We start from the raw sequence: 72,089 nt of genomic DNA, 5'->3' as shown, positions 1-72,089 counted from the left end.
TCCCTCCCTGCATTACTAGTGAGAGGCTGGCTTCACAGACAGGGGGGAGCTGCCTGACCCTCACTCCTGACTTCCCCCATGTCCCAGCTAGTGAATGGTGTGTGGGTGAGGGGGGGGGAGGATGGTGAAGTCTGAGACAGCTCCCTCCCTGCATTACTAGTGAGAGGCTGGCTTCACAGACAGGGGGGAGCTGCCTGACCCTCACTCCTGACTTCCCCCATGTCCCAGCTAGTGAATGGTGTGTGGGTGAGGGGGGGGGGAGGATGGTGAAGTCTGAGACAGCTCCCTCCCTGCATTACTAGTGAGAGGCTGGCTTCACAGACAGGGGGGAGCTGCCTGACCCTCACTCCTGACTTCCCCCATGTCCCAGCTAGTGAATGGTGTGTGGGTGAGGGGGGGGGGAGGATGGTGAAGTCTGAGACAGCTCCCTCCCTGCATTACTAGTGAGAGGCTGGCTTCACAGACAGGGGGAGCTGCCTGACCCTCACTCCTGACTTCCCCCATGTCCCAGCTAGTGAATGGTGTGTGGGTGAGGGGGGGGGGGGGGGATGGTGAAGTCTGAGACAGCTCCCTCCCTGCATTACTAGTGAGAGGCTGGCTTCACAGACAGGGGGGAGCTGCCTGACCCTCACTCCTGACTTCCCCCATGTCCCAGCTAGTGAATGGTGTGTGGGTGAGGGGGGGGGGGAGGATGGTGAAGTCTGAGACAGCTCCCTCCCTGCATTACTAGTGAGAGGCTGGCTTCACAGACAGGGGGGAGCTGCCTGACCCTCACCCCTGACTTCCCCCATGTCCCAGCTAGTGAATGGTGTGTGGGTGAGGGGGGGGGGGGAGGATGGTGAAGTCTGAGACAGCTCCCTCCCTGCATTACTAGTGAGAGGCTGGCTTCACAGACAGGGGGGAGCTGCCTGACCCTCACTCCTGACTTCCCCCATGTCCCAGCTAGTGAATGGTGTGTGGGTGAGGGGGGGGGGGGGGAGGATGGTGAAGTCTGAGACAGCTCCCTCCCTGCATTACTAGTGAGAGGCTGGCTTCACAGACAGGGGGGAGCTGCCTGACCCTCACTCCTGACTTCCCCCATGTCCCAGCTAGTGAATGGTGTGTGGGTGAGGGGGGGGGGTGGATGGTGAAGTCTGAGACAGCTCCCTCCCTGCATTACTAGTGAGAGGCTGGCTTCACAGACAGGGGGGAGCTGCCTGACCCTCACTCCTGACTTCCCCCCATGTCCCAGCTAGTGAATGGTGTGTGGGTGAGGGGGGGGGGGAGGATGGTGAAGTCTGAGACAGCTCCCTCCGTGCATTACTAGTGAGAGGCTGGCTTCGCAGACAGGGGGGAGCTGCCTTACCCTCACTCCTGACTTCCCCCATGTCCCAGCTAGTGAATGGTGGGTGGGTGAGGGGGGGGGGGAGGATGGTGAAGTCTGAGACAGCTCCCTCCCTGCATTACTAGTGAGAGGCTGGCTTCACAGACAGGGGGGAGCTGCCTTACCCTCACTCCTGACTTCCCCCATGTCCCAGCTAGTGAATGGTGTGTGGGTGAGGGGGGGGGGGGGAGGATGGTGAAGTCTGAGACAGCTCCCTCCCTGCATTACTAGTGAGAGGCTGGCTTCACAGACAGGGGGGAGCTGCCTGTCCCTCACTCCTGACTTCCCCCATGTCCCAGCTAGTGAATGGTGTGTGGGTGAGGGGGGGGGGGTGGATGGTGAAGTCTGAGACAGCTCCCTCCCTGCATTACTAGTGAGAGGCTGGCTTCACAGACAGGGGGGAGCTGCCTGACCCTCACTCCTGACTTCCCCCATGTCCCAGCTAGTGAATGGTGTGTGGGTAAGGGGGGGGGGAGGATGGTGAAGTCTGAGACAGCTCCCTCCCTGCATTACTAGTGAGAGGCTGGCTTCACAGACAGGGGGGAGCTGCCTGACCCTCACTCCTCCGGGGTATTGTGATCTTCCTGCACACAGTGCCCTATCCCTGATACCAGGGGTGTTGTGATCTTCCTGCATGCAGTGCCCTATCCCTATTAATACCAGGAGTGTTGTGATCTTCCTGCATGCAGTGCCCTATCCCTATTAATACCAGGAGTGTTGTGATCTTCCTGCATGCAGTGCCCTATCCCTGATATCGGGATGTGTGCAAGAAGATCACAACACCCCCGGTATCAGGAATAGGGCACTGTGTGCAGGAAGATCACAACACCCCCAGTATCAGGAATAGGGCACTGTGTGCAGGAAGATCACAACACCCCTGGTATTAGGGATAGGGCACTGTGTGCAGGAAGATCACAACACTCCTGGTATTAATAGGGATAGGGCACTGTGTGCAGGAAGATCACAATACCCCTGGTATCAGGGTTAGGGCACAAGTTCTAGTCACATTGACTGATCACATTACTTGTTTTGTCAAGCTACCAACTGTTTCCATTTCCCATCCCCCATATACTGTCAGTAGGAAACTTGGTAACATGAATAAATAAGAGGGCAGCCAATAGGAATACATATTCATTCCTAAACTGACCTTAACTGACCTGAAAAGTGTCAAATTGTATCATTTTCAGTTAGTGCGCACTAACTCCCGTTAGTGCGCACTAACTCGAGTTAGTGCGCACTAATCAGAAAAAACGATTTTTAACGATTTTTTAACTAAAAAATCGTGCCTAAGACGATGTTCTTGCCCTGCCACACGATTTCTATCGTTAAGACGATATGGAAAACGATTCACATCCCTAGTCAAGAGTATGGGGCAGATTTTCAAAGGGGTACACGCGTAAGATATGCGCGTACCCCCTGAAACCCTGCCCCAAGCTCCCCCTGTGCGTGCCGAGCCTATGTTGAATAGGCTCGGCGGCGCACACAAGCCCCGGGAGGCCCGTAAGTCCTGGGGCTTTCCAGGGGGGGACGTGTCGTGGCGGCGTGTCATCCAAGGGCTGGGCCGTGGGGTGTGGTTCTGGCCTGGGGGCGTGGCCGAGGCCTCCGAACCTGCTCCTGGGTTCAGGGAATCGCGTGCCGGCGGCCGGCCCGGTGAGCGCAAGTTACACCTGCCTTGGGTAGGCGTAACTTTCGAAATAAAGGTAGGGGGGAATTAGTTAGGGCCAGGGGTGGGTTAGGTAGGGGAAGGGAGGGGAAGGGAGGGAAAGGTGGGGGGAGGCGGAAGGAAAGTTCCTTCCGAGGCCGCTCCAATTTCGGAGCGGCCTCGGAGGGAACGGAGGCAGGCTGCGCGGCTCGGTGCACGCAGGCTGCCGATTTTGGGCAGCCTTGCGCGCACCGACCCCGGATTTTAATCGATACGAGCAGATACGCGCGCATCTATTAAAATCTGGCATACTCTTGTTTGCGCCTGGTGCGTGAACAAAAGTACACGCGGGCGTACTTTTTAAAAATCTACCCCATGTGCGTATTTTTTATTTCACGCACAGACCTTACTGGGGGAAAAAGGAACTGTCTAAGGGAATTTGGGGGCGGGATTAAGAAGTACGTGTGGCAGATGTTATTTTGTAAGAGATATATACAAATGTATTACCAAAAGTATTTGTTCACTTTTACACCTGCTAATTGACTTCTGCAAGTGAAATCGGACTTGCCTGTTTTCTGCAATTTTTAGGCAGGAGGGGTAGGTGAACTTGTGGGGGTTCAGGGTGAAGTGCTAGAGGGTCTAGGTGAACTGGAGAAGGACTGCATGGACTGGTGGATGTATCAATGAACTGTTGATTCCAAGTACGTGTGCAAGTATTTTCAAAACAGTACACGTGCATACTTCATAACATACCTACCTCTGAGTTTAATTCTCAGTGTTTATTTGTACACTGTCACAATTATATTGTGTACAATATACATGCATATGTTTAGAAAATGGGTAGAGAAAGTATACATTTTATTGCATTGGAAATAGACATGTACTGAAACATATGACAGTAACTTTAAAATGAGCATGAGGGCACCAATACATGCACTTATGGGTGCACGAGTGCTCATATGCAGGAATTGTAGATCGTGTGCACGATTGCATGTGTAACACAACTCCTGTGTGCCTGTCCTGCACGGGTGGGGACATAAAATAATTTGTAAGTTCTTCTGGACAGGGGCCCTGGCTAGCTTTTACTTCTCCTCCCATCCCAAGGTGTAGGTCCTTTGGACTAGGGTGGAAAGGAGTCCTCTCTGGTCCCAGTGCAGGGTTGCTAGTGTGTTAATCCGTGCTTCCCTTGCCTCTGTAACTTCCTTCATGGTACGGAGTACTGTGTGCTGAGAATCCCAAAAGAACCACCAGGGCCTCGTTGTCAATGTCCAAATAATACTTTCCTGCATACCAATTTGTTGAATGGCACAGCTAAATATAAGTGTTCCAGTACCACAATTTCTGCAATTTTCCCTAGGGTTGCAATATTTATGACCTCTATCTGTGCAAGAGTCTTAGCAAGGCTGGGGATCCAAACCCCTACTCGATTAGGTTGTGCAGTGGTCCCCTTGGGCTAGGCCCCCTTTGATGGTCAGGAAACCCCTCCCAGATGGCACAAAATTCTGTCTTGGCACAGAAAGCTAATATCTCTATCCCTCAGGGCTTTGGTAGATATTGGATGGGTGTCCTTCCAACAATGTGGATCTTTCACTCACAGTCAATAGATTAATCTTCTGGTGGGATCCCTGGCGGTAGAAATCCTTGTAGACTGCAGTTCTTGCCAGTCCCCTTAATGGGCAGGAAGAGGGGCAGAAAGCACTTCCTCCCAAATGTTGGAAAACAAATCTTCTTCCCCACTTAAATAACTGGAGGAATCCACTGCAACGGGTCACCACCTTTGTTGGGCAGATCTTCCTTAAACACTGGGTGTCTTCTGCCCAGGGTTCCCCAATCACTGGGCTTCGGAAAAGCCCAGGCTTTCAGTGGGGCTCCTCTAAATGAAAGACCCAGAGCATCCACTGTGCATCTCGTGTGGAAAGTACAGCAGCGGATTCCCTTTCATCTATCTTGGAAGGGTCTCGGAGGATTTCTGAGGCTCCGGTAGGCCCAAAATCCAACTTTGGAAAATACAACATCTCATTCTCAGCTTAGACTGCCCCCAGAGCCTATTGCAGAGCTCTTCTATAAAAGCCTTTCCACAGGGATATCCATTACAGCTCTGCCAGTGGGAGGGCTGTCCATGAATAGATACTCCCCTTGATTATTTTTAACTGCATTTCACATAATCCCAGGACATAATGGTAACAGTTCTGGTGTCTGTTACACATGCATATGATTTAAAATGCGGTTGCCATTCGTATGTGTGCTCCTAATTTTAAGAGGTTTAAGAGGTTACTCAAGCAAACATTATTTGCTTTTCTTCCTTAGAACTTTGTTAGCTTTAACGCACGCTGGTAATTGGAATTTAAAACATGTTCTTGTGCAGGGCATTCCCATTTTTACCAATTATAAGAACATAAGAACATAAGAAATTGCCATGCTGGGTCAGACCAAGGGTCCATCAAGCCCAGCATTCTGTTTCCAACAGAGGCCAAAACCAGGCCACAAGAACCTGGCAATTACCCAAACACTAAGAAGAACCCATGCTACTGATGCAATTAATAGCAGTGTCTATTGCCTAAGTATAATTGATTAATAGCCATTAATGGACTTCTCCTCCAAGAACTTATCCAAACCTTTTTTGAATCCAGCTACACTAACTGCACTAACCACATCCTCTGGCAACAAATTCCAGAGCTTTATTGTGCGTTGAGTGAAAAAGATTTTCTCCGATTAGTCTTAAATGTGCTACTTGCTAACTTCAGGGAATGCCCCCTTGTCATTCTATTATTCAAAAGTGTAAATAACCGATTCACATCTACTCGTTCAAGACCTCTCATGATCTTAAAGACCTCTATCATATCCCCCCTCAGCCGTCTCTTCTCCAAGCTGAGCAGCCCTAACCTCTTCAGCCTTTCCTCATAGGGGAGCTGTTCCATCCCCTTTATCATTTTGGTTGCCCTTCTCTGTACCTTCTCCATCGCAACTATATCTTTTTGAGATGCTCAGTCCATCTCAAGGTCATCTAAACCCCTCTGGTTCTTCAGCCTGAACTCCCCACAATTTACCCAGATCTCTCACCTAGTCATTTTAGACCTAAAAAGAGGTTTATGCAGACTTACACCTCATCAAGAGCAGAAGTAAACATGCACAGCTAACAGCCTGTCGCATGCTGAAGCTGCCGAATTTAAAATATAGATGTATGCACCTAAATGTTGGCCCCACCTAGACACCCCAGACATGTCCCAATTCCGCCCACCCCCCCCCTTTTTTTTTTTACTCATGCATATGTATATACGCGTGTAATTTACGGCTTTTAAAATACATGTTGCTCTCATGCGGCCCATATTCTCGCATATATGGGCTTTTTAATGTGAGCAACGCTTTTAAAATTCAACCCATTTACATATTTTCAGAGCAGAAATATATGTTTTTTTAATAAATTGTGCATCCACTTATACACACAAATACTGTACCATGGATAAGTTTGTAACCTGGGCTCCCTGTGCATACTTTTATCCACATATCAGGCATGCAATTTTTGAAAAAAAAAAAAAAAACTATTTCCATGGGTTAAGCACTATTTTTCCTGCAGAAATGGGTTTGAAAATTACCCTCTTAGTCATCATTACTGCCTCACCTCACTCTCTGGCCATCCCTCCTCAGCCCCATCTAAATTTCCGCTGCTGCTGCTGTTTGGTCCTCTCCTCACCACCAGACACCTCTGTTTCTTGGTCCGCTTCCCTATCTCTAGTTGTTTCTCCTCAGTGTCTCTGCTCCACCTTCAGTCATCAATGCCAACTTTCCTCTATGCTCCCAACCTTTCCCACAGCAAAAGCAACTCCTTGCTTCCTTCTCCACCGCAATCTCCAGTTGCACTTTTGCCCATCATCTCTTGCAATAGGAAATACAAAGAAACCCAAATGGTAAGTTCACAGAGAAAACGGGAGATGTTGCCAAAGCGCACCAGCTGACCAGATTGCTAGCAATGAAAAAAATACAAAACAGAAAAGAAAAGGCAGAGTCCAGGTAAGTTAACATCGAGGTACTTAAAGCCTGATGTCTTGACAGTGCTTCCTCTTTAAACGGTTGCAAACATGTGACGAGTTTTGTTATTGTAAAAAAAAAAACAAAAAAAAACCTGCCAAATAAAACCCAAACAAAACTAAAGAAAAAATAGTAGCTGGCAAGAGTACTGTCATATTCTCTCAGTGAATCATTTGCAGATCGAGATTGTTTATCCTGGACCTGAAGAAGAGAGCAGTAGGTAACTTCCTAATATTTGCAATCTTCTCACAAATATGAGCATACAGAATCAGTCATGCTTGAAAGACCTTAGGCCCTCTACTGAACAGCTATAAAGTGTTAGGCAAGGTAAAAGAAGCTCCTCCGTCTGTGAAGTGTCACACTCCATTAGACTCTGAAACTGGTGAGGCAGCCATTCTAAAGGGGAAGAAGAACTGATCTGTGCTTAAAAGTGTGAATCTAAGGTGATGTGCAGGAATGCAATATTGAAACGAAATCTTTGCACAAAATATAATTTACATTTATGTACTGAAGTCTGTAATTCTCTCTTTACAGAGACTGTGCTTGATTTTGATCCTAATAGTTGATGTATAAATTTGCTCCTTCATTTCCATGGACAGTTATAATTTATCAGATTTGATGAGATATAATGCATTTGATGTGCAATGAACATTTCTTTTTCTTTTCAACTGTTTCAAATTTTATTTTATGTTTAGCATGTGCTGTAAGGCCTCTTTCCTTATCGAACTGATGGAATAACCAATAAGCAGGACCTCCATGTCCTGGAGGCAAGCCTATCCGGTTGAGTTTTCAGGATTGCTACAAAGAATATGCATGAGATAGATTTGCATGCATATTCATTATGTCTGTCCTGAAAACCTGACTGGTTAGGTGTGCCTCCAGGAGAAGGATGGGGAAACTCTGAGCTACATTGAGAAAGTGACTTGAAAGGAAGCCTTTCTCACCTGATGATTCAGCACAGTATATGGATTATGCATTTCATCAGACATATAATCAAGTATTCACCAACCAACCTCGTTTCCTTTATATAACAATACTTCAACCTCCAAGTGTCAAGGAAACCCCTTGATATGTGGGTTTTATCCGGTTGCTATTAATGGACCAACCACTCTGTGGCTGGCCTGTTTCAATAGCTCCCGTATTTTATTCTTTAATTTCCTTTTTCAAATTTTAATTTTTCAATTTTTATGCTTAGATTATTTGTGCTTTTATTTTCCAGTGTGCGGTCTGACCCACCATTCACCATTCAGATTAACATATGAAGGCGCCACTCACATCAAAGACATCACACGCGAAAATAAGGTGTTTTCCCGTGGCCCCTGAAGCAGGCAGAGTGCTGCCGAAACATGGCCATTGTCGGGCAAGCAGAACTGAACCCATGAAAAGCGGCAGCAATCAGCATTTTGAAGACAAGATAAGTACCTGACAAAGGACATTGATAAGTGAATGGTGGGTCAGACCGCACACTGGAAAATAAAAGCACAAATAAACTAAGCATAAAAATTGAAAAATTAAAATTTGAAAAAGGAAATTAAAGAATAAAATACGGGAGCTATTGAAACAGGCCAGCCACAGAGTGGTTGGTCCATTAATAGCAACCGCACAAAACCCACATATCAAGGGGTTTCCTTGACACTTGGAGGTTGAAGTATATTTATATATAATCAAGTATGGCATATAGAAAGAAATTGACCCCTTCTCTACCTGAAAAATAGGGAAAAATATATGCATGTATTTTTTTTAATGGATAATGAAATTAAACGTTTTCCTGCATTTTCAAATAGGAAAGGGTAGTGGGTGTGTGAGCCCCTGAGGCAGAGGCCGGTAGCTGGCAAATGCACCCTGTAATGGGACAGTCTGGAGCTTCACTTTTACCAGCCGCCTCCCCGTAGGTTGAGCACTTTCGTTCTGGAGGCTGGGACCTCTGTCCAAAGTGGATAAATCTTTTCTGGGCAGACTGGATGGACCACTTTGGTCTTTATCCACTGTTATTTACTATTTTATTATATGTGACTATATATATGGTATGTAGCCCATTATATTCATGCCCCTTCTTTTTAGAGATTCTCCCTCCCTCCACACCATTCCTTCTTTTGAAAAGAAATTGGCATTTTGATATTTAATGCCACCATAATGTATTACTCTAAAATCAAAAGCTTGTAATACCAAATATAATTTGTAAATCTGGAACTCATATCCTGCGTCATGGGAAGCCACTTTTAGGGTTTATTTATTTATTTATTTTAAAGCATTTATATACCGTTGTTTAAAAATACATTTTTTACACTCAATAACAAATATAACAGGCCTTTCTACCAAAAAGTGTTTTAATGACTCGATTGCCCATTTTGCATTTAAGTACTCCTTTTCAGACACAGAATAATTTTGTCTTCTGGGTATTAATTTCCTGCTAATGTATCACACTTTCTCTTGCTATATTTTTGAAGAGTACTACTCTTACCCATATCTCTGATGCATCCATTTGAAGAATTCATTCTCTGTTAAAGTTTATACTATGTAATACCAGCTTACTACTGTTTTTTTCTTTAACTGTACAAATACCACTTCAAAATCTCTCATAAATTTTACTTGATTTGGGGAAGTTTTCTTTATAAGTTCTACAAAATTAATGGTAACATTTGCAAGATTCATAAAGAACTTGCAGTAGCACCTACTACACTGAAAACATGTTTGCACCTGTTTCTTTGTTGTTGCTGAAAAAAGAGAAAAAAAAACTAATATAGAAGCTTGAATATTAAGACAGTCCAATGCACTGTGGCATAAGAAGCCCATATTTAGGACTCACATGGTGTAGGCACATTGCAAATATTATAAAACTGGGGCCCAAGAGAAAGATGGGATGACTGCAACTGTAGGATTGATTCTAATTGCGAAAGAGCAGCAGTGAACAGTTAGCAACGGGGACCAACGTTAACTGGGTAAACATGTTAGGAAGATAGAGGCCCAAAAATCTAAAAATATATTTGTGTATATATTGGACACAAGATAACTGACTTTGGGAAGGTCATTTTTAAGATCCCATGGAGGACTAAAGTATTTGGGTATAGACTGATGTGCAGATGTCCACTATGAAAGTTACTGGATTGTGCCAGGATGTGCACCTCCTGCATAGGTGTAACTTTCTGCATCTACCTTTACATACCTACTTTTGAAAATCGAAGGTGTATACATAAATGCTTTGCCTGCCTAACTCCACCTGCAGGAACCCGCAAGTGAGAGGTCAAGTACATGCAAAGTCTTGATTCAAGTGGTACTTTTCTGCACACAACCCCCTGATTAATTTTCAGAAGGTTATTTATGCAATAGGAGGTCATTTTCAAAGAGTTATGCAGGTAAAATTTGGCGTAGCCTATACTCACGTAATCACTATTTTATAAACAAAGAAAGTATGCATGTAGTTTAGGTTTCACAAGCACATGTACACACATAAAAAGGGGGGTCCAGGGGTGTTCTGAGGCAGAGCCAACAGTTATATGCATAAGTCGATCTTTTAAAATATACTTACCATGTAAATTTGACAATTTACAATTTTACATTTGCTAATTATATTGCCTAATTGATATCAAATGTGTTTATTTAGTAATATTGGCTAAGTAGGAGGTCTGGATGAACTGAGAGGTGTTCAGGCTGAAGAATCGGGAGGGTCTTGATGACCTGGAGAATGATTAGGCAAACCGGTAGAGGAACTGGAAAGCTGGTAATTTCAATTACGTGCACATGTTTTAAAATATACCAAAGTACACATGTAGATCTGGTTTTATGTGAACAAGTCCTACTTTATATTTGCCCATATAATATCTGCACTTATATTTTTTTGATTGGAAGGAAAAGTATGTACGTTGAATGTATTGAAAGACTCACTTTCAGTGCATTGTATGTGTTCATGCATAGACAGACATATGCGTGTATGTTGCAGAATAGACATGCATGTATTTTGTGATACACCTGGGATATAAAATAATCTCATAGATCTCCACATAGCCATATATGTCTATTTATGTAACTGTGTGGCATTGTTTGAAAGTTACCTTCATAAACTACATAAAGATAGTAAACTGGCGAGTGTGCACGCATACATCAGCACATATGCACGCACGTTATAAAATAGCCAGGGCATAGGGACCTGTGTGCAATTTTAAGTGTGTGCACACACACCCAACCGCATAAATTGGGTTTCTATCATGTAAGTCAAGGTATTTTAAAATGGGCTCATGGCCACACCATTACCAGTTTCACCAGTTCATTCACCAGATCACCCAGTCTACAGTTAGGTCCTCCAACCCCCCTGGTTACCTCAGACCCTTTAAACCCCTCCGAAATGGCAGATTTATTTTTTTTAAACGTACACATCCTCCATAGCAGAAGTAAACTTACACAGCAGTGGACCTGGGTGCACACTGGAGCGCATAAGTATTTACGCACACAACTCTTGGCCACGCCCAGAAATGTCCATGTTCTGTCCGGACCACGCCCCTTTTTGAAATTGAGTGAGATGCGAGGGTGCTGCAGGAGATTCACATGAATCTGGGTGGCTTTTAAAATTTGGCCCGGCTTGTACGCACATCCCTTCAGCAATGCGCACGCCAGGCTTTAAAAATCTACCTCATATCTTTTTGAAAATTATTCCCAAAAAGGGGCTGATTTAGCACAGTTTTGAAACTTGTGGGCAGTAGCACCATACATCAAACCTTCAAGGATAGCTGCTGTCCATTTGTGCATCTTTCATATGCATTCATAATTCAATTATCATTAAAAAAAAGTGTATCTTACATTTATTCACTTTATGCTTGGATGAGAAAAACATGACATACTGGCTATATGATTTTAAGGAGTTTCCTTAAGAAATTGCAATATCAACAAGGAAACATATATTTGATTGTCTAGAAAGGGAAGGGCGGCTAAGAGAGAAGGCAAAAGTAAATAGCTGGAATGTTATCCTGACGATTGAAGATACAATTAGCAAAAATATATTGGAAATTGAGAATAATTGCATCTCGATTGCAATGTGGTTTTGTGAAAATGTGCCTTTGCATTCACATTACACAATTATGATCTGAGAACAAGGTCATCTTGCTTTAAAGCGAGCCTCTACAGATAATTGGGTTGACTGCATATATTATTATTTATTGAACTTGTTATGCTGCTTGTAATCTGAAAAATCCATATAGTTCTATCTAGGTGGTTTGCAATTTGAAAATTAATATTTTTTACATGATGAGTTATTACATTGTTAAAATAAATGTTTTTTTTTCCTGAACTGGCATAGTTAAGTTAATCAACATCCGTAATTCCTTCTGACATTAATCGTTACCATCTAGTGTGGCCTCATACTAGGCACTCCCAGTATTACATCACCTTCATTGCCTTTCAGTTAATTGCAGGCCAGTGTCCATTTTCTTCCTGCAGAAATTTATACCTACTAATTAGTGCGGGTAGTTTTGAGGGGAAAAATATATGCAAACATATGCACTAACAAGTGCACACCAGTCCCTAGCACTGCCCCTGGTATTGCCTCTGCTCATTGTGAGCAAATGTACATACATGCTCACATAAGTCTGTCCACGTAAGGGTAATTTTGTAAAATGCCATTTTCACCAGGAAATCACTGTTTTACCTGCCGAAAACACTTTGGGAAATTATCTTTTTTTTGTCCACTCAAATTTTAAAATGTGTTTAGAATTTGAGAAAACCAAGCCAGGGAGCATAACTTTCAAACAATTGCGCACAGCAGCATATGCACAAGTATTTTACAATCCACGTGTATGCACATGCATGTTTTATAAAATATGTGCATCGCTATCCAGCAACATTTACGCATATGTAGACTTACACGCTAATACATGAAGTATATTAATGCACTGACCACGCGTATTTTTCCTATCAATTTTAAAAATATACGAGTGTATATTTTACATGCAAAATTAAAGTAGAAATTATTTGCGTAATTTTCAATTGACTCACATAAGTCGGACAATTTTAAAATATGCGCATGCAAATTAAATTAATCAGTTTACCAATTAGTCCACCAGTGCACCCAGTCCTTCTCCAGATAATTAGCGGGTGTAAAAATATGCAAGTAAGTTGGCAAATATACACATGTAAGTATTGTCCCTGTCTAGACCACCTCTATTTTTATACATGTATAGGTGTTACACTCCCCGGCCACTTCCGCAGTGCGTCCGGCCCCGCTCACCTCACTACTCCATCCACTAGCTCCAGGCTCCTGTCCTCTGTGGCCTCAGCCTGTTCACGACATCCCTGGCCTCCCTGCTCGTCTTCGCCCGACCAGGCCTCACAGCGGAGCTCCCACCGGGGCTCCTCGTCTTCCTGCTCCTCGGCCCCGCCCCTAGGTGCGTGCGCAGCCAGTGTCACTCCTTTTGAAGACCGTAGCACGGGAAACCATGGTCCGACGCTCCCTGATGATGTCATCGCCAGGTAGTATATAACGCAGGGCTCATTCCCCTGATCCCTGCCTTGGCAATCGGATTGACACCTTGAGTGTTTCTAGTTTGCCACTGTATTCCAGTCCGTGTTCCAGTCTCATTCCAACCTTTGTTCCAGTCTCATTCCAGCCTTTATTCCAGTCTTGTTCGAGTCCTGTTCCAGCGTCCTTCTGTTCCAGCGTCCCTTGTCACCTCGTCTCCCCAGGTAGTACCTTCAGACTGTCTTCTCGGTTCTGACCTTGGCTTTCCTTGACTACGTCTGACCATTGCCTGTCCCTGACCTTCTGCCTGCCTCCACGTCCATGTCTGCACGCTGCCTGGAACTGACCTCTGCCTGAACTTAACTACATCTGACTACCTCCTGGAACTTGACCCCTGCTTCGACTGACCATCCACAGACTGATTATTGGTACTGACCCTGGTATTGGCTGACCACGCTTCCTTGAACCTGGCATTGATCTTAGCTATTAGGGATGTGAATCGTTTTAGGACGATTAAAATTATCGTCCGATAATTTTAATATCGTCTTAAACCGTTATGGAACACAATACAATAGAGATTCTAACGATTTATCGTTATAAATCGTTAGAATCGTGAGCCGGCACACTAAAACCCCCTAAAACCCACCCCCGACCCTTTAAATTAAATCCCCCACCCTCCCGAACCCCCCCCCAAATGAGTTAAATAACCTGCGGGTCCAGCGGCGGTCCGGAACAGCAGCGGTCCGGAACGGGCTCCTGCTCCTGAATCTTGTTGTCTTCAGCCGGCGCCATTTTCCAAAATGGCACCGAAAAATGGCGGCGGCCATAGACGAACACGATTGGACGGCAGGAGGTCCTTCCGGACCCCCGCTGGACTTTTGGCAAGTCTCGTGGGGGTCAGGAGGCCCCCCACAAGCTGGCCAAAAGTTCCTGGAGGTCCAGCGGGGGTCAGGGAGCGATTTCCCGCCGCGAATCGTTTTCGTACGGAAAATGGCGCCGGCAGGAGATCGACTGCAGGAGGTTGTTCAGCGAGGCGCCGGAACCCTCGCTGAATGACCTCCTGCAGTCGATCTCCTGCCGGCGACATTTTCCGTACAAAAACGATTCGCGGCGGGAAATCGCTCCCTGACCCCCACTGGACCTCCAGGAACTTTTGGCCAGCTTGTGGGGGGCCTCCTGACCCCCACGAGACTTGCCAAAAGTCCAGCGGGGGTCCGGAAGGACCTCCTGCCGTCCAATTGTGTTCGTCTATGGCCGCCGCCATTTTTCGGCGCCATTTCGGAAAATGGCGCCGGCTGAAGACAACAAGATTCAGGAGCAGGAGCCCGTTCCGGACCGCTGCCGTTCCGGACCGCCGCTGGACCCGCAGGTTATTTAACTCATTTGGGGGGGGTTCGGGAGGGTGGGGGATTTAATTTAAAGGGTCGGGGGTGGGTTTTAGGGGGGTTTTAATGTGCCAGTTTTGCGATTTTTAGATTTTTAGATTTTTCACGATTTTTCACGATTTTTCACGATATTTTACCCCCCCAAACGGCAACAATACGATTCCCTCCCCCTCCCAGCCGAAATCGATCGTTAAGACGATCGAGGACACGATTCACATCCCTATTAGCTATACATTCAGAGACACTCTTCTGGCCTTCTCAGGCACCCAGGACTTCCGGCCTAAGCGTTGACCGCACACCTTTGATTGTGGTGGGCACACCCCTGAATTTCGTATCAAGGAAATCCTGCGAGGCCCACCTAAGACCAGGTGGCCCAGGTACTTTTAACCATGAAGGTTGGTATAGAAAAGTGTACTCAAGGGCTCAACCCGGGAGTACCTAGGGTTACTAGTGGCGAAGCTCCAGCTAGCCTCTGTCTCCTCTTGTGCTCCGCCTCCTGGTGGCAGGTGCTCTCTGGGTCTGACCAGGGAGCCTACCAATCCTGCACTAGGCCAAGGGTCCACCTCCTGGTGCAACAATAGGTGCACATGAAAGCGAAAATACATACATATTTTCAAGTTTTATACAATATGGAATAAGCAAATAGAGGGTGCTTATGAACGTATATGTCAATTTTTATGTGCGTAAAGTTTTGAAAATTCATCTCTTAGGCCTAGCTTTTCTAACACCTCAGAGCTCTATGAATTTGGCGGTAATGGGGGGCGGGGGGGCGAAGCAGGGGGTGGGCCTGCGAAAGCTGGCAACGATCGCACCACAGTGGTGCTATCACTGCCAGCTTTCGCAAACCAATAGCGCTACCATGAAAGGTGGTGCTATTGGGCGCGTTTCTGGCAGCAATAAGGTGTCCTACCTTTTCGCCATCAGCGAAGTCATCGCGGAGGCCGCCCCGACCCCTCCCCTTCCAGTGCGGACTTTGCCCCGATTTAGCTATCGCACGCGAAAAGGGACTTTTCTCATGCGATCCCTTTAGAAAACGAACCCCTTAATTTGTAAAAGTAATTTAATTATACTTCTGATAAAGAGAGCCATTGTTTTACACAGGTCTGCCACTTGAATGGCAAAAGTATCATGTTTTGTATTGGGTTTAATATCTTGCATCCTTATCACCTCTGTGTTGTATATCTCCTGCCTGTTAAGTTATCCTCCAGCTTTTGTCAAAGCATAAGAGAACAGTCTGACAGAAGAAACTGGGTTTCTTCTGGCAGTCTGGTCTCAGCGATGGCCATTAACAGTAAATCATAAGTGGTGAGCATATCAAGTTTTTCATGACACAAGTTGTACTATAGCAGACATATAAAAGTCAGCAATAATTTTGCTCATTTAGCCATCATGAAAACTGACCAAAAATCTCAACACAGTGCCCACGGATTCATGTGCCACTACATACTCTAGAATACAAGATAGAAGGCATATGAAACAAGAATGAATTTAATCTGGTTTCATTTCTGTGATGTAGCAGGAGAGAAGTAGGTCTTTGACATATGACCTATCAGCTTGCTTCCTGGTGTGGAGGTAGGAGTCTCTCCCCTTCGCTTTCTTTTTCTCTCTCAAGCATGATCAGGATGTGCTTTTACAGATAAATGATATCGCTCCTACAGAGGAAAATGAATCCTCATGTAATATTAGCCTACAATGATTACACTGAAGATACGTCTCAAAGGGGCGGGTGAATAGGTACTTATCTAGGCGGATTGCTCTGACTGAAAATGGCCCCCTCTCGCAACTGCTAAAAGCACATGTGGGCTTTCATAATGTGTGTTCTTTTTAACTAGATTAAAAAGAGGTGAAATGTTTAGGTTGCGAGTGGAAAACAAAGCAGCTAGATGAGATTTTCAAAATGTGCACCCCTAACTGGCTGCCCACAGTAACACTAGGCACAAATGTACATGGGCACTTTGTACATACATTTTTAAAGGAAAGACATTTTTAAAGGAGAACTGCCAAGGAGGTTTCCCTCTAAAAATTTGCTTCAGGGTCTGTGCGTGCCAAATTGCACACATATCTTTCAATAAAAAGGGGCTATTCAAAAACTACTGTCTATGGAAAATGGCTACCACAAATCCTGCAACACAATGCAACGAGAAAAAAGGCAAATAATGCATTCTTAAAATGTTGCATCATCTGACAAAATCATTTTTTAGTCTTGTCTGATACAGCAATAGACAGCTCATTCCAGCTTTCTCTTTTATTTTTCATAAAATGAAACAAAAATGTAAAATGCACCAAATTCGCTCCCAGAGCAAGAAATGGGAGCTGCGAGGCTATGACAGTGCTCCAGTTGAGTGTTACCTGATCTGGCTGCTGGACTCTGAAGAGGAGGAAAAAAGGCATTTTGGTGAATAGGTGTTTGTTCACTTGTTTCTAGGCAAAGCATGCTCCTACCATGTGACAGGAGCTGACCAATGGCACCGATAGCCCCTGTGACATAGTAAGGGCAAAAGTTATCGGCACCATTTTGAATACTGGCAGCCGACTGCCCGAGTGCAAGAGATCACTCCAGGACCCCTGCTGGACCATCAGGGACTTTTGGCAAGACTTGGGGGAGACGCCTGACCCCCAAAAGTCTTGGGGGACACTCCTGACCAGAATTGTACACAGTATTCAAGGTGCGGTCTCACCATGGAGCGATACAGAGGCATTATGACATTTTCCATTTTATTCACCATTCTCTTTCTAATAATTCCCAACATTCTGTTTGCTTTTTTGACTGCCGCAGCACACTGTACCGACGATTTCAATGTGTTATCCACTATGATGCCTAGACCTCACTTGTCGTATTTCTTTCCAGATCATTTATAAATATATTGAAAAGTAAGGGTCCCAATACAGATCCCTGAGGCACTCCACTGCCCACTCCCTTCCACTGAGAAAATTGTCCATTTAATCCTACGCTCTGTTTCCTGTCTTTTAGCCAGTTTGTAATCCACGAAAGGACATCGCCACCTATCCCATGACTTTTTATTTTTCCTAGAAGCCTCTCATGAGGAACATTTTTAAAATGCCTTCTGAAAATCCAAGTACACTACATCTACAGGTTCACCTTTATCCACATGTTTATTAACTCCTTCAAAAAAGTGAAGCAGATTTGTGAGGCAAGACTTGCCTTGGGTAAAGCCATGCTGACTTTGTTCCATTAAACCATACCTTTCTATATATTCTGTGATTTTGATGTTTTCAACACTTTCCACTATTTTTCCTGGCATTGAAGTCAGGCTAACTGGTCTGTAGTTTCCCGGATCACCCCTGGAGCCCTTTTTAAATATGGGGGTTACATTAGCTATCCTCCAGTCTTCAGGTACAATGGACGATTTTAATGACAGGTTACAAATTTTTACTAATAGTTCTCAAATTTCATTTTTTAGTTCCTTCAGAACTCTGGGGTGTATACCATCCAGTCCAGGTGATTTACTACTCTTCAGTTTGTCAATCAGGTCTACCACATCTTCTAGGTTCACCGTGATTTGATTCAGTCCATCTGAATGATTACCCATGAAAACCTTCTCCAGTATGGGTACCTCCCCAACATCCTCTTCAGTAAACACCAAAGCAAAGAAATCATTTAATCTTTCCGCGATGGCCTTATCTTCTCTAAGTGCCCCTTTAACCCCTCGATCATCTAACGGTCCAACTGACTCCCTCACAGGCTTTCTGCTTCGGATATATTTTAAAAAGTTTTTACTGTGAGTTTTTGCCTCTGCTTCCAAATTCTTTTCAAATTCTCGCTTAGCCTGTCTTATCAATGTCTTACATTTGACTTGCCAATGTTTATGCATTATCCTATTTTCTTCTGTTGGATCCTTCTTTGAATTTTTGAATGAAGATCTTTTGGCTAAAATAGCCTCTTTCACCTCACCTTTTAACCATGTCGGTAATCATTTTGCCTTCCTTCCACCTTTCTTAATGTGTGGAATACATCTGGATTGTGCTTCTTTTGTAGCTGCTCCATTCAGTTTTTTTCTAACTATTTTTCTCATTTTATCAAAGTTTCTTTTGAAAGTTTAGCAGGAGAGCCGTGGATTTACTTACTGTCCCCCTTCCAGTCATTAAATCAAATTTGATCATATTATGATCACTATTGCCAAGCGGCCCCACCACTGTTACCTCTCTCACCAAATCCTGTTCTCCATTGAGAATTAGATCTAAAATTGCTCCCTCTCTCATCGGTTCCTGAACCATGTGCTCCATAAAGCTATCATTTATTCCATCCAGGAACTTTATCTCTCTAGCGTGTCCCGATGAGATATTTACCCAATCAATAGTGGGGTATTTGAAGTCTTCCATTATTACCGCACTACCAATTTGGTTAGCTTCGCTAATTTCTCTTAGCATTTCACTGTCAGTCTCACCATCTTGACCAGGTGGACGGTAGTATACTTAGTATACTATCACTATAGTCTTCCCCGACACACAAGGGATTTCTACCCATAAAGATTCAATTGTGCATTTAGTCTCATACAGGATGTTTATCCTGTTGGACTCTATGCCAACCCGGACATAAAGCACCTCACCGCCTCCTGGGTGCTCCTCTCTGTCATTGCGATATAATTTGTACCCCGGTATAGCACTGTCCCATTGGTTGTCCTCCTTCCACCATGTCTCTGAGATGCCAATTAAGTCTATGTCATCATTCACTGCTATACATTCTAATTCTCCCATCTTACTTCTTAGACTTCTGGCATTGGCATACAAACATTTCAAAGTTTGTTTTTTGTTTGTATTTTCATTCTGCTTTTTAATTGATAGGGGATAAGTTAGAATTTTTTAGCGCAGGTGAGTATTTAGTTACAGGCACTTGGAATACGTTTCTTATTATTGGAACCTCACTGTCGGGATGCCCTAATTCTAATGCATCATTAGTATCCTATGAAGATACCTCTCTCCAAACCATGTGCTGCTGAGTGACTGTCGGCTTTCCCCTTTGTTCTAGTTTAAAAGCTGCTCTATCTCCTTTTTAAAGGTTAGCGCCAGCAGTCTGGTTCCACCCTGGTTAAGGTGCAGCCCATCCCTTCGTAAGAGACCCCCCCTTCCCCAAAAGGTTCCCCAGTTCCTAACAAAACTGAATCCCTCTTCTCATCCACGTCTCATCCACGCATTGAGACTCCGGAGCTCTGCCTGTCTTTGGTGAGGGAGGGAACTTCCCTATACCCTTATCTAACCTTCCTACCTTTTCCCCTCTCCTGCCCAACCTCTAACCCCTTCCTAGTTATTAGATTTTTTTTTTAAAGTTACCTTACTGCTCCTTTGAAACAGCAGTAGACTCCGCATGCCAGTCAGCTGCCGGCATGCGCTTCCCCAGGACAGTGGTTAATGGCGTGTCCCAGCTTGCCCCCCCTGCCCTGCCCCTTGGCCCGCCCCTTTCTTGAGGCTCAGTACTTCGGCGTGTATCAGGAGTTACGCGGGTTGCCGGGCACTTTGGAAAATGCACGAGGCGCACGCAGGGCCCGGCCACGTGCATAACCCCCGACCTTTCCGCACGCAGGCCTTTTAAAATTGACTCGTTAGGTTTGAATATTGAGGCTATTATGTTTTCTGCTACTTTAAAACTAAAAATATAAGAATTACAATGGCAACTTTGAAATTCAATGTGTCTTCCAAACCTTGGCTTGAGTTTCACTGAACCTACAATATTCAAAAGACAAGATGATGCAATTTCCCAAAAAGTATCTAGCAATAAGATTAAGATATCAAAAAGGAATGGAACTGGATCAGTATGAGCTGTAACAAAAAAAGATAAATTAAAATTTTAATATATGTAAAATGTGCATTTAAATACTGTAGGCTTCAACTGTCTGTTAAGAAATTTAACACTTCAGCGGATAATAAGTCCAGTGGCACACCTTGGGGGAATAATAACTGGGAAGGATAAAAATCAACCTTGTTGCTGCTGTCCATTGACTCGGAGTTCATCCACTAGCCAGAAGATCCCCCACCATTTTCTGAAATCACATCACCTGCCGAAAAACTCATCCAATATCCTGCTTCCACAAAATACATTAGATGTTTGGGATTCATTTACTCAAATCACTAAAGAAGGCCTCGGGAAGACTCTAGCTGCCCTAGGTCAAAAAACCTGCCTATCCATGCCCATATAATTTAGTAAGGGTAGCAAGTGAGGGTTTCAAAGACTGGGCATTCAAAATTGTAAACTCCTCCTTCTCTGAGGGCATGCTTCCCACAGACTTAAAAAGCTGTGGTATAGCATCTAATTAAAAAAAAAAAAATCTGGATCTAGACAAACCTGAAAACTACCTCCCAGAGAAACTTCCTCTTCTTAGGGAAACTTATAGAACAATCAGTGAGAGCTCAGCTAAATGAATACCTAAAAGAAAAAAGCTGGCTGGACCCATATCAATTCAGATTCAGAAATGGCCATGGAACAGAGCTAGTAGCAGTTCTAGTATTACTGGATTTCTTAGCAGCTTTTGATAATGTAGATCACAATATCATGATATCACGACTAGTAGAGTCTGGTCTAAGTGGAAGTTCCTAACCTAGTTCAACTTCTTTCTGTTTGATAGGCAACAATCTGTACATTTCGCTGATACCATGTCAGCACCCTGGATCTTGAACTGTGGGGTCCTTCAAGTAGGGATGTGAATCGTTTATCTGACAATTGAAAATATCGTCTGATATTTTCAATATCAGCAGATATCGGGAGGTCCCTGATATCGATAGGAAACCCCACGATTAATTTAGTGGGCTTTCTTATCGTTATGGGGGGGGGGGGGGGGCGGGAAGAAAGGACACAACCTAAAAACACAACCCGACCCTTTAAAATGAGTTTGTTGGTATCCTCCCACCCTCCGGACCCCCCCAAAAAATGTTTTTAAATACCTGGTGGTCCAGCAGGGGTCCCGGGAGCATTCTCCCATGCTCGGGCTGTCGGCTGCCACTAATCAAAATGGCGCTGATGGCCCTTTGCTCTTACCATGTGACAGGGGCTATCGGTGCCATTGGTCGGCCCCTGTCACACGGTAGGTGCACTGGATGGCCCGCGCCATTTTTTAAAGATGGCGCCGGCCATCCATTGCTCCTACCATGTGACAAGGGCTGGCCAATGGCACGGATACCCTATCACATGCTAAAGGCAAAGGGCCATCAGCGCCATTTTGTTTACTGGCAGCTGACGGCCTGAGCGTGGGAGAATGCTCCCGGGACCCCCGCTGGACCACCAGGTATTTAAAAATTTGGGGGGGGGTCTGGAGGGTGGGGGGATACTAACAAACTCATTTTAAAGAGTCTGCTGTAGTTTTTGGTTATCGGCTCAGGCGCAGCCGATAAAAAAAAACCCCGATCGGACTGCAAGATAAAAATTTCATGATGTGAATTGGAACCGGAATCGGAAACCGATACCGCTTCCGATTCATATCTCTACCTTCAAGGCTCTTTCACCAATACTCTTCAACATATACTTTAAACCACTAGCACAGCTAATTTGAACCTTTGATATAAAAAACTATATCTATGCATATGATATTCAACTTGATCTATTAATGAACCCGGACACATTAACAACAATAATTAAGATAAGCACATGTCTTGCAGCTGTTCAAGAATAGACAAAAAATTACAAACTCCTTCTCACTCCCAATAGAACAGAGATATTATGGATACAGAATCGGCACAATCAAATCCTTAGTCTTTAAATCCTATTTGGAACCTATGAACTCCTATTAAAAACCCAGATAAAAGCCTCAGATTCCTACTGGATTCAGAACTTATCATGCTGCCACAAACTCAAGCAACAGTAAAGAGCTACCACTTTCAGTTACATAACTTATGAAGACTGCACCAGCTTGAGAAAGCACACCTACATACAGTGCTTCCTACTACAGTAACCACATGACTGCATTGTACAAGGGTCTAACAGATAAGGCCCTTCCCATATTCTAGATAATATAAAACTGCTGCACAACTAGTAAATGCAAGGATGCAAACCACACGACCTCATCATATCTGTGCTATACAAGCTACACTGGCTGCCAGTAACATACAGAACAAAATTCAAAACTCTGACTCTAACTTACAAGGCTGTAAGAGGAGATGGACCAACCCACCTGAGCAAAAGGTTCTCTTCATACATGCCTTTCAGACCATGAAGATCCACTCATGCAGCCTAGATAAAAATGCCATTGACAAAAAGCTAATAGAAGAACAGAAACATGAAAACAGTTCTTTATGGGAGCAGCACCTGCCCTTTGGAAGTCCCTCCCAGAAGAGCTCTGACAAATATATGACTATTCTTACTTCAGGAAGCAAAAGCCTAGCTTTTCTATCAAGCATTTAATAGTAAACCAGGAACCCAAAGGTGTAAAATTATGGTGAAATGTATGGTAATTCACCTTGAATTGCCTCAAACATGCTGCTAAATGTAAAATTTAGCTATGGTATTATTTATTATTAGACTCAAAGCTGTTGGAGCTTAGTCAAGATTGTTGATTTATTTAGAGTTAGACCTTCAGATGCACTTTACATTTCTCAAATACATTGTGATATTTGCTGCTACTCAAAACTGTTTAGACCTTTGCAATGTAAAGCTACAAATTTCTAATATGCTTATTCTATGTTATCTATTATGTATGTTGAGTTGGTTACCCACCCAGAACAAGATGTATTGAATGTTGCGAGCTATAAGCATTTGTAATTAATTAAACAAATAGACAATGATTATGCCACTGTCTTCCAAAGTACTATTGTAGCATAAAGCTAAAATATCAAATTGATTCTAAATTCAGATTATAAAGTACTCATACAATGCACTGCATTAATCCCCCTATTGCCGCACATATGGTATGTAAAGCAATCTACTGCACTGAGATCCCAGATGGATATTACACCATATGTGTGGCAATTTGTAGGCAAAACAGGGACTGTGTATGTTGTAACTGCTTACTTCTGAATTTCAGTGCTTTTGTAGTTATGTGGCAGAGCCTGAACTTGGTGTCTTTGTCTGTAATTCAGTATATACTATCAGGTGCCTCAGTATTCAGTTTTCCACTCCATGCAAATACAGATTAACAAAACAATTTTTCTAGAATGAAAAAAAAAAAAAAAAGAGGAATCACTGTATAGATATGCAGTTCTCATCAAGGAAGGGCTTTATTCTAGGATGGACAAAAGTGTATAAAAACGTTCCCCTGAATGAAAGGTGAGTCAAAAGAAGATGGAAATCAAGATGACAGGACTGCTCAGCGAGGTGATTTGCAGTCTAACCACATGACAGATCCAGAGGCAACTGCAAAGCTGCGAACAAAGCGCCCTGTGGATGCTTCTATAGATTTTCCTGCCCCAGATGGAATTAAATCTTTCCTAGTGTGGCATCTGAGTACAGTGATTCACATTCAAAAAGAGGAGTCAATCTGGAAGAACATGAGAAAGGTTAAAAATGATACCCCCATCACAGCATTTCAATGGCTTCGAAACAGGCAGGAGCACGCTTTGAGGACAATTTTCAAGCCTTTGCTAAGGGTTAAAAGTATTTCACCTGTATTAATTGGCTGGCTAAACTGCCCTGCCTCAACATGCACATTCTTTTACAATGTGCATGCTTTTAGCCACACTGAAAGGAAGCATTCCCAAAGACATACTGAGGTCAAGGGAGGAAAAAAATACACCATAGATTGCATTTTCTAATCTTTCTGCATGTTTTTCAAGTAAAAGTCTAACCACAGGAAAAGCGGATATATGTGACTGCACATATGTTGTACCCACAGTTAACTTTCAAAATGAAAGTATGTGAGTATTTTAGCATTATAAAATTGATTCAAAGCCTGCAGCTAAAAACTGTGCACAGTTAAAAAAAAAAAAATTGCCCTCTTTGGGGCAAGTTTGTAACAGCCCGCCTAAATCAGATAGCAAATGCACACATAAGTTACACCAGCATTCAAAGTGAAAGTGTACACAAATGCCCTTTTGAAAATGATCCCATGAAAACTATCTGCATATACTACTTATACCCGCTAAACAGGACCTAGAAAGTTTGGGGGAAATTTTAAGTGCATACTTTTGAAAATGAAAACAAATGTGTATAAGTGCAACCCTCTTCCCAGCCCCACCCCCAGGAATTCCTCCACCTAGTTTGGGTACACTTATGCTCAAACATAATATATGTGCATAAGTCTATCTGGGCATGTAGTTTTATAACTGGCCATTTCTCTGGGTAAAACGCTATTTTACATGTGGAAATGCCTTTGAAAATTACCCTCTTTATAAACAAATGTTAAGTTTAAAAAAATAAATAGCTTAATGATATTGCTCATTGATATTTTTCTAGAAACAAAGAAATGTATTAATATGAATGAACAATGAAACCCTAATGTCGTCCTCTAATTTTTAATTTGAGAAGGGAACCAGTGTAACTTATGTAAATAACTCTCAATCCCCACACCTCTTGATGTAAACAATTAATTGCGCATTCCTAATAGACCTTCATAATAGGCGTCATTGTGTGGCAATCCATGCCTGTCAATCACTCTGCCTTATGTTTAATCATAGGTCAGTCCATAGTACATTTTTTTAAGGATTTTTATAGTGCTGTAGTGCTCCGTGTGTTTAAAATACTAAAATTATCCACTGTGCTGTTAACACCTCTAACCAAGCTTTATATCTTCTTAGTACTTAATACTCAGTTCTTTGGTACTTAGCTTTTAGTTGCGAAATCACAACTCCTGCCCAATTTTTCCAATCGGATAATCCAGCAATGCGACCGATACCACATTGCTAAGTCTGTGCCCAACGCTGTACAGGTTTCGGACGATGTCGTCCTTCCTCAAGGGCAAAAATCTGCGCCACAAACAGAATTTAAATCACTGCGGTTAATGGTATTATCACTCAAACACAACAATGTATCAGCTACTCACTCGTTACTGCATCATAATGGCTCTCGGCGTTTTTTTTGTGCTTCTCTTCCGGTTTGAATTTCCCTCCTCCATTTTAAAGCCCCTAATCGTTACGTACCATCTACGTACGGTGGATACAAATTTTAAATAAATGCTCATTGGATATCATGTTATTGTTAGTGGAAACTACAGATAAAATTGCCGTGACAGTACGCAGTGATGTGGATGTCATTCAACAAGGATTACAACGATCTGAACCCTTAGAAATATATGAACAACATTTGCATGAGACGAATCAAGCTTTGGATAAATTTCGTTCAGAATTAAAGTTAAGTAAGATCGAAAAGTTTAAACGAGACGAAAAAGATTATGCTACTGGTCAAATATATATCTGGCAACGTAAAAAGAATGTTCCACCCAGAAAAGTAGCCTTCGCGGGTTCTTCGGAAGATACTTCTTCATCTTCATCTGATGAGAGCACATATTATTCTGCTAATGTAGCTTCAGCCGGTTATCAATATCCACAACGAGGTAGAAGTAATTATCGTTCGTCTTATCGTTCAAACAACAGAAGGTTTTTTCGGACAATACGTCAACCAGCGGCACCGGACATAGAATCACGTCCGTGGACGAGGTCCCAAACCAGGAATCCAACGTCCTGAATTTGTCGGACATTAGTTTATCTCATAATCAATTACAAGTGCTAGCCAAAGGTTTATCTTTTGTGCCATATCAATTTTATGACCCGTTCACTTGCCGTAGATTTTTGTATAAATTTTTTAGAAAATTACAACTTCGGTTGTTTTTTTCGAAAATTGAATTTAAAATTGATTGTTCATTGGTTTTTCCAAAATCAACATGGTTACCTTCAGGCACCATGGATCCGGCAATAAAAACCTATATAGATCTTGTGTTGTGTGATCTAGAACAATTAGAAAGAGTTAAGTTTCCCCCGTATTATAATTTAAATCGGGAGCAATTTGCTGCTTTACATGAATTACAAAATGATGACAGGATTGTTATCAAAAAAGCAGACAAAGGAGGGGCAGTGGTGATTATGAATCGTGTTAAATATGAGACTATGGTTTTAGAACATATACAGGATTTACATATTTATGAACCACTCGCACAAGATCCAACGCAACAACTTCAAACACAGATCGATACATTATTAGAAGATGCGTTCGCTGAAGGTTTTTTGACGACTAAGGAAGTGAAATTTCTACGGGTGAAATATCCACGATTTCCAACTTTGTATATGGTGCCTAAAGTGCATAAAAGTTTGCATAATCCACCAGGCCGTCCAATTGTTACAACTATTGGTTCCCTTTTAGAGCCACTGTCTACATTTATCGATGTAATCATCAATCCCATGGTGAAGAGCGCGACATCTTATTGTAAGGACACTAAACACATGTTGTCCAAATTACAAGAGCTCCAAGTAGAAGATTCAGTGCTTTTAGTAACTATGGACATTAAATCTCTGTATACTTCAATACCTCAAGAAGACACCTTAAAGATCTTGGAGAAGTATCTGGATAATAGAGAACGTCCGCATCGCATTCCGACATCCTTTCTAATGGCCATAGCGCAATTAGCGCTATGTGAAAATCATTTCATTTTCCAAAATCAGTGGTATAAACAAATCAGCGGGACCGCCATGGGTGCTACCATGGCTCCAAGTTTGGCCAATCTTTATGTGCGTCAATTTGAGGAAGATAAATTATACCATCAGTCAGAGTTTAGTCCAGTATCTCATTGGACAAGATACATCGATGATGTATTCTGTATTTGGCACGCAGATGAAACGGGTCTCCAGGAGTTCTTCCGGTGGTTGAATACATTGGATGAGCACTTACAGTTCACCATCACTTTTGATCGTGCTGACATTAATTTTTTGGACATTGCTATCAATTATGACAATGGCAGTTTCAATACCACACTATATCGCAAGGAATGTGAGAGGAATACTCTCCTTCATTATTCCAGCTTTCATCCGCATCATTTGCGACAGAATTTACCGATGGGCCAATTTTTGAGGCTTCGTAGGATTTGCAGCTCTAAAACTGAATATATATCACAAGCTGCATTGCTTAAGTTACGATTGTTGGAACGGGGGTATCCAGTGAAATACATCAAGAAAGCATACAAGAGAGCATATAATGCGGAACGGCAGTGGCTTTTACTTGATACCCAGAAGGATAGTGAGGATAATCGTATAGTGTGCACATTACCATATTCGAACCAGAGCAGTGCAATTTCCAAAATATTACATCAACATTGGTTGGTGTTGAAAACACACAGCATTTTCAGAACGTCCCCCTTGATTACATACAGTAGAGGCAAGAATGTGGGAGATCTGGTCATGCATTCTTTCATGTCACCTGTTACATTAAGTAATACCACCCAATTGAAAGGACACTGGGCTTGTAATCATTGCTCAATGTGTAGTCAGGCCATTGAAGGTGACGAATGGGTTGACAAAAATGGACTAGTGCACAAAGCACGACATCATTCATCATGTGACACCTCGAGGGTAATATATATTGTAGTGTGCCCTTGTAACTTGTACTACATTGGACGCACGAAGCGGCAAATACGAGTTAGATTAATAGAACACCGCAGTTGCATTAACACGGGTAAAATGTTAGCTCCGATGGTGGCTCATTGCTCAGAACAACATCACACTTTTCAACAACTTAAGTGGCGAGTATTAGATGTTATTGCAGATAACATGCGAGGGGGTGATCCTAACTTTGTATTAAACTTAAGGGAACAACAATGGATTTTCCGTATGAGCACAGTCACGCCCTTAGGACTTAACGGCATCATTGATTGGTATTCTTTGTAACACCAGTTGAGATGTAACGCATTGATAAGGGGCCTTGAGAACGCGAGGGTAAGTTGTCAGCAAATGGGAATCCTGATACCAGAAGTGACATAGATGGTACGTAACGATTAGGGGCTTTAAAATGGAGGAGGGAAATTCAAACCGGAAGAGAAGCACAAAAAAAACGCCGAGAGCCATTATGATGCAGTAACGAGTGAGTAGCTGATACATTGTTGTGTTTGAGTGATAATACCATTAACCGCAGTGATTTAAATTCTGTTTGTGGCGCAGATTTTTGCCCTTGAGGAAGGACGACATCGTCCGAAACCTGTACAGCGTTGGGCACAGACTTAGCAATGTGGTATCGGTCGCATTGCTGGATTATCCGATTGGAAAAATTGGGCAGGAGTTGTGATTTCGCAACTAAAAGCTAAGTACCAAAGAACTGAGTATTAAGTACTAAGAAGATATAAAGCTTGGTTAGAGGTGTTAACAGCACAGTGGATAATTTTAGTATTTTAAACACACGGAGCACTACAGCACTATAAAAATCCTTAAAAAAATGTACTATGGACTGACCTATGATTAAACATAAGGCAGAGTGATTGACAGGCATGGATTGCCACACAATGACGCCTATTATGAAGGTCTATTAGGAATGCACAGTTAATTGTTTACATCAAGAGGTGTGGGGATTGAGAGTTAATATGAATGAAGGCATGTATCTTGTTTCATTTTATGCAAAATGTTAGGATATGATATTCAAAAACTGAAACTACACACTTATCAATTAGGGAACAATAATCCTGCAGGTACAGTAAGTTTGACAAGATGCCTTGCAATGGTCAAACATTCATGGACTAGCTTGTGTGTATGAAAGCATGAGGAGAACTCTGCAGAGTTGTGTGCCAGAAGTCAGATGTAATTATTAGAGATGTGAATCGTGTGCCAGATCGTCTTAACGATCAGATTTGGCTGGGGGGGGGGGGGATCTGATCGTTAAGATATGTGAATTGGAATCGTTTCCGATTCCAATTCACATCGCTAATTTTTTTTTTTAGGGAGGCCCGTGCCGCTAAAAAAAAAAACCCACCCGACCCTTTAAATCGACCCCCCACATGGTGGGAGCCAGATGGCGCCGGCCATCCAGTGCTCCTACCATGTGACAGGGGCCGGACAATAGCACAGATACCCTGTCACATGGTAAGGGCAAAGGGGCATCGGCGCCATTTTTTTTTAGCGCAGCTGATGCCTGGGAACGGGAAATCGTCCCTCGAGCCCCCCCTGGACCACCAGGTAATGTTAAAAGGTTTTGGGGGGGTCGGGAGGGTAGGGGAGGCTAAGGGGGGTCGATTTAAAGGGTTGGGTGGGTTTTTTTTTATCGGGCCATCGGCGCCATTTTAATTAGTGGCAGCCAAAATGGCGCCGATGGCCCGAGAGCGGGAGATCGTGCCGGGACCCCCCCCCCCCTCCATTGGACCACCAGGTAATTTAACATTTTGGGGGGTTCGGGAGGGTGGGGGAGGGTAAGGGATTGGTTTTAAAGGGTCGGGGTGGGTTTAGGGGTTGTTTTGGTGTGCCAGTTTTCCCGCCCTCCCCCAAATAATTCCTGTGCCCTATTTAACGATTTAGGACTATTTATGACGATAAATCAGGGGCATTTGTATTGTATCGTGCACTCTGACGATTTAGGACGATTATAAAATTATCTGACGATAATTTTAATCGTTCAAAAACGATTCACATCCCTGGTAATTATAGAGCTTTCCAAGTGTCCATTTATGATTTCACATCCACTCTGAATGCTATGATCAAGTTCCCACTCGGTGTTTTTTAATTAAGCTATCTGACAAACTCAAAGTGAAAATAAGCAAAAGAAAAAAAGAATTTCATATAGTAACCTGCACTCTAAAAAGAGCCCTTGTAAATTTTAGAATTCAATAACTCTATGCAGTGAATAGGAATCCACCCATTTTGTTCCAGTTATGCCCTACCTTCCCAAGACTGTGATAGGATGCAGAAGACCAACAGCAGCAATTGCATAGTGTCTTGGCTTAGTAGGTGTCCATGGGAGCTGAAGAGAGTTAAAATGAGGAGCCACAGGAAGAGAAAGGCAATAACAAAAACATCTACCTTGATAACAAACCTAGAAGTAGGGGTATAAATAGCAGAAGATGACAACTGACCCTAAGGACTGGGAGAGAAAAAGAGCTCTATTAGTGTGGTAGGATGCAGCTTAAGGGGTACATGTGGAAAATTCTGCTACAGTCACAGCTTCAAGACCTGCAGAAAGTGAGAAAGGCAAGTATCAGCCTCACAAAGTGTACAGCAATCTGGAACATATACTAGCCAGAATCCCTGAACAGACTATATTTTATTTATTTATTTATTTTAAGTTTTTTTATACCGATTTTCCTGCATAAAATGCATATCAAACCGGTTTACAATGAAACAGAATGAGCAGGAAGTAAAATTCCTTAGTCTAATACATTTAAACATCAATAATGAAATAATTTTAAACAAAGCAAAAAGCTAAATAACATTAATAAAAGTTAAATTATTAACATAAACATAATTATATTAGAAGGAGCACAAAGGTTAGCATGAAGGGGAGCACACCCGGCACGCGACGCCTGGTGTAATTGTGCTGTTAATCGGGTCGCTGCTGGCTGGTCGTCATGACGTGGGTGGGGGGGGGGCAAGTCTTCACATCGCTGATTTTCTCTTTTAACATCTCAGTTCATTTTTACTATTTTTTTGTGTCTTTTTCTCACAAGATGTAGTTTTCTTTAAGTGCCCGATGGTAGTGGGCTGCCCCTCTGTAACAGCGCCTGGTGGAATTGTGCCGTTAATCGGGTCGCCGCTGGCTGGTCGTCATGACGTGGGTGGGGGGGGGGCAAGTCTTCACATCGCTGATTTTCTCTTTTAACATCTCAGTTCATTTTTACTATTTTTTTGTGTCTTTTTCTCACAAGATGTAGTTTTCTTTAAGTGCCCGATGGTAGTGGGCTGCCCCTCTGTAACAGCGCCTGGTGGAATTGTGCCATTAATCGGGTCGCCGCTGGCTGGTCGTCATGACTTAATAACATATAATAACATATATATATATATATATATATATATAGATGATATATTATATTATATATATAGAGATATATAGTATATATAGATATATATATATATATATAGTATATATATTATTATATATATATATATATATATATATATATATATATATATATATATATATATATATATAACACAATAACTATATTGTGTTACAAATCCACATGGGCAAGCCTAGGTCAGCCAGACCAGTTATATCCCTACAGGGTCAGCTATAGGAACCTTTTAACCAAAGAAATTGAAGATTAATTTCATTTCAAGGTTGACAGTTCCTTGTACCAAAAGTATTAAGGAGGGGCATGGCTTAAACAAAGCATATGAGGATGAGTCTGTAGTAGCTATAAACAGGATATAAAGGTGGAAAATGTGGCCAATCTCACAACCAATCAGTAATAGATACAAGAATGAGATGGCATACACTAAGTTAAAGCCCACAAAGGGGAATCACATTAAAATGACTTCATCCAAGTGAATCCAATAAGTTGAAAAAGTTTATTTCATCATTTGTATCATTCTGATAGAATATTTAGAAATACAAATTGTTACATGCAGAGTAAAGAATTTGGCATAAGATGCTCACATTGATTGACATGCAAAGTGCGCATCTCATGCAAATGGTCCATTTGTGTACTTCTTGGCTTTGTTACTTATGTGTTCTTAATTCTTTCCACAACTCTCGCCTAGGACTCTGCCGGTTCCAGCTATCCAGCCCAAGGGACAGGCAGTGAAGCCCCAGGGACCAGCAGTGAAGAGCCAGCACTTTTCCATGCCCCTTTACTTATGGATGCTCAGACACAGTTCAGTGAGGAGGAGGAGGAACAGCAGCCACTTGAGCATTGCCAGATCCTGCAAGCCCTTGGCTCAGCAAGCCCACTGAATGTAAGCCTAAATATTTCCAACTTCATGGAGGAACCCAGCCTGCAGTGGCACACAACTGAGCCAGTGCAACCTTGCTCCAGCACACCACATGGCCAGCATGAGGCAGCACACACTGAGCCAGAGCAGCCCACCAGCCCTCTCATGCCACTTCTGGTGACTCAAACTTCTACTTCACCCATGACCAGCATAGCACCAGTACCAGCTCTGGGACCAGCTCTGGCAACACCACTGGCAATGAGCGAGACCTCAATACATGAGCAGCTGGACTGGCTGGAAAGGAGCCATGGTGTTCACCTCCACCACATACAGGCAGAGCTAGTGCACCTGAGGAGGGCTGTCAATGGGCAGATCCAGGCCCTGCATGACCAGATGACAGCCCACACACAAGCTCTCACCACAGTAGCTAAGTCAATAAATAACCTCAGTAGCATCCTTACCCAGATTCTCCAAAGAGTGCCGGAGCCTCCCCCAGTGCCTTCCCCAGCATCCCAAGACTCTACGCCATGTATCAGTCCCCAGCTCGACAGACCTAGAGGTAGGCACCCTAAAGACATGCCTCCTCAAGTGGCAAGCCACGGCATAGCAAAGGGCCATGAAATGTTTGCAACCCATGCCTTGTTATGTCTAGAAACAAGACTTGTTGAATAAGACTGGTCTGACCTCTGGAGAGAGTTCCTGTGCCAGCTAGATGGAAGAAGCCTGCTGGGCCCATCCTCACTACAGAGTTCCTGTGCTGGCTAGATGGAAGAAGACTGCTGGGCCCGTCCTCATTACAGAGTTCCTGTGCCGACTTGCTGAAGGTGATGGTCTACTGTCTGCCACTATTGTCCTGCTGCCTAGTTCTAAAGCCCTTCTCGGTGCGCTGCCCATACTGTAGCCTCCTTGATGTGGTCTCTAATCACAGTCCAGCTGCTGGCTTTTCTCATCATGTCTTATCCTCTGCTCCTGATGCTAGTGTCTGTCTCATCTCATCTCATCCTGCTGCTACTTCCATGCTAGTGTCTCATTTCATCCTGCTGCTTCTTCCATGCTAGTGTCTCATCTCATCTCATCTCACCTCATCCTGCTGCGGCCTCCATGCTGCTGTGCCCTCCTGGGGCTTCTGCTCCCATGCTGCCATGTCTTCTCCTGGGGCTGCTGCTCCTATACTGCTGTGTCATGCCCTGGGGCTGCTGCCTCCATGCTGCTGTGTCTTATCCTGGTCCTCTGCCTCCATGTTGCGTTCTCCAGTCCTGGTCCTGCTGCCTGCTACTTAGCCTTTGCTACCTTGGCCCTTAGACTGGCCCCCCTTTGAGTGCACTTTTTCAACATGGACTGTATGGGGCCTTCACTTGAACTCTGCTGCCTTGGCCCTTAGGCTGAACGTCTTTTGAGTGCACTCTTTCAACATGGACTGTCTGGGGCCTTTTGGTTAACATCACATAGTTGTGCTGCTATCAGCTCTAACATTAAAACTGTACTGTAGCTATTGGGGTGCCACTTTTGCTTTCTATGTTCTTTGCTGTAATCATGATTGTGCAAGAGTTTAAGATGGTCATATTGTATATGTAATATTGCCATTTGTAACAGTGGATGTAGTGGTCTACACTCAATGTGCTGTTCTTTCAGTTACAATGTCATGTGCAATTACATATCATGTCCTTGCAGAATATGATTACCAAAGATGTTAATTTACTTTCAATCTGTTGTCATTTGTTGTATTATAAAGTGGTCACAGTTTGAAAGAACACTTTCTGTTTGTCTGTTTTTATTATGCACTTTTTTATCTTAATGGTTCACTAGGTAAAAGTTTGGGATCCACATGACTTTGTATGCTAGAGTGCCAGTGGCCATTCCAAGTAGGCACTTTTCTGGCAGGCAAGACCATAAGGCCTACAGCATACAACCATAATCTGATTGCATGCTCCTAAGGAAGTCAGCAAGAGATAAGCAGGAATTTCCTTACTGTGAAACTTCACTATTGGCTCCAGTTGCCTTCTCCACAGAGCATACTCTTAGCTAACTATTGGGTACATGGGCATGTATGTGAGTGGGCCCTAGCCTAGCTAGTGTTCCACTTCCATATGCAGTCTGGTGGAATAGGTGTAGAAATGTTTGGCTAGAGGTGCTATGTCTTCACTCTGTTGGGGACCAATCAGTTGTCTAGCTATGCGAAGATTATACTGTACCTATTACAAACCATTTGCCTGCAACATTGTGAAGATATATCACCTCTGACCAAACAATGGCCCTTCTCTCTGGCTCTGGTACCGAATGCTATCTTGACATAAGTCTTCAGTCAGAGGGCTACTTGAAAATGGCATAAAACCCTAGGTGTGTTTTATCTCTAGGGAGCATCAATGTGCAGCTGCAGGTGTATGGGATGGAGAGTACATAGTATACAAGTAAAGCCTGTGTGGTGCTGTTAAGGACAAGTTACACTAATCACCCCACAAGACTTTACAATGGGATCCTTACTTGGGTCCTCACTCCATATAAAAGGCAATCTGGAGAAAATCCTTTTCAGGTTCCACACTAAACAAAATGTCTTCTGCTTGCAGGCTGCTCTAACACCATGTTAACTAGAGATGTGAATCGTGTGCCCGATCGTTTTAATGATCAGGTTCGGATGGAGGGAGAAAAAAATCGGATCGTTAGAGATGTGAATTGGAATCGGTTCCGATTCCAATTCACATCGTTAATTTTTTAGTGAGGCCTGAGCAAATAAAAAAACCCCCACCCCGACCCTTTACAAATGACCCCTTTGCTCTCCCACCCTCCCGAACCCCCCCCCCCAAAATGTTAAATTACCTGGTGGTCCAGTGGGGGGGTGGGGGTCCCGGCGCGATCTCCCGCTCTCGGGCCATCGGCGCCATTTTGGCTACCACTGATAAAAATGGCGCCGATGGCCCGATAAAAAAAAACCTCGGTACCGGTGCTGCTGGACTGGTTTCAAAATGGCGCCGATCGCCTTTGCCCTCGAGTATGGGAATTATTTGGGGGAGTATGGCGCCGATCGCCTTTAAATCGAGTATGGGAATTATTTGGGGGGAGGGCGGGAAAACCGGCACACCAAAACAACCCCTAAACCCACCCCGACCCTTTAAAACCAATCCTTTACCCTCCCCCACCCTCCCGAACCCCTCAGTGACAGTTTTAAGGTGTCATATTTTCACAGGCCTTGTGAAATATGTAAGTATGTTCTGTTTTTTGGTGTTTCTTGATCCATAATTCAGATGTGCAATTGAGGATATTGCTGAAGATGGAGGAAGAATCAAGAGGGATTTTAAATCTGACAATTGAATACCACTGGTTCTTATCCAGAGAGGAGTAGAAAGTTGATTGTGTGTTGGATTCCCATTGGCCAAAGCCATTAGCCAAATAATGATTTACTCTGGGTAAAAAATGAATTTGTTGCTTGTCAAACTTCTAATTGACAGGTATTGAAATGCCCTCAGATATGTGGTATCTTCATTCTCAGATAAAGTGGCATGAATATTTTTAATCCTATTGTGATGTAACCATGTGTGACTTTTTTTTTTATTGTGAATGGTTGGCTTGCTGGTCTTCATTTACCAAGTAGTGCCAAGCAATTATCAAAAATAGATGTGATGGAGAAACAAACTAAGAGACTCAAGAAGGATGAGAAAAGCCTCATCCTCAAATGTATTGATTAAGAAGTAAGCAATATTTTTGTATGCTTTGAACTTGAGTCTAATTAAAATTTATGAATCAGGTGATCTCTTAGCAGGTTGTAGTCAGGTAATGATGGCAAGAACATAAAATCTTCAGAATGAATCCCTCATTTAGTTGAAATATAAATCTGAGAGAGGTCAAATGATACATGAGTAGCATCAGCAACTCGTTAAGGCAGCTCTCATTCTTTCCCCCTAAAATTACTTTTAATATTAACTAATTTCTGGTACTACTATGCTAAGCAACCTTCCAAATGATCTATTCTGAGGATGTGGACAGAAATTGCAGCAAAGAGAAAACATTTGGAAATCCTGTTTGAAGCTGAATAAAGTGCTGTAAGCCCTGAAGATGATTCGTTTCTGATGGAGAGGATTAGAACATGCAGGACCAGTTTTTGGGGAGGGTGAGCCAGGCGGTTGTTTGGGGTGCTGTCAGATGAGGGGTGCCCTGAGGACTGTGTTGATGAAAGAGGAGAGTTCCAACATGACCGCGACTGATCCCATCCAGCTACGGCCGAAAGGAGCAATTGCATGGCCACAGTGGATCCTATCCTGTCACAGCCTAAGAGAGGACCAGGGAGGTGCCATCAGTTTGGGGGGAGGGGGGGGGGGGTGCCATGAAATCAGGAGGGGCACTTTTCACCCAGGGCACAAGTCATCCTAAATCCAGTTGTAGGAACATGAATGAGAACCCAGCTGAGATAAAAGAAACAATTCAGCAGGTACTGAATCAATTCACTGAGAAAATTTCCAAAAAGATTGACACTAAATTGGAAATAGTTGTCAATAAAGTAGCACAGTTAGTGTCATCAGTAAAGGACCAGCCAGAGCAGACTAAGGAGGCTGAAGACAGAGTGAGCAAGCTAGAAGACTCTGACAATTTATGGGAGGAAAACTGATATTTTGCTGAGTGAATGCAAGGCTCTGGATAAGCAGCAGAAAGATTCACAAAACTATAATCACCGCAATGACATTCGTCTCATTGGCCAGCTAGAAAAAATGGAAGAGTACGATGCAGTCTCCTTCGTTCAACAGTGTCTACCGGCATTTCTTCAGATGAAAATTAAAGGTGGTGATTGACAGGGCATATAGAACTGGTTCCCATATTTAGCCCTAATGAGCGCCTATATGCTCATGGTTGTTAGGATTCATAAGTTTTCTGATAAGCAATGGGTAATGGATGCAGCTTGTAAGTCAGGGAGCTATTTTAAGACAAACAGCATGTTTACATCATAAAGACTTTTACCCTGTCATGGAAAAAGAAAAACAAAAACTCCAGAGCTTCACGGATGCAAAACATTGGCTTACAGCAAAACAAATTACCTATACTATGCTTTACACTGCACGCTGCAAGGTCACAGATGCCAGGAAAATTAAGAACTTTGAATTGCCGGATGAGGCCTGTAAATTCCCAGAGGCCCATTCAGGAGCTCCCTCTTCACAATGAGGCAACTCTGGATGTTCTGATAAATTCTTTGAATTAGTAGCAGTGTCATAAATTAGGGATTTAACAAGGCTTTGAGATAGCTTTCTTTAGTGCTAAATGTGTACTTTGTTTTTCTTTTCCTTATCACATTTGTTTTTTACTCATTTTTGCAATCAGTGGTTATGCGGCCAGGTTTCCAACCAGAGGCATATGGCTGTCATTGCTCTGCCCTATTGAGCAAGGAATTTCTGACATTTTTCTTAAAATATGTCCATGCACTACTGAAACAAGTTCACTCACAAGATGGCTGCTGCAGTTTACAACATCAGTTGTGGAATGTTCAATGGCCAACTCCACAGGAGTGGAGGAGGTAATATTTTGAAGCAGACTCAGTATCAGTATCCCTAGCAACATTCTGTATGTAGTCCATGTTGACTCTGTTTTAATGCAATGATTTGCATTACATTTTAACTGGCTTCTTCAAATGCTATGGAGTTTTATTTTTTTGTGACTTTTCTTTTTTTTATTTACTGTCTTTATTAATTTTTTGTGACTCTTTTTGGATTTTTCATTCTTTCTTTTTTATTGCAGCACTTGTCTGCCTGGAACCAAGGTGTTTTTCCTGTTCTGGGTGACAAGGTGGGGAGGAAAGGGGTTGTTTCTGCAAGGAAGATTATGGAAGGGGTGGTGGGGGAAGTTCAGGTATTTGCAGATGTTGGGCAAAATTTTCAGGTCAGGATATATGAGTGTGAGGACTCAGCTGAAGCTTTAGGTAATGTACTCCAGAAGATGTGGTTAGTGCAGTTAGTGAGCTGGGTTCAAAAAAGGTTTAGATAAGTTCTTGGAGAAGTCCATTAATGGCTATTAATCAATTTTACTTAGGGAATAGCCACTGCTATTAATTGCATCAGTAGCATGGGATCTTCTTAGTGTTTGGGTAATTGCCAGGTTCTTGTGGCCTGGTTTTGGCCTCTGTTGGAAACAGGATGCTGGGCTTGATGGACCCTTGGTCTGACTCAGCATGGCAATTTCTTATCTTCTTATCTGCAAGTTTGTTTATACGATTCTGGGGTTTTCTTTCTTACTGTATGGGTCCATACTCAGCTGTCTCTGAAGTTTGTGTAAATGGTTGGGTTTTTGGGATTTGTTTGTTGCCAATTTGAAATAAGAAAAGGGAACACATGTCACAAGGGGTATAAATGGACATGTATATAGATCATGTTACACTTTGTGGAGTTCCACCACTATATAAGACAAGCTATTATAAGCATAGGAAAGTATCATGGTAGTGTCAGGCTTGAGGGCCCCTGCGGTACACAGACACAGGATGATGGTTGGAGGTATATAAACACAAATGGTTCCTGTATTACAGCACTGCAGGTAACCAATGTCAAGGAATAATGAGGAAAAAGCTTATATGTAGTCACAATATCAGTCTAGTTCTTTTACCAAAGAATCCTTCCAGTGACAGTATACAGTATAGTATTATACAAGACTTCTTGTTTCACAGAAAAAACAATATCACATAAGCATAAGCACATATTTGCTAAGAACTCATGGGTCTCCTCAGGGAACCCACACTTTGTATTGGTCACCAAGCTGTCTAAATGCTGGGAACATCTGTGAGGTATCCCAGCAGTCCTTTTGAGTCCCCTGAGGACCAAGAGAGCGTTAGCTCTCTTTGAGCTGTCCTGTGGCTCCCTAGGCAAAACCCTGGTTCCAAACCAGACAGACCTTGGTTCAAAACCAATAAACATACTTCTTTTTCCCCTGACAGGCTGCATATTATTTCTCTGAATGGACAGATTTGGCTTTATATCTAGTTGATCACAATCAGGAGAGATTCAGAAAGTAATATACTGTATATGTAACCCTACCTCAGGAGGTATTGTCACACTCCATTGGAGCTATAAACTTATTTATAGTTCTTTGGGGCAGGGACACCTGATTAGATCTTCTCACAGTTGCATTTCACCAGGGAGTGGATCCTTTTTATGGGGGGAAAGAGTTAAATTTCAGGGTTCAAGTATTGGGGGTGACTTTTTCTATTTGTGTTGTCTCTGGGAGAGGGTCTCACTTCCTGTGTTTCTTGATCTGAGTCCTCTGGGAGAGGGATACATGCACTCACTGTGTACTTAAACTACCGCTCTGGAATCAGAGTACAAAATTAAAGCCTTTACTGTTCAAACGCTGATGATAAATGGCACAATAACTTAAACTGAAGCACTACTGAATTCTCTTGTTCTCTTTCCTTATAGTCTCACAGGACTCACATACCAGGGCCAGGGAAACATCCACCCTCCAGGACTTGGTTAAGTGGAATTCCCAGGTGGTCAGGATCTCCTTCAGCTGGTTGAAAACCTCTTCCAATCTGGCAAAAATAGTAAATAGTCTATGGCATAGAAAGTAAATCTTCTCTGTCTCTTCCCCCAGAAGGTGAAAACACTGAATGGGTGTCCTCAGTGATTGATAGGTTCCCTTACTCACAATTAGCAGATCTTCTGGATCTCTTTGGTTCTTACACAGTCTCTTTATCTCTTCTTTCTGAACGCCTGATGGGAAGGATCCCCTTGAAGCAAGCAGCTCTCCTTGTTTCAAACTGGAAGGAAGGGGCAGCCAAAACTTCCTTCAAACTGGAAGCTGCCCCTTTCTTCAAACTGGAAGGAAGGGGCAGCCAAAACTTCCAGATGGACTGAATCAAATCACGGTGAACCTAGAAGATGATTGACAAACTGAAGAGTAGTAAATCACCTGGACCAGATGGTATACACCCCAGAGTTCTGAAGGAACTAAAAAATGAAATTTCAGACCTATTAGTAAAAATTTGTAACCTATCATTAAAATCATCCATTGTACCTGAAGACTGGAGGATAGCAAATGTAACCCCAATATTTAAAAGGGCTCCAGGGGCGATCTGGGAAACTACAGACCAGTTAGCCTGACTTCAGTACCAGGAAAAATAGTGGAAAGTGTTCTAAACATCAAAATCACAGAACATATAGAAAGACATGGTTTAATGGAACAAAGTCAGCACAGCTTTACCCAGGGCAAGTCTTGCCTCACAAATCTGCTTCACTTTTTTGAAGGAGTTAATAAACACATGGATAAAGGTGAACCGGTAGATGTAGTATACTTGGATTTTCAGAAGGCGTTTGACAAAGTTCCTCATGAGAGGCTTCTAGGAAAAGTAAAAAGTCATGGGATAGGTGGCGATGTCCTTTCGTGGATTGCAAACTGGCTAAAAGACAGGAAACAGAGAGTAGGATTAAATGGACAATTTTCTCAGTGTAAGAGAGTGGGCAGTGGAGTGCCTCAGGGATCTGTATTGGGACCCTTACTTTTCAATATATTTATAAATGATCTGGAAAGAAATACGACGACGAGTGAGATAATCAAATTTGCAGATGATACAAAATTGTTCAGAGTAGTTAAATCACAAGCAGATTGTGATAAATTGCAAGAAGACCTTGTGAGACTGGAAAATTGGGCATCCAAATGGCAGATGAAATTTAATGTGGATAAGTGCAAGGTGATGCATATAGGGAAAAATAACCCATGCTATAATTACACAATGTTGGGTTCCATATTAGGTGCTACAACCCAAGAAAGAGATCTAGGCATCATAGTGGATAACACATTGAAATTGTCGGTTCAGTGTGCTGCAGCAGTCAAAAAAGCAAACACAATGTTGGGAATTATTAGAAAGGGAATGGTGAATAAAACGTAAAATGTCATAAAGCCTCTGTATCGCTCCATGGTGAGACCGCACCTTGAATACTGTGTACAATTCTGGTCGCCACATCTCAAAAAAGATATAATTGCGATGGAGAAGGTACAGAGAAGGGCTACCAAAATGATAAGGGGAATGGAACAGCTCCCCTATGAGGAAAGACTAAAGAGGTTAGGACTTTTCAGCTTGGAGAAGAGATGGCTGAGGGGGGATATGATAGAGATGTTTAAAATTATGAGAGGTCTAGAACGGGTAGATATGAATCGGTTATTTACTCTTTCGGATAGTAGAAAGACTAGGGGGCACTCCATGAAGTTAGCATTGGGCACATTTAAAACTAATCAGAGAAAGTTCTTTTTTACTCAACGCACAATTAAACTCTGGAATTTGTTGCCAGAGGATGTGGTTAGTGCAGTTAGTATAGTGGTGTTTAAAAAAGGATTGGATAAGTTCTTGGAGGAGAAGTCCATTACCTGCTATTAAGTTCACTTAGAGAATAGCCACTGCCATTAGCAATGGTTACATGGAACAGACTTAGTTTTTGGGTACTTGCCAGGTTCTTATGGCCTGGATTGGCCACTGTTGGAAACAGGATGCTGGACTTGATGGACCCTTGGTCTGACCCAGTAAGGCATTTTCTTATGTTCTTATGTTCTTATGTCCTGGATTTCAAACTCTAAGTATTTTTTCCTTCAAAGGAAACTAAGACCGGAGTTCCTCCTTTCAGCAGGTCACTGATGTCTTTGTCCTCATGGAGGGCAGGTCTTCCCTAACCTGCACAGCCCCAGACATAGGGTTCCCCATGCTCCGGGCCCAGGAGGTGTACAGGCTCTTACAAGGCTCCTACTACTTAAAATCTTAAACCAGAAAAATATACCCAGAGGGAAAATCCTAACCAGCCAGAGAGTATCTGCCTTGGGATACTGACCCTGGTCAGTATCCCAAGGCAGGGTTTGCCTGGCTCCTCTGACTGGGCCTGAAAAAATAACTCTAACAAACCTCCTCAGTACCTCCTAACTTTCAGCAAACCATAAGGGACTGCCTCCTGAGTTCTCTGTAAGGAGCAGCTGTATAGACTCTCAGGGGAATGACCATTCCAGACCCCTCAAAGGGAGGGGCTACATTTGAATGGATCCTCCCCACTCTCTAACCTGTACTCTTACTAGCTAAACTAAGGGTTCACCCAGACCTTAATGGTAACAGACTGGCTGTCGGTTACATATACATTTGAGTTAAAAGATATCTGGAGAGAGTGGAATCACTCTTGGTGGGACTAAACATTTTACTCCCCTAGACACAAAACCTATAGTAGAATTGACTATTTTTTATGCAAAACCAATCTGATGGCACACGTAATGGATTGTGACATATTGCCCTCCCCCTTTTTTAGATAACTATCCCATTTCACTTACACTATCCTTCACTGGATTTGGAAGGGATAGGTGTAGGTGGAGGCTAAACTTCTCTTCTGAAGAACACCAAATGTGGTGATAAGTTAAGGGAAGGCATAGAAGAATTTGCTTACCATTATCCACCAGAAAAGTTTAAACCACTATTAAGATGCAGAAGTTTGAAAATCAGTAGTTAGGGGAAGAATCAATGTGTATGCTATTTACATTAATAAGAGCAGGTTGCAGAGACAAAATGAGTTAACTGATCAGATCAAGAATTTAGAGAATAAACTCAAACAGGATAGGATTGACAAGACCTATTGTGAGTTCAACTTGAATAGGGATAAACTTAAAACTATACAGACCATACAAATTGAGAAAGTTTTGTGTTCCACCAAACAAAAATGTTATGACTATAGAAGAAATCTAAGTTGTTTCTTGCTGGAATGGCAAGAAATCGTGCTCCATCGTTAGCAACATTAGAAATTCTGAAAATGAAATTTGTCATTTACCAGCTGGAATTAATAATTTATTCCAGAACTTTTACTCTTCATTGTATTCTACACCTTCTTGGGCAAACAGGAGGCTTGTCAGGATACTTAGATAAAGTGAAGCTGTTAACTGTGCCAGAGGAGTTGTGTGAGTCTTTGGCATCCCATGTTACATTCAGCGGCTTGCAGGAAAGCACTGCAAGCTGTCTCACTCACCCCTGTTACAGTTGATTCGTACCACTGTCAACGCACAGCATCCTGCCCCAAATGCCATCCAGCATCATCTGAGACACCACCAGTCACCTCTCCCATCGACCTTCCTTAGACACACATGTGCCTGATGACCCACTCTTAAAGGGCCTGTGGCAGGAACCAAGCCATAGCACCCTTGGATGATGTCACTGGCCCCTTGCTATTTAAGTCTACATCTGAGGAGCGGAAATTGCCTCAGCAACAGATTTCCTACTTTGGTAGTGCATTTAGTTCATGTGTTCCTGCACTTTGCCTCATCCAGCCTTGCCTCGCCTAGCCTTGCCTCATCCTGCCTTGCCTCGTGCAGTCTTGTCTCATCTAGCCTTCCTGGTTCAGCCTTGCCTTGTCTTGTCCATCTCATCCAGTGTCTTCTGTGTATCTTCATCACCTCTCGCCTGGTCTTGACCACAATTGCCTGCTGTCTGCCCTGACCTTTGTCCTGTCTCCATGTCTCCAACTTGCTGCCTATCCTGACCTTGGTATACCCTTGGACTCCTCTTCTTTTCACCACCCTAGAGCCCACCTAAGTCCTGCCAGCCACCAAAACCCAAGGGCTCAACCTGCATGAAAGTGGCTGGTAAATGTGAAGCTCCAGACTGTCCTGCTATAGGGCGCACTTGCCAGCTGCTGGCATAGACCTCATAGGTTCACTTACAAGGCTTGCCAACTATGCTGCAGCACAAAGGGCTCACTTTCACATCACTCATTACACACTAATTACAGAGTAGGAGGTACAAAAGGAAATTTTAACCCTCCCTTTTGCAAAGGATTCCAGGCCCTGGTGGGTTCCCCTTGGGTTTTTTTTCCAGATATTTTAGATAAGAATTGGTCCCTCTCTTAAATGATCTGTTTAATTAAATGAGATTACCTCATGTTATATGGGAATACAGACTGATGCTATTATTAATCTAATCTACAAAAAAGGTAAAGACCGACTCATTGTGCATCATATCATTCCATATCTTTGATTAATGCAAATGTTAAAATCTTGTAACAAATCAAAATATTAAAAAAAAATGAAGTCTAAGAATAATATGAAACAACACTATTAGGATCTCGCTTTGTGACCACTATCGATGTATGATAATAGATATTATATAATTAGAAAATTATTAGAAAATTATAGATCTCATATAATTAGAAAATTATAGAATGACCATCATAATTTTAGCACAGGGACCAGTATTTGGAACACTGCGTTATGTGCCCTTATGGAAACTGGGGGGTTTGGAAAAATCCCCCATGTGCTATTGGTTATAATCATCAGTCATTCTTAGTGTTCATTTGTAGCTTACTTGTGTGATCAAATTTGCAAATTTCAATTCTTATAGCACAAGCATATAAGTGCACATGGTGGTATGAAATTGATATTCATTCATTGATGATGGTCATTCTATAATTTTCTAATTATATGAGATCTGTGTTGCAGTCCCAGTCACGGCAGCCGCGACTAGGCCCTTACCTCCTTGGTCCCGGCCTGTCTCCGAGGGTCTGCGGCCTGTTTCGCGGCATCCCCACGGGGGGGATGCCGCCGAGAAGCCCTGCCTGGATGCCTTCTCCCTAGGCGCGCATATGAAGGCCGTTTCCTGCCACTGGAAGCTCCGCCCTATCGATGACGTCAGACACCGTGGCCTATGTAAGGCCACCGCGGAGCCCAGGACTTTGCCTTGCAACAGGTTTCCTTGCGGTTCTCTGTTGCTCCGTGCCCCGGAGTGTGCTATTGCGTTAGCGACTCCGTTCCTGCCCGAGACTTGTTTCACTCCGTGCCCAAGTCTTGCTTTTGTCTGGCTTGCTTGCAGTAACCTGTTCTGCATCAGTTCCAGCTTGGTTCCAGGTTCCAGTAGCCAGTCCTGCTTCAGCTCCTGTCTGGTTCCAGTAGCCAGTCCTGCTTCAGTTCCTGTCTGGTTCCAGTAGCCAGTCCTGCTTCAGCTCCTGCCTGGTTCCAGTTCAGAGTCTTGCTGCAATTCCTGCCTGGTTCCAGTTCCGAGTCGTGCCACAGTTCCTGTCCGGTTCCAGGTCCAGCCCGCTTCAGTTCCTGCCTGTCGCCTGATCCCTGCCTGCCTGCTCCAGCTCCAGCTTCCGTGATCTCCTAAGTCCCAGCAGCCGGGCTCCTACGGGCTCCTCCCGGGGAAGTACCGGCTTCCAGGGTGAAGTTCACGTCCAGCTCCTGCCTGGTATCCGCCTCCCGACCTGTCACTCACCAGAGACTATAGTACACCTCTCCCCAGTCTCTCACAGGTCGGCCCAAGGGTCCACTAAACAGTTCACTCACAACAATCTGTTATCTGTGGTCACAAAGTGAGATCCTAATAGTAATGTTAAAATCTTAGCAAAAATTCCACAGCTTCAGATGGAATGGGTTATCCTATTATTAGCTGGGGAAGATCAAACAGGTTTCATTATGGGAAGATCAACTGTCAACAATATTATGCAGCTCTTTAATATACTTCACATAGCTAACAAAAAAAGATTCTGATACTATCTCTAGATGCAGATAAAGCTTTCAATCACATTTCTTTGGGTTTCTTCTGTCAGGTGTTGAAGAGTTATGGATTTTTTAATGATTTTATTCTGTAGATCAGGGCCCTAGAGCTATGGTGATGATAAATGGTATGCAATCCTAGCAAAAGGGGGACAAGGCAGGGGTGCCTTCTCCCCTCTTCTCTTCAATTTAGGCACAGTTAAATAGCAATTCTTTGGACATTACTCAGTTTAAGCTGTAGCACATATATACCATAAAATTACATTCAACACAGATAATTTACTGCTATTTATTAAAAATGTCTATAAATCTTAACAATAGAAACAACAGCAACCAAAGCCTTATTTAAATTATTAAACACAATTCCTCATATAATTGCACCTCAAAAGCCGGAACCGCTGCGGGGAAACACTGTCATCATACAAACAGTGTCTGTTCAAGTCCAATTTGTTTTGTATTTTTCAACTGTAAATAAAAAATTCAGTTAATCTCTCATTATATTTACAGCTACTTAGCTTTTTTGTATGCAAAAAAACTCAACACACAATCCGACGCCGGCAGTGTTTTCAGAGCGTGTTCAACTGCTCTCTGCTTCAGGGGACCTCACCATCTTCACCAAACAAATCCTTGTTCGTACAAAACAGAAATGTAGTCAATATATTCATTCTAGGAGACCTCTCAATATCCAATCAAAACTTACAATTGTTAAACATGCCAATCATTTCTTTCAAATAACCAATCAAAAATGACTTGTGCATCATTGATTGTGTTCCTGAACATGTTAGAGGAGGAGATTGTAGAAAAATGATTAGCTATTAAAGAACAAATATGGATTTTTAAATTAAACACAAAAAACCTGAATGGCTTGAATGAGGACATTGATTTGTTCAACATCTTATGACATGATGCACAAGTCACCCTGTTGCTACATAAAATAATGTTTATGTAGTTTCATATTCATCAGACGCAATCTGAGGTAAAATTTTGTTTGTAATTTTTAAAATTATACATATGGATTTGCATATTTTAATGTTTATTCAGGATTTTTTAATTTTTTAATTTTCATATTTTAATTTTTAGCCCCTGATGCAGCCTTATTGGGCGAAACTCGGCTGGAGTCAGGCTCTCTAATAGAATATATTAATAAAATCTTTCCACGGCATAATGTTGTCCCTTTGTTGTTTTTTGCCCTGTCATAGAGTGTCATAGAGTGGGTCAGACAAGTTGACAAGGAGACCAAAATGGCAATGTATCAGAGCTAAGCATTTTTCTAATGCAGCCAATCACTGCTCTCAGTGCTCTGTGATGCTGTTCCTGCTGTACTATTTATACCTTAAGCATGCAGCGTGCCACGCAGTTTATTCTCAGCTGTTGTTTGGGGAGGTGGCTTTACTCAGAGCTAGTCTGAGTGTCTCAAATTATTCAATTGTTATTGCTTGCTACTTTGATAGTATTTTCCATTGAAAAAGATATTTGTTCATTTTTGCTGCTGTGCCAGCCAGGCTTTTTTTTTTTTACTGTACTTATATTTCTATTGAACTCAGACTGTCTCTCTGTCTCTCCCACTGAGACAAGCTGCCAGCAGTGGCATGTGGCTGCTGATCTTACCCCCCTGAGGTAGGGTGCAGGCAGGGTATGGGTGGTGTGGGTGGGAAATAGTGTGAGAGTTGCAGTGGCTGTCTGGGAGTTGGTATTTTCAAACAAGAAGCAGCATCACTAGGAATTGTGCTTGCTCAGGCTTCCAGTCTTTTCTCTGGAGTTTCATATTTTTGTGCACATACAGCAATCTCAGTTGTAGTGTACAGCAAGGCACTGCACTGTGTGTCTGTGTGTATTTTTCTAGACTCACATATATTGGTACAGCAGTGTTCTTTTAATCCAAAACCCCAGTAGGCATCTTGAGTTTAATTTTTTTTTTTGTGCACATACAGCAATCTCAGCTGTATAGTTACAGCAAAGCACTGCACTGTGTGCGTGTGTGTAAGAGCCCTTTAAATTTGGGCTCTCCCATCTGGCTTTGCGCGCCGAAGGTGCGCGACAAAGGGGTCCGCCCCTTTGTGCGCCACTTAGTGCAGTCCCTTAGGACAGCCGTTAGTATACAGACTGTACTACTTAACCTCCAGTACACCTTCCCCCTCTGAGTGCTCCACAGCCAACAATGACCTCCCCGCCCAGGATATTCCCAGGGAGGCCTCCGCCCTTTTTCTCCCTCACAACTTTGCTCCATCCCCCCTCGCTCACTACCCTCGTCGGGAGGTAACGATGATCTCTGCAACGATCCCGATCATCCACAATTTCAGGAGAACCATAGAAAAAAAAGCATAGAGATCCTGCCAACCACCAAAAAAGGCTCATTCCAATCATGATTTCACCCCTTAACCAACTACTGGGCCTCACCCTATTCACCCTAACCCTACTCAACGCACAATCCCTCTCGAAAAAAACTCCCCTCCTTTATAACTATCTCATGGAAGCCCAACCAGATGTATGTGCCATCACCGAAACTTGGCCAAAACCAGAAGATATCGCGCTGATCAACCAACTCCCCTCCACCCTCCTACGATATCTTCTCTATCCCCAGAGTAAAAAAAAGAGGAGGCGGCCTGCTTTTAGTCGCAAACAAAAAACTAGGACTGTCGCTCCAGCTTACAAACTCAACTCCCTCTCTTGAATTTGCAGTCTTCAAATCTGCCCACCTCCAAATCGGCCTCACCTATGCCCCTCCCGGTTGCCTTGATTCAGACCCATCTCCTTTAATTGAACGTATAGCCAAACACATCAACACTGACACTCCCCGCCATACTTTTGGGAGACTTCAATCTCCACGTGGATACGACTCCCCGGTCCGCCAGCTGTGACACATTCCTCAACACGCTAAACTTCATGGGCTTCAAACAAATCATTACCGAACCCACACATAAAGCAGGACACACGTTGGACCTAATATTCATAAATGAAAGCCTCACCCCTACCTCTCACACATTTTATTCTCCTCTCCCATGGTCGGACCATAAGATGATCTCCACGACATTGAAGAACAGTCATCCTATCCCCTCATCAACGCAAAAAACCATGATACAATTCAGGAAATTGTGCAACCAGGACATCCTCAGCTCTCACCTAGTTGAAGAGTTAGACCAGCTGGACCTCTCAGACGCGGTCTCGGCCTCCTCATCCTGGTCTAAAATCACTAAAAAAGTGGCAGACCTAACTTGCCCTTTAACTACCAAAGTCCATCTTGCAAATAAAGACAACAGAAATCCATGGTATACTCCGGAACTAAAAACCATCAAGCGGGATCTCAGAAACAAAGAACATTTATGGCGTAAAAATCCTTCATCATCCAATCTGATGGAATACAAATCCCTTATGCACCATTACAGGACCTCCATCCTCCGCACAAAGAGAGACTTCTATTCGCAGAAAATCCACCACTTCATCTTTGATCCGAAAGCCCTATTCTCTCTTGTCACATCCCTCACCAAACCATCCCCCATGCCTATCCCGGATGAACAAGCTGCTACCAAAGCTGAAGAACTAGCCATTTACTTCAAGAACAAAATCTCAAATCTCATTGCTCCACTGTCAGATAATAAAGACATTCGTGTCCCACCTTCCGGCCTCACATCTCTACTTCCGCCCTCAATCTTGGAAACCTTTGAGCCGACTTCCTCTTTAGAAGTCGAAAACGTGTTAAAGAAACTCAAACCGGCCTCTCACTCTTTGTACTCGATCCCAACCAACCTACTCATCACCATCCCCAAAACCATAGCCAAACCTATTGCAGAGATTATCAACTGCTCTTTATCTCAAGGTATAGTCCCCCGACCCCCTCAAACTTGCTATCCTAAAGCCGCTGCTGAAGAAACTTAATCTGTCTCCAGACAACCCTGCCAATTTCCGCCCCATAGCAAACTTGCCGTTCATAGCAAAAATTCTGGAAAGAATAGTAAATAAATAACTCTCGGAATACTTGGATAACAATAAAATTCTCGCTCCATCTCAGTTCGGATTTCGTAAAGCCCGAAACACAGGAAACCCTCTTACTCTCTCTAACAGACACCATTCTCCTGAATCTAGACAAAAAACAACCATGTCTGATCATTCTCCTGGACCTATCAGCTGCATTTGATACGGTGAATCACGCCATTCTCATAGATTGCCTATCGGACATCGGCATCAAAGGTACCGCGCTCAGCTGGTTCAAGTCTTTCCTTCAAAACAGGTATTACAAGGTCAAAATCAACAACAAAGAGTCATACCCTATCTGCTCCACCTGGGGAGTCCCTCAAAGTTCCTCTTTATCCCCAACCCTCTTCAACATCTACCTGCTCCCGCTTTGCCATCTCCTTTCCAAACTGAATCTAGTCCACTATGTATACGCTGACGATGTCCAAATTACCATACCAATTATTGAATCACTATCTAAATCCCTGGAGTTATGGCACACCTGCCTCCATAAACAACCTCCTCACAAACCTCAACCTGATTCTGAACAACAACAAGACAGAGATTCTCCTCATTACCCAAGACGGAAACCACTCAATCTTCAACACACATCCTGCTACTCACCCAGCCTTCTCTCCCCAATTCAGAAACCTAGGAGTCACCATGGACAATCAACTGAACTGTAAACGTTTCATCAACAGCACTACAAAGGACTGCTTTTTTAAACTTCAAGTCTTAAAACGTCTGAGGCCTCTCCTCCACTTCCAAGACTTCCGGACAGTTCTCCAAGCAATCATTTTTTCAAAAATAGATTACTGTAACTCACTCCTGCTCGGCCTCCCCGCTAATATCATCAAACCTTTACAGATGTTACAAAACGCTTCAGCAAGGATTCTAACTAAGACCAACAAAAAAGACCACATTACACCCATCCTGCGGAACCTACACTGGCTCCCAATCAAATTCAGAATCTTATACAAAGTTCTAACAATCATTCATAAATCCATTCACAACATCACTCCACTGGATCTCAAGATCCCACTGCAATTTCACTTATCCTCCAGGCCGGTGAGAGCAGCTTACAGAGACTCCCTACAGGCCCACCCCATTAAAACCTCATTAACGAAGAGAGCCCTTTCCACGGCTGGACCAACGCAATGGAACTCACTCCCGCTGGATCTTCGGCTTGAAAAATGCCCAACCACCTTTAAAAAAAGACTAAAGACTTGGTTGTTTGGCCAAGCCTTTGCCTAGCTCTGAGGACCCAAGGAACTCCCTAAGGTTACGTTAGTAGACCTTCTTCTCTAACAAGCCGCGCACTTCACAGACAAGTTAATAATGCTCCTCCTCAATTTCTCCTACCAGTGTCTCCTCTTTGACAACTGGCTATACTCCTATGTTAGCTCCCGGCACGCCGGTTAAAGTTTTCCCCCACTTGCCTTTATGTTAAACCCTTGATCCAAGTTGGTTTCGCCCCTGTTCTATGTAATGCACTATTATCCAATGATTTTGTTATAATGTAAACTGAGGTGATTTGTAACCTGTTACATGAACTTCGGTATAAATAAATAAATAAATAAATAAATAAATAAATAAATGTGTGTAGTTTTCCACACTCAAATACATTGGTACAGAGGTGTTCATTCACCAATAGAGAAATAATTCTTTTAATTGAAATCCCTAGTAGGCAGTGACATTAAATCCATAATGTCAGGGAAAGGTAGATGAGTGATTGGGACTGGCAGAGGATGCACTTCAAAAGACAGTGCCAGTCCCCCATTAAAGTTAAAAAGGGAGCTGTTTCCAATCTAAAATCTCTGGAGGGGCAGGCAGTTCCATCCGGAAGGAACTGAAATTGAAAGATGATGCACCGCCACCACCTATTTCTGACCCTGTTGTTTTGGAGGAGAGGGAAGGGGAGGCTGAGTCATGCAAGACAAAAGGGCGAGACCCAAAAGCAGCAGTGCAACAGCAGACTCTACTTAGTGCTGGCAATGTAGCACAGACACTGATTCCAATGAAGAATCATCTTGTGTGGGATTCTCATCATCAGAAATGGAAGAAGCAATAGCTGAAGAAGGTTTAGGAGGATTAGTTAGTTCTGTCTTAGCCTCCACTTCAGTGCTGCAGGGGAGAGATGAAACTGATGATGAGGAGGAGGAAGAGCAGTCAGCGCAGGCACAGAGTGTGACTGATGCCCCTGGCATTGATTCTCAGGGTGCACCCACTACTTACTTCAACTCCAGAGCCAGCATGTACCCCCGAGGGCTATAGAGAAGGGATCACGAAAGAAATCTGTGACCTGGAGCCACTTTAAAGTGATGAGGACCGTGTTTTGCTCAGTATAAATTATTGTGCCAGGGCTATTATCAGAGGCAAGCAAATGGGACATCTAACTAATTTTGGCATGATGCATCATATGCAGAAGCAACATCCAACAGTACTGCCATCTGGGGATGGTGGCAGTACCAGTCAGGGGACCCTTTTTTCCAGGCAGCGTAAAGTGGTTGAAAAGCAGCTGAGTTATCCCATGCACTCAGCCCCTTCTAGCAGTCAGGTGGCAGGCCAGCAGCTGCCTGCCATGTGTCAGAAGCGACAACCTACCATGGAGGAAATTGGGTGGCATTCAGTAACACTATCCCGGGAAAGGAGGCAGGCAGCCTCAAAAGTTGTAACCAGGAGCATTGGGGAAATAATTGTCCTTGACAATCATTTGACAACCAGATAGTGGAATGTGGGTTTCAAGCATTTGCTGAAGGTCTTAGTTCCAAATTACAAAGTCCCCTCCAGATCCACATTTAGCAGAAAGGTCATTCCCAGCCTGTACAACCAGTATCACAGCTGCATCCAAGCGCTGCTAGCTAAGGCAGAGGGGAGTGTGCATTTCACCTGCAATATCTGGACCGCCATGAATGCTGCACACTCTTACCTCTCCCTGACAGCACACTGGTGGGACCTGGCTGAGGCAGGAGCAGGCAGCAGCTCTATTAGTGAACACGTATCACGGTAGAGGTGGGCTTTACTGCACACCCACCTGACGGACGATGCCCATACCTCAGCCAATATTCTAGCATGCATCAGACAGATGCTGGTGGGCTGGCAGCTACACCTATGAGACAGGAATCTGTCACAGACAATGGTGCAAACATGGCAAAGGCAATATCCGACGGGCGCTTTCAGAACATCCGATGTTTTGCATACACTCTGCACCTGGTAGTGAAGTCAGCTCTGGGGTTGGAGTCCAAGCACCAAGAAAATGAATACCTGTAGGACTTAATACACAAGTTCAGGAAAATAGCAGCGTATGTCCACCGAAGTGTGAAGGTGGGGCAGGTTCTCCATTAAAAGCAGACTTATTTGAGGATGCCTCACAAGCGTCTCATTCAAGTCATTGGCACCCAGTGGAATTCCACCTATATGATGCTGCAGAGGTTAGTGGAGCAGCAGACACCCCTTCATGAACTTTCTGTGAAAATGGACATAGGTGTGCAGAGTCCCTCTAGGGCATCATGATTGGTTAGTCATGAGTCAACTGGTAAAATCCTGCAGCCCTTCAAGGATACCATAGGAGGAGCTGAGTTCCAGAAGTGCCACCTTGGCTGGCATCATCCATTAGGGATGTGAATCGTTTTTTGACGATTTAAAAAATCGTCCGATATATTTTAAAATCGTCAAAAATCGTTAGAGGCACGATACAATAGGAATTCCCCTGATTTATCGTAAAAAAATCGTAAATCGGGGGAGGGGGGGGGGAAGGGGGGGGGGCGGGAAAACCGGCACACTAAAACAACCCTAAAACCCACCCCGACCCTTTAAAATAAATCCCCACCCTCCCGAACCCCCCAAAATGTTTTAAATTACCTGGGGTCCAGTGGGGGGGTCCCGGTGTGATCTTCCACTCTCGGGCCATGGCTGCGTTAATAGAAATGGCGCCGGCGCTACCTTTGCCCTGTCATATGACAGGGGCAAAGTTAGCCATTTTGGTTCCTGTTCCCCGACGTCACGAGCGCAGGAGATCGCTCCCGGACCCCCGCTGGACCCCCAGGGACTTTTGGCCAGCTTGGGGGGGCCTCCTCCTCCAGCGGGGGTCCGGGAGTGACCTCCTGCACTCGGGCTGTATTGCAAAATGGCGCCGGCCGTATTGCCGTATTGCAAAATGGCGCCGGCCGTATGGCCGTATGGCCGGCGCCATTTTGCAGGTGTGATAGTTGTGATAGTTGTGATAGTTTTCAAAGGAACAACATAAAAATTACCCAAAGATGTTGTATACCAACTTTTTAGACCAGATAGGTCCCTTTTCTACATGGCCTTTCCATTCTAAATGAATCATATTTCATAATTTTCAACATGATGCTATGTTGTTGCACTCACTATAGATCAGGCCTCTTGATTTCTGCAGCAGCTAGATGTTATGGGGTAAATTTTAAAAGAGTTGCTTGCGTTTAAAGGATCATATATAAAAGTATCTGGGATGAGCTTGAGCAACTCGTATTTTAAAACAGCCCAAATACACACATATATGTGTGTGGGCGAGCAACCCAATGCATTGAAAAAAGGGCTGGAGATAGGGCATGTCGGAGTATTCCGGGGCAGTACCAACATTTATACACCTAAATACAGATTTTAAATCCCACGCCCACATCGTATGTCGGGCTGTTACCCGCGATTATTTACTTATGCTCTTGATGAGATGTAAGTCTGAAGAAAACTCATTTCAGGCCTAAAACGACTGGATAAGAAGACTGAGGGGAGTGCAGGCTGAAGAACCAGAGGGGTCTGGATGACCTAGAGATGACTGGGCAAACTGGTAGACTTATTGGGCAAACTGGCCATTTCTTTCATGTGAGCATGTTTTAAAATCTGCTTAGAAGCACACTTTCTGCTAATTTACCCCTAAAAATGGAGTTGAAAATTACCTTCGATATGTGCCCTTTACATTATCACTTTGAAATGGGTAATTTTATGCACATACCTGCTTAATAACCTGATCTTCAAACACAATTTACGTGGGTATCTCGTGTTTGAAAATCAGGTTGTTTTGATCAATTCTTAAAAGTATTCACATAACTTTGCAGTTAGAAACTCTATTGAAAATTTAATGTGCTGCTATTTTTACTGTGTGCTCCAAAAACCCCCATAGCCTAAAGCATTTCAATGGGAGATTAATGTATCACTTTCTTTCTTAGCAAGCCTCCTTCTTAAGAGAGTTTACATGTTGGCATGTGTCATTAGAGAACTGTGTGGGTCTCCAACTCAGTTGTGCCAGAAGCCATAAAGATTCACACTGCACTCAAGAATAGACTTATTCTGAATGCTTTTCTATTGAAAGAGCAATCCCTCCTGCCAGCCACCAGCATTCTATATCTGCAACATTAACTGGAAGTCTTTAAAGTGTTTTTACAATTTTCTACGAAATTGTGTTTATTTATAGGCATGCAATATAGGTAGTGCCTTCTAGATGGAAAGTTAACACCAAGCTTGAACATCTGTTTTGATTTATATTCCTTGTACATGTTAGCTGATAAATGCTTAAGCCTTCCCTGTAGCCAATAAAATATTTTGTGAGATGTAGAGCTATTTTTTATATTTATGTTTTTTTGAAACTCTGGTGTAATCACCCCTTCATGGGGGTGCAGTGAATTTAGAGGATCACAAAGTTCCCCAGACAGCTCTTCTATATCCTGGAGCTCTCTTCTCATCACACATGCCTCAAAAGAGCCCCTGGAAAAACCAGGGTTCTGCTGGTGGTGGTGGTGGTGTGGGATAAGTTCTATCTCCTGGGCCCCTGGTGCAGTCGTGGACACAGTCATCAAACTTGCCCACTCACCTCACCACAGGATGCAGATGACAATAAACCACGGACTCAGAGGAGTTTACTTAAAGTTTGAAATGTAGGATCCAGGCCAGTATGGAAAAAATTAAAAATAGCATCAGGAAAATTCTAATCACAATACCATAGTCTCTTTATCGATGGTACATCCCCAAATTGTTCTTCTCCCAACTGAACCAGTGTCCAACTCAAAAATGCCTTCCCCATGGAAGGAAGGGTACTCCTCTGTAGCAGCCAGCATAAGACAAGGGCTGAGAGAAAAATCATCCCTTACCCCAAAAACATTTCAAATCAGGTAACTCCAATAGTTTCTCACAAAAATCTTTCCAAATCAGCAGCAAATCGCAAGTCTTCTCCTCTGCTGTTTTCTGGGCACAAAGGTAGGGAAACTTCTAGGACTCAGCCCTTCAAGATAGCAGGGGTTTTCCCTTTTCTCAGGAACTGGCTCCAAAATTTCAAAACTCTCCAAAAAAATCCTCTCTTCAAAACATTCCACTCTCCTTGGGCATAATCCATCAGGGAAGCAGAAAGACTTCTCTCAATCAATCCTCTTAGGGAGAGACAATGACCCCAGTCACATGCTCAAAGGAGAAATTTATATCTCTAAGCCACTGCCCACAAAAATGTGGGGATAGAGCAGGGAGACACCCCCCCAAAATGCCAATACCCCAAAGATGCTGAAAAATAGGGCAGATTTAAAGTAGCGAATGCAAATTACAAACAGGACACAAGGAGCAATATGCAAAATGTGCAAGTAACATGTGGACAGTAAGAGAAGATAAACATTCACGATTACCCTTATAGAAGAGACAAAGTGAAAATACCCTATTAGATTATTGAACACATTGAACCCAGCCAGATGATTTGGAATCTACAATGCCACTGTTAGGGCTGACTGGTCTGGATTGAGGGAACACCCTCTGGGAGTGCCAAGAGTCAGCAAGGCAGGACTAGAACGGGTCTTTCACCTAGCCAGCCAGTCTACCTCCTTCGCGAGTTGAGCCCTTGGGATCTGGGGGGCCAGTAGAGCTTGGCTGCAGCACCGTTACATCTTGGTGAGTGCTGGCAAGGGCAGGAGCTGACAATGGAACAGAGTGCTGTTAAGGGCTAGTACAAAGCTTGAGTGCAGGCAAGGACTGGAACTGGAGACCTGAATGCAAACAAGGACTGCACAAAGACAAGCAGGCCAGGGAGAGACAAGGACAACAGGGAACAAGGAACATAAAGATCCAAAGGCAGCAATATAGGAAGCCCATGGGGCTAGGCAAGGTAAGGGCCTGAGGGGCAAGGCAATGAGAAGCCTAGATAGGCTACAGAGCAAGGCAAGGCCTAAACAGGCCAGACGTCAGGGGAAGGCCTAGGTAGGCTACAAGGCAGGGAAAGGAGAAAGAATGTGCTTAGGTCACAAGACAAGGCAAGAAGCAAGAATGACTGAAGGCCACAAGGTAAGGCAAGAAGCGAGAAGACCAAGAGGCTACAAGGCAAGGCAAGGGGTCAGGGCAAGGAACTAAGGCAGAATTGATGTGAAGCCATCAAAGCAGGGAAAAGACAGGATTATGTAGTGCAATATTGTATATAGTATCTGCAATGTATATAGTTTTTGTAGTGCAATGTATAAAGTTCACAACCCAACTTAAACGTAGTTTATAACGCATATATTTTTTCACCTCTTTCATGTCAAACGCACCTTAAGCGTAATTTACTGTTTTACTGTTAACCGATGTGATATCTTTGATGAATGTCGGTATATAAAACCATTAAATAAATAAATAAATAAATAAATAAATAAATGTAGGACTAAGGCTTGGGTGTGGTGCAGGCAAGGAAGAGGATCTTGGCAAGGCTGGAAACAAGGTTCACTGAGGACTCCTGGTTGCTAGAAAGCTGCACCACAGTGTAAATTGCCTGAGTTATGAGGAGCTGATGTGGATAGCATGGAACGGAGCTCCGAGGAGACCTCTGCTGTTAGGGAGATGTCATAGGGTACGATGAGGATACGTTGTAGGCAAAATCATAACAGCCACCTTCTGCCATTCCCAGTATTTACCCCATATACCCCTATATCCTTCAGATTTTCCCTTAAGTTCAAAGTCAATTTGTTTTAGGGAATCAATTTCAGCCACAGATTGAAACCAGAACTCAAGCTGTGGCAAACTTTTCCAGTAACGCACAATAGTTAATCTCGCAGCAGGAAAGAAGTATGAAATAAGTTGTTTACCACATTTGTTTTTTTCCTGTTGGGTCAAATATCCCAACAGACACAGAAGCAGGGTCATTTCCAGCTGAATGCCTGTAATACCTCTCTTTAAATACAGCTCCAGAACTTCTCTACATCCGCACATCCCTGCTACCTAAGATTATGGGTGCCACATTTTCTGCAGTCTCTCCAGCACATCAGACTAGAATTACTAATTTTGGAAAAGAAGATAATATATCTGTATTTACGATGTAATAATTTATACACCAGTTCCTGGCTCTAATTTCAAGCAGACATCTTGGGTATAGGGTACCAAATTTGCTGCCAATCTGTTTCATCGAGCTGCAAATCTAAGTCCTAGTTCCAGTATTCAGTCAAGTCTTGGCTTGTCTCCAGCTCCTTCCCACCATGAGAAGATACTTATTATATGCAAGTTATAAGTTTGTTTATTTTAGGATCTGTAAGAGCTTTTTCTAAGACATTGCAGGATGTAAGCATTGCAGAAGCACCAAACTCCTGTATAAGCTTCTTATTTGTAAATACATGTAATAAGAATATGGCAGAATCCCAAGTTTGTTTTGAAAATCTGTGGAGTACCTGTCCTGAGAATATCTGCCCCAGAAACTGGTTACTAGCTTTTTCCACACCCACATATCAGGTGATAAAGTGATAGAGGAAATCTAAGGATTGTCATATAATGGGGAGATAGTCAAGAGTCTCTCGATAGGTTTATTTATTTAATTTATTTATTTATTTAAAAGTATTTGTTACCTGCCCCTCTAGTGATTTTTGGGGTGGGATACAACAAACGTTCTATAATAACAAGAAACATATAAAAGAAATGATCATCTTTAACACATCATAAATTCTGCAATTATATACAACATCTAGAGCCGACTGATGGGCCAATATACATGGAGGCAATAGCCGCATTAAAAGATGAGTTTTTAACACATTTTTTAAATCTTTTGGATCCCTGGTTAGTATTACATTAGTAGATAATGAGTTCCACAAATTAGGACCAAGAATGGAACATGATTGCTCGAGTGTGATGCATAAGTGAGTTGCTTTGGGCGAATAAACATCTAATAGAAATGGCTAGAGAAGCGAAACAGATAGGGGTATGAATACATAATGTTTTACTGATCCGGGGGAAGAATGTTTATGGATAAGGTTATTTATTTATTTATTTTATTTATTTAATAGCTTTTATATACCGACGAATGTTGGGAACATCTCGTCGGTTTACAGAGAACAGAACTGAGCAACAGGCTTTACAATTATCATGTAATTATATAAGGAACATTAAAAACATACAAATAACAGAGTAGAATATACAAGAAATAATTAACTAAGTGGGATGCATGATTGAGGTTATCCATCTAAACGGGGGGGCAAAGAAATTCTGATAAATAGGAAGGATATCAACATTTGTAGGTGGCATATAAACACGTGTTTGGGAATAACATGTTCTTATGTACAATATACAATATGCTGTCCTGGTAATTTCACTTTAAGGGGTGCAGGGGAGATGGGAGAGTGTCAAGTGAAGTGGAAAGGGGGTGGATAGGAGGTGGAAAGGATGGGGGGAGGAGGGAGGAGGAGGGAGGTAATGAGTTGGAGGGGGGGGTGCTAGTGACTGTGTGAATGTTAGGTGTATGAGTGTTTGAAGAACTAGGTCTTCAGGTTTTGCCTGAATACTTTTGGGCAGGTTTCTTGGCGGAGGGAGGTAGGTAGTTTATTCCAGAGTAAAGGACCTGCTAGAGAGAGGGCCCTTTCGTTTGTGGTGCGAAGTTTAGTAAGCTTGGGTGATGGGGGTGTGTAATGTTGCTAGATATTGTTTTCTAGTGGGTCTATTGCTGTTGTGAAAGGAGAGGTGTTCTTTGTACCAGTGCATGTTCTGGTTGTGAAGAGATTTGTGTATTAAAGTGAGGGCTTTGAAGGTAATTCTAGATGCTACGGGTAACCAATGTAGATGTTTGAGTACCGGGGTTATGTGATCATTTTTGTGGGTGTTGGTGAGTATTCGGGCAGCTGCATTTTGGAGGAGTTGTAAAGGCTGTATGGTGTTTTTAGGCAAGCCTAATAGCAAGGAGTTGCAGTAATCTATTTTTGGTAGTATGAGTGCTTGTAATATAGTACGGAAGTCGCTGAGATGTAAGAGTGGTTTGAGTCTTTTAAGGGTGTGCAGTTTGTAGAAGCAGTCTTTGAGGGTGTTATTGATGAATTTCTTGCAATTAAGATGACAGTCAATGGATACGCCGAGGCTTCGTACATGGGTGGGGAAGGTGACGTTAGTGGAGGGATTATTGTTGTGTGTGTGTGGGGGGGTCATAAGATGGGTGGGGGAGATGTTAGGGGGTAATATGAGGATGAGTTCCGTTTTAGTAGCGTTGAGGGCGAGAAAGTTGTTGGATAAGAGGCTGCTAATTTCAGAGAGGGCGGATTTCCAAGTTTCAGTGGCTTTGTGTATAGAGTCTTTAACCGGAATAAGAATCTGCACATCATCGGCATATATGAAGTGCGGAAGGTTAAGTTTAGCAAGGAGATGGCAGAGGGGGAGGAGATATATATTGAAGAGCGTAGAAGATAGAGATGAACCTTGTGGTACTCCTTGAGCGAGGTTGTGGGGTTTGGAGGTTGAGTTACCCATTTGTACGCTAAATTGTCTTTCAGCTAGGTATGAGTGGAACCATTGTAGAGCCAGGCCTGAGATACCAATGCTGCTAAGACGTTCTAATAGGATTTGATGTTTAATGGTGTCGAATGCAGCGGATATGTCTAGGAGAATGAGGATGTGTGAGAGACCTTTGTCAAGACCTCTCAAAATTTGGTCGGAGAGAGAAATGAGTAAGGTCTCTGTGCTATAGTGTTTGCGAAAGCCGAACTGTGAGGGGGAAAGGATGTTGTTTTCATCCAAGTAGTCTGATAGCTGTTTGTTTATAGCTTTCTCAAGGACTTTTGTAATTAGTGGCAGGTTTGAGATAGGTCGGAAATTGGTGAGATCAGAGGGGTCTAGGGAGGGCTTTTTCAGTATGGGTTTCACGATAGCATGCTTAAGGTTTTTGGGGATATTGCCAAGTTCAATGGACTTGTTTATGATGTTTGAGATGGGCTTGGCGATGATCCCGGGGATGGAGAGGAGATGTTTTGTGGGGATGGTATCTGTTGGGTGTGTAGAGGGTCTGATTTTTTTTAGGATAGATTCAATTTCTAGAGATGAGGTTGTGTCAAATGATGAGAGATTAGTAGTAGATTGGTGTTGCGTAGTATCATTGGATGCTTGTTTGGTGGGGAAGCGTGACATGATGTTGCTGATTTTCTTGCCTCCATAACATGCAAATTTTCTCTCATGCATATTCATTGTGGATATCCTAAAAACCCGATTGGCTGGGGGGGTCTCCAGGACAGGGGTGAGAACCACTGACCTAGAATGATTAGCTATATTATGTTAAGGGAGAGTTTATTGTTGAAAAGTCAGCTTTCAATAGACTGAAGGCAAAGTGTAGCAAATTAAAAGGTTAATGACCATGTGGATTTTAAGGGAAAAAGGAACTGGATGTGGTCTGCATAGAGCTTATATGTGAAACTTAATTGAGTGAGCAGATGACATAGGGGAGTCAAGTATATATTGAAAAGCACAGTGGAAAGAGATGAGCCTTGAGGAACTCTGGAATCTATGGTATACCAAGAGGAAGTATACCTACTGGGAGTTGTTGGAAATATAAAAGGTGAACCAGGAAAAACAAAGTCAGCTATCCCAGTCTCTGAGAGATGTGTCAATAGAATGGCATGGTCTAGTGTAGCAAAGGCAGCTGTGATGTCTAATAACAGCAGCATGTAACATGCTCCTGAATCAAAGCCCCGAAGCATAGTATATAAGGTAGAAATTAATACTGTACTGGTGTTGTGATGTTTACGAAAGCCAAACTGGTGTTGATCTAGGATGGAATAATCTTCAAAGAACTGATATAGCTGACTTAAAATATAACTGATTCAATGATTTTTGCGATGAAAGTCAGAGAGGAGATATGACGGTAGTTGGCAAAATCAAGGGAGTCCAGGGTGACTTTTTTCAAGATGGGCCTAACAGAGGCACTTTTCAATGAAAGAGAGTTTTGACATGTTGAAAGGGAGAGGTTGACAATGGTTGTGAGAAATGTGGCTATATCATTGTGACAGCAATTTAGTAATGCAGTTGGACATGGATAAAGTGGGCAGGTTGAGGAATTAAGAGAATTAATGGCCTGCTGCACTTCAGTCTGTGAGACTTCTACAAAGTGGTCCCATAACGTAGGCTCTTCAATGGTGGCATTAGATAAAAGGGAGTCTGAATTAGGGAAAGAGGAACTTAGAGTGGAAACTTTAGTAATATTAGTAATTATTAGAGATGTGTAGTCGTTTGAAATGAAATAGGAAAACAGACAATATTTCCTATTACATTGCATTTCAGGAAGGAAAAAAACAAAAGGAAAACCCACAAAATTTTGTGTGGATTTCCTTGTGGGTTTTTTTTCCGAAATTGCACACCTAGAAAATAAAAACACCCAAAAACCTGTCCCAAGCCTTCAAATTTAATTAATTTGAAGGACTGTGGATGGACTGAAATGGCCGACACCTGAACCAAAAACAAAATGGGGACAAAAAAAATTTAAGCACACCTAGTAGGGATGTGCAGAAGGAAAAAATGTGTTTCGTTTTTTGTTTCACCGGGACCCAAATTTGTTTCATTAGTTTCATAGGGGAAAAGAACAATTTGTTTATTAGTTTCATTCGTTTTTCATTTGCCATTAGAATCAATGGGGGAAGTATTTGCAGCCTATTTTTGGCAGCAGAATTGGGGTTTTCTTATCAATTCTGATGAAACTTCTGAGGAACAATCATCAGAACGAGAAAAGAGCTCCAAGGTACTTAGACTGTGGCAAAGTGGCACCAAAGTGGCATGAATAGCTTAAGGCACTGTAAAGGGGCAAAGGGGTACCAGGAGTGGCAAGAAGAGTGCTTTAATAGAGATGCAAAGCAGCAGTGAGAGTGTCAAAAACACACCACAGCTTCAAAAGAGAGCACCGAAAACAGTTGCATGAACCCTTGAAGGCAGCATGACAGGCAAAGTGGCAAGCAAGTGGCATCAACATCCTACAGCACAATGAAGGGGGAACATAGCAAGCAGAAAGAGTGTCAGAAAAAACCACAAGGCACAGATAAAGGGACAAAGCAGCAGAAAGACTAGTACCAACACACTGAGGAACCATGATAGTGGCAAGAGCAACACAAGGAGTAGAGTGAGTCGTCTGGTGTATGGCAGGAAGGCAGAGTGGCAGAAAGTTGATAGGGGCAAGGAAGGCTGGCAGAGTGGAGGTAGTCTTGTCCCTGTTGTTATGGTTAAGTGTGTTTTGGTGGATCCTTGGGTGCTAACGTAGGCGCTAGTTTCTGCCGGAACCGGAAAAGTGCACAGAAAAGCAGTAAAAACTGCTTTTCTGTGCACCCTCCGACTTAATATCATAGCGATATTAAGTCAGAGGTCTCTAAGGGTAAAAAAAGGTAAAAAAAAAAAAAAAAGAAGAAAAAATTTAAAATGGGCCAGCGGCTGTTGGGCCAAAAACCGGACGCTCAATTTTGCCGGCGTCCAGTTTCTGAGCCCGTGCTGTCAGCGGGCTCGAGAACCGACGCCCGCAAAATTGAGCGGCGGCTGTCAAACCTGCTGACAGCCGCCGCTCCTATCCAAAAAGAGGCGCTAGGGACGCGCTAGTGTCCCTAGCGCCTCTTTTTACCGCCGGGCCTAATTTAAATAATTATTTTTACTCTATCGCGCGCACAGGAGAGTGTGCATGCTGGTATCATTATTTTTAACACAAACAAGTGCAAGTAGATGTGTTAACAGCTTAAAGACCTATGGGAAAACTTTTATAGTGTCACCTCTTGTATATCTCCTTCATCTGTAACTCCTACTGCCTGTTATTAGCTGAGCCCTTGAATAACATGTGTGCTAATAGTTAACACCTGATTCAAGGGAGGGGTTACATTTTAGCCTTTAATGAGTGCTTGTGTAAATGGGGGTTGAATTTTAAAAATGATTTAAAAAAGCGTTAAAGGGTCATGGCATGGTCTGTGGCTAGGAAGCTGATCAGGAAGCTTTAGTTTTTGTTTTATGGATCCTGGGGGGGGGGGGGGGGGCTGAGGATTGATGGCAGCATGGTACTGCAACACTTGGTGGGGGCCCCCAGGACCTGGTATGGGCCTGGAGCTGGGGGTGGGGCCTGTACAGCCAAGGGGATGAGACCCATGAAGATGGAGGGGCTTGCTGTGTGGGCCAGGGCAGTGTGGATGTGCTGCTACTGACAACTATGGGCTGCGATTGTAAGTGCTGTGGGAGGGAGAGGCTTCATGAGGCACAAGGAGACAGCATTATGCTGGGGGCAGAGTGAGCAGCTGAGCATCAGGTTACTGCTGCCACTCAATTTTATGTCCCAGTCACAACAGGGGCTGGAGAACAGTGCCCACCGCGGTAATGTTGCAGGAGGTTGTGTGAGATTTCTGGGGGTCCCAGAAAAGCCACCAGTGCTGAGTTGAATTGCAGCCCTGCAATTTAGTGACATCATAGTGATGTCAGAGGTAAAACACTATCCTAACTTGGGAAGATACCAAATTAAATAAGTATAAGCCAAACAGCAAAAATAAATATAATTAAGCATAGAGGACAGATAAAGAGTGCTCTACTAAGGCAGGATCTGATGGTGAACAGCCTTAGAAAGGGTTTTCTCACTGGGGAAAAACATTCTGCATATTTTTGGAAGATAAAAGTTGATTTATTGTAAAACTTACTCCAGTTCTGTCAGTTTGTGGCTAGTCCAGTTCAGGTTTTCCCCTGAAAAAAAAATTGCTCTCCTTGCCCAGCACTGGTTACATTTCAAACCCATCTCCTAGACAATGCAGGAACAAGTTGTTAAACAACTGAGAGAGAAGTCTAATGGAAGAATACTTAGGATGTGCCATGACAAGTCTCTCCTGAACTTTTAAGTCCATCAGGAAGAATTTTATAATCATCATAATTATCTTAGTACTTCACACAACTGTAGCAAGTGGCATAAGAAGGAGACGGTAGGTTATTATAAGGAGCTTTCAATTGGCATAAGAACTATTTTGGGATCCTAATAAACATAAAATCTTGTAACAGTTTAGAACTGAGTAAAAGCGCCACTGAATTTCTCTCTAAGGCTCTGCAAAGTTACCAAAATACTGTTTAATTGAATGAGACAGAAATGAAATGCATTAGAGTGCGTGTAGAAAGTTGGTTTTTTTTTTTTTTTAATAAGGGAATCCAGTGTAAGTATGACTGAGTAGTCAGTGTTAATGGTAAAATTAGCTGACCCACAGAAGTTTAATTGTCAGCTTTTATAGCTAGATTGTCTAATTGAATTTAGCATTTTAAGGAAATGAGAGATTGAGTGAGTACTGACTGATAGACAAGATTTGAAAGGCAAAGAAACTGTGATACCCACAGTGAGTTAAGTAATTATTCACAGACGTTCACAGAGAAATAAACATTACCACAAACAGAGAAAGCTTAAAGAATAGGATTTTTCTTTTGCCAAACACTACTCAGATTGCAATTCCTCATTAGAAATACATCATAAAAAGAGAGTGACTGTTTCCAGAATGGCTGTATTCCTGTCCATTTCTTGCTACTGTTCCTTAATGCAACATACAATAGGGATACTCCACTTATTCTTTATACTTATTCAGAGGATGCCAAGCCCCGCCGTGAGGCCTGAACAGGAGCCTGAACGTGGGGGAGCTGGGGACGCTGCGAACTGGCTGCGGCTGCAGCATGTGACAGCCCGAAGCTCATAGACGGACGAGAAAGGTGAGCAGGCCCAGCCGTGAAGCGAACGTGGCCGGGAAGCGCAACAATAAGGACTAAGGGGGCGGATTTTAAATGCCCTGTGCGCGTAAATCCTGCCAGATTTATACGCGCAGGGCCCTCGCGCGCCGGCGTGCCTATTTTGCATAGGCCGCCGGCGTGCGCAGAGCCCCGGGACGCGCGTAAGTCCCGGGGCTTCGTAAAAGGGGCGGGGAAGGGGCGTGTTGAGGGCGTTCCCGAAATGACGCGGCGTTTCGGGGACATGACGCGGCGTTTCGGGGGCGGGCCCGGGGGCGTGGTACCGGCCCGGGGACATGGTCGAGGCCTCCGGACCAGCCCCTGGGTCGGGTGATGGCGCGCCAGCAGCCCGCTGGCGCGCGCAGATTTACGTCTGCTTTTAGCAGGCGTAAATCTGCCAACAAAGGTAAGGGGGGGGGTTTAGATAGGGCCGGGGGGGTGGGTTAGGTAGGGGAAGGGAGGGGAAGGTAGGGGGAGGGCGAAGGAAAGTTCCCTCCGAGGCCGCTCCGAAATCGGAGCGGCCTCAGAGGGAACAGGCAGCGCGCGCTGGGCTTGGCGCACGCAGGTTGCACAAATGTGCACCCCCTTGCGCGCGCCGACCCCGGATTTTATAAGATATGCGCGGCTACGCGTATATCTTATAAAATCCAGCGTACTTTTGTTCGCGCCGGCTGTGTGAAAATTTTAATATTTCTAATGAGCTGGCTGGAGAAAGGCTTGTTTGAATAGCCATGCCTTGGCTTTTTCCCGGAAAGCGAGGTAGTTTGGTTCCTAGCGGATGGGTAAATGGAACTCATTCCAAATCTTAGAAACATATAAAGTAGATTTAGACAGGATAGTTCTAATTTTCTCCATGTAAAATGCACATACGCCATTTCACCTGTGTTCTCCTAGAGAGAGGACAGCATAGCAAGATATTAAAAAGGACTGCTACGACTTCAATAGTTCAATAAATGTGATGGGTACTACTGTACTGATAGCACATATTCTGATGGCACTACCTTGTGAAAGAGAAATGATATATCTGAATTGGTAATATTTTCATTGCCTGATGTGCATGTGGTTTGTGATGCATGAATAAAAATTCTAAAGGTGTTAAGTAGACATCTTGGGTACTACCATGATTCTTATATCTTGCATCAATCTGGTCTCTTCCAGAAGTTTAAGGAATGCATGTATGGCCAAGGCTGGCAGTTGAATAGGTAGACTTCTTTTTTTTTTTCATTTTTAACATTACTTTATGCATACTGTACACATGGCTCCTTTCACTACTGGCAAGAACATTATACAACTATAGGGGCAGATTTTCAAAGGGGTACGCGCGTAACCCCCGAAAAGCTGCCCTTCCATCCCCTGCACGTGCAAGCCCCGGGACGAACGTAAGTCCCGGGCTTTCCTGGGGGGGCGTGTCGGGGGGGGTTGTTGGGGGCGTGTCGCAGCTGACGCATCATTAGGGGCATTCCTGGGGCGGGGCTGCAGGCTTGGTTCCGGCCCAGGGGCATTCCGGGGGTGTGGACGTGGCCTCCGGGCCAGTCCCCTGACCAGAACATGGCGCGCCGGCACGTACAAGTTACGCCTGCCTCGGGTAGGCGTAACTTTTTAAATAAAGGTAGGGGGGGGAATTAGTTAGGGCTGGGGGCGGGTTAGTTAAGGGAAGGAAAGGAAAGGTGGGGGGTGCCAGAAAGAGTTCCCTCCGAGGTCGCTCCGATTTCGGAGGGATACGGCTACGCGTGTATCTTTTAAAATCCGGCATACTTTTGTTTGCGCCGGTTGCGCGAACAAAAGTACGTGCGCGCTTACTTTTTTAAAATCTGCCCCATAGTGTGCATGTTTGTATATACTGCTAAAACTGCATGCCTGCAAATGTTTGGTATGTTACTGTGTTTATTATCTTATAAGATCCACATAGATATTTAATTTTCCGACAATATCCTTCTCATTAGTAAACAGTTTTGTGCATGTGACACAAAACTATAACCTCTAAGAATAATGCCTAAGAAATATTTCTCACACCTGTATGCTGTTTTTGTTTTGAAGGGTAAGGCAGAATATGGCAGCTAGTCATGGCTGCTCAATCCTGCAAATTTTCCAAGTACTCCAGCAGAAAGGAGGTATGAGGCACACCCACCTGCTCGCTCTGTCATTAAACACACATTTTGATTGTTGAAAAGTTGGTTCAAATGTGTCAATAAATCAGGACTATCCTACAATATTTGCCGAAGAAACTTGCACAGCTAGTTCTTGCCTGTGGTTTTTCTCCATCTAGCAAGGAGGCATAACGTTCCAGGCCACATTGACCAGAATCTTTAACCAGATCCAGAATGCCTGCCTGCTGAAGTTAGGTGTGGCAAGAACAGAGAAAATAAATATAAAATATATTCATTACCTGGTGGTTGGGTAACCCCTGCTATGCCCCTTAAGATTCCCAGGTGCATCATGTCCATGGTGTGACTACAAGTCAGACTGGAGGGAGGGAAGGCTGTAATAGCCTCTGATAGAAACAAAGACTATTATAGCGCCCCAGACAGGGAAGCCGAAGCAAAGGTGTGCTGCCCTGCTGAACCCTGATGTTTTGCTTGTTTTTGGCCATGCTCTAAGGAGGGTCTGCAGCAGTGTTGAAGACATCAGGAGGAAGAAAAACAAGAGTCTCCTGTCATCATAGGATCACTGGGCCATTAAAGTAAGCTGCTACTGCAGAAAGAGGGCTCGAGAGAACGGGCTCCTGTTGCTGCGGCCTCAGCTAATACTTCTTCAGGGGGGTTAGATCGGTCGTAATAGAGGCTGATAAGGCTGTGAGTGGCAATGCTGCTGCACTTATTGCTGAGGCGTGTGAGTCTGGATCTGTAGTGATGTCAGTAATGACATTGTGAACCCAGAAGTGGAAATGGAGTTGTAGTGCCATTATGATCGCTAATGGGGGCAGGTTAAAAATAAATAATGGCGGCCTTGAAGGGGTTCAATTTCGTGACCCCCCTGAAGTACGAACGAGCAACTGAACATCCTCCGACTAATCATGCCAGCAGTGAAACGCACAGCCATCTTGAACATACTAATATTTGCAACGCAAATGATACGTAATGCGTAGTGACGCAGTGGCGCACTAATTTTTAGCGTAACGTAACGTAACTCCATTTTGGAATAATACTTTGTATTGTATTAATACGAATGCCAATGTAAAATGTCTAACACGTCAATTAAATGATGAAACAATAGTCTGATCTTAAGCTACACCTACTAGAGGACCACGCTAGCTAATGCTTGTTCAGCAATTTGTGAAATGTTTGTTCAGCAAAAAACCAGGACGCATGTGTGAAAGATAAGAGTTGTAAAGTGCATAAAAGTTTGCTCCGAAGGGGGCGTGGCATGCAGTTGTACTGAGCCTTTGTCTTAGCTGCATCTTGCTGGCAATAAAAGTCTATCTTTACGGATCAGTTGTCTGGACCTCCTTACTGACTAAAAAGAGACGGTTACATTTGGCGAGCCAGCCAGGAGGTACCGGGGACGCTATTTTAGCCCCCCAGTGGGTCCGGTAGTTTGGTGGCGGAGCGATCCCCCAGACGCACCTGGTGAGTGGCCACCGCTGAGTTCAGCGATCAGGTTTCTGAGGGGACCGTTCCACAGAAATCCTTCTGAGACCTCTGGGCTGGTGATCTGGGAAGAAGGCTTTCGTGACGATCGGAAGAACCCTGCAGGCGAGTATTATGGGAATGATGGGAAAAGTGAAGAATAGCTAAAAGAGTAGCAAATAACCGGTCCATCCGTGAGGGGACCGAGGGGGCTTTGATCACACCCCAAGCGGTGGTTTGGTAGGAATTGCATTCCGAAAGCCACGCGCATAAAAAGAGGAAAAAGAAGTAACGCGTACGATAGTGGGAATAGGTTTCTTGTTGTGTGAAAGAGAGTGAATGGCCTCGCAGTTCTAGGCCGGGCTGACCGCGTCCTAGTCGGGGCGATTGTGACCCTTTGTGTCTGACGGATACGGACCCCTTACCTATCCGTCTTCCCTTCCCTCCTTTGTCTGTGAATTCTATCCTAATGGGAGGGGGCTATTCAACTCCACTAAAAGTTATGACGGAACACTATAGTGAAGTGTTCGATAAACGTAAATGTACGAAGCCCGGAATGATTCAGCGATGCACCCATAGGTGGCCCAGTTTGTGTGTAAATTGGCCTCCGGAAGGAACTTTCAATTTCCAAACGGCCACAAGGGTCCTGAAAATAGTTGAGAAAGAAGAGAATCCGGGTTGCCCTGAGGATAAGCCATACATAACTGCTTGGATTGCAGTTATCGAGAATCCTCCGAAGTGGGCAAAGAAGTTAATGGAGGGAGCCGCCCTCGTAATGGTGGCGCAAGTAAACAAAATGGGAGACCGGAAGTCCTCAAACCGGAAGAGAAAGGGAAGGGCGGCCATCTTAGGAATAAAGGACCATGCGTCATCTGCAGCGGCCATGTTTGTAGTGCAAGGGAATTCACGGACTCAAGAAAAAAAAAATTAAACCCCTGCCGCCTGCAGTACTGCCTGACGCAGAAGATCTTCTGCCGCCACCCTATGCCCCTAGCTGCCCTCAACCGTATAATGCGCCACCAGATCCCCCAGCTCCCGCCGCTGCCCAAGTTGATCATGAAATAATGCCGATTCCCGAAGTACAGCTTGAAGCGGAAGCGGCGGCGGCAAAAGTTGAAGACGGCGGCGAGTCGTCCGTGTCAGGCGGCACTCGCAGTAAAACCCAAGCCGCAAGTTTACAACTACCAATTAGAGAAACAACCACCGTAGTTCCCGTGGTCCCTACTGAAGAAAACGAGTATAATACTACGCAAACTATAAAGTTGTTTACTTACATACCTTTCACTTCCAGCGATCTTTTTAACTGGAAACAGCTTGGCCCCTCTTACGCTGATAATCCAGATCAGATGCTAGATTTTTTACGAGGAATTTTTGCAGCCCATAACCCTAACTGGGCTGACATTCGGCATCTCGCCTCCATCCTTTTTACCACCGAAGAACGCCGACAAATACAATTAAACATGGAAGAAGCAGCTCGGCTGGGAGCCGGGTCAGACGGTAATCCAGATGAAGTAGTGAGAGAGCATGCCCCTGTCGCCGATCCCAACTGGGATTTCCAGACGGCTGCAGGGCGAGCCCGCATTGCTGCATACCAAGTCGCCTTTCTCGGAGCTTTAAAGAAAGGAAAGCAGAAAGTCATGAATATGGGAAAGATCCACGACGTGGTGCAAGGAAAAGATGAGACTCCTGGAATCTTTTTGGAGAGATTGATGGATGCATATCGGCAATACAGTCCATTCGACCCAGAGGACCCCAAGAGTCAGTCCGTCATAGTGATGAGCTTTGTCGGACAATCCTGTCCCGATATCCGCCGGAAGTTACAGAAATCAGAAGGATTTGAGGGAATGACTATTAGCCAGTTAAAAGCCATGGCTGACAGAGTTTATGTAAACCGAGAGCCGGACGGAGACAAGAAAGAAAAGAAAGAAAGTAGAAAGTTAAGAGAAAGTGTTAGTCTGTTAGCCGCAGCGCTGGAAGAAACGAATTTCGGAAACTCGGCCAGGCACTATCAGGGATATCCTGGGCCGAGAGGAAGGGGCAGGTCACCCTCGAGGGGACCGCCCAGAGGACGAGCAAGTAGAGGAGGATCGTTTAGGGGTGGAAGGATGCCGTTGGGAGCCAATCAATGTGCATTTTGTAGACAAGAAGGACACTGGAAGTCTGAGTGCCCAGAGTCCCTGCAAATGAAGCAGGAAGGATATACTCCGTCCAAACCAAAGGAAGCTGAATGGCAGATGACTGTAGGAGAAACCTCTGGCGAAGACAGTAGTGAAGCATGACTAGAGAAGGGAATTCTTCCATTCGATCCCTTAGTAGAAATCAAAGTAGGGACTGAGACATTTAAGGGATTGTTAGATACCGGGGCACAAAGATCAGTCATGACGACCGCTATTACCACGCCCACTTCGAAAAACATTTCTATTGTAGGGGCCTCTGGAAAGCCACTTATCGCTCCCTTTCTTCAGAAACGACAGGTTCGAGTGGGAGGACAATTAGTATCTCATCAGTTTCTCTACGTCCCGGGATGCCCAGTTCCCCTCATCGGAAGAGACCTTCTTTGTAAATTAAGAGCCAACTTACAATTCGAATCGACAGGAGAAATAAGAGCATCCTTCGCTGATAACCCAGT

This window comes from Rhinatrema bivittatum, chromosome 1 (assembly GCF_901001135.1).
Source record: "Rhinatrema bivittatum chromosome 1, aRhiBiv1.1, whole genome shotgun sequence".
In the NCBI taxonomy this organism is placed as follows: domain Eukaryota; kingdom Metazoa; phylum Chordata; class Amphibia; order Gymnophiona; family Rhinatrematidae; genus Rhinatrema; species Rhinatrema bivittatum.
Note: the sequence above shows the minus strand (reverse complement) of the source record.